Below are 72,089 nucleotides of genomic sequence, written 5' to 3'. Positions count from 1 at the left end.
GAAACCTTTGACTCTATAAATAAATAACATATTTATTACCCATGATATGCCAAGAAAAATAAAGGGAAATTTTCAAATACACACCAAACTTTTGGCTCTAATTCATGTGTCCACCAAACTTTTTGGAGGTTTTCAATTAAGCACCACAGGTTTCTCACTGCTAATCAAATGCCCCCATTTCTAAACTGCCGTTAGCTTGCCCTTGAGTTAGAGCTAACTGTTGTTTTAAAGTTACTAATCAATTGAACTGCACGCCTGAGCTTTTCTTACCAACCCAAACCTAATTTATATCCAAAGTGATTTTATCCACATTAGGATGGTGCAATGGCCTGCCATAGATAAATGAGGTATAAATTAAAATTTTGATTATGACAAAAATAAAAATCAATGAAGACATAAAATTCAGTATACATTTAAAATAAGATGCTTGTTTGAAAAAAAGTGCATAAGAAAATATAACAAACTAAACTATAGATCAAATCCAATGCCCAAAAAAATGCTTACTATTAAGGATGTCAACGGGTCAGATGTAACCCAACATCCGACCCAAATCCAGATCCGATTAGTCTGATTCAGTAACCAAAAGTTGGAGAGTTAGCATAAGCATGAAAAAGAACCCAAACCCAGACGTGCAGTTCATTTGCTGCAAGAGCAAAATAGTAAATTTAAAATAGTAGTTAGTGCTAACTCAAGGGCAAGCTAATTAACCGGCAGTTTAGGAATGGGGGCATTTGATTAACAATGTGAAACCTTTGGTGCTTAATTGAAAACCGTCAAAAGTTTAGTGAACAAATGAATTAGAGCCAAAAGTTTGGTGTGTATTTGAAAATTTCCCAAAAAATAATAAATAAACTATGCCAAGAGATAAAAAAATGTCCAGGACAGATCCATTTTGTCTTGGCCTTTTACATCCATAAATTCTCTCCATCAGCAATTATTTATTAATAATTGAAGTAATTGAACTTGGCCTAAGAACAAATGAACATATTCTTTGTTCTCAGCATATGTGTAATTGGGGAGGACCCTAACCTGAAACTGAGCCAGTTACACTTGACCCAACCCGATTCTCATGGACCAATACGATGGGTCAGGTCTAAAAGTTTAATCTCGGTTATAAAACAGTTTATATCTTGTGTCTGTTATTTTATGTACGTTTTTGGCCTATTCAATTTTTTTTACAGAAAAAAGAAATTTATTAATAGGGATGTTAACATGTCAGATTCGGCTGAAAAAGAATAAAACCCAATTGGATCCAATCTAAACGAATTTGGAGTCAAATGGAAAAAGTTAAAACTGATCAATCAGGATCTGACTAAATTAAAACCCGATATTTACACTTAATCGGGTTTTAGTCAGATTTGGATTTTAATCAGATTAGGGTCGGGTTTCAATAAAAAACTCAATATTAAACCCGAATCCGGTTTCTAATTAGATCCGGATTTGGCTACCAAATCCGATTAATCAGATTCGGATTTTGGTCAGATGTCTGGTTACATCCGACCCGTTGTCATCCCTATTTATTAAACATAGTAGAGGTATAAACAACTACATCCACGGCAAGTCTCACACTCCTTATTTATATATCTTTTTACAAAGATAGGAGTCCTTTAATCAAATCTCATCGGATCTCCTAGATTGGTTGAGATCATATTGATTGAGACCCACTTGACATTATTATCATCATCTTCAAAACTATCTTGGGCAGGTAAACCGATGGATGAGCTCATCGTCTTATCCTTCTTATTTTGGCGCCTTATCACCTTCATTATCTTCTAGGCTGCTGGATCTAATGCTGTTGGATCTAGTACCAGAGCCATTCTGAACCCCATTGTCATGGTAAAAATTCCAAATTGGTCATACCATGCTTGAGGAACTTGATTGACCCCATAGAGAGTTCTGCTAAGCTTACACATGATTTGGTTGAATCCTGTCAACAAAGCCCGGTGGTTGGTCGAGATACACCTCTTGATCCAAGAACCCATAAAAAAGGTGTTTTTAATGTCTAATTGTCTTATATCTCAATTTTGAGCAAGAGAGCAACAGTTAAAATGATCCTGATGATGGCAGGCTTCACATCTGGAGAAAAAGTTTATAGGAAGTCACTCTAAGGATTTGATTATAACACTTTGCCAATGAGTCTTGCTTTTATATAATGCATTCATTTCTTCTTCCGTGTATGCTAGCCAGGATGATTCAGGGCTTCCTTTAAGCATTTGAGCTCTAAGGGAATTGATAGAGTTAAGAAGTATTTGGGATTAGATTTAACAATCCCATCCTTTGATTTAGTGACCATTGAATGAGCATTCCGAACTTGACTATTTGTGTGAACCGGCAACTCAATATTTTTTGCTTTTGGATGCTACCATCAACCTCTTGAATGTCACCATTTTCATCATCATGAGGCTTATCATCTTCACCAATTGTATTATTCTGATGTGATAAATCAGGATCAGAATAAATCAATTGAGGATATTGATCACATTGCCTTCGGTCTTTCTGAATCATTCTATTTTTTTTTTTTTACCACAGGAGCTGACAACATCAAAACTGTTGTTATCACCAAAACTAATAACTCTTGATCATTTGAACTAACAGAAAATAATTTCCTAAGAATGCTATACGAAAAACCATTTCATCAAAAACCACATGCCGCGACAAAAAGACACGCCAATGGGCGGGTATATACATCTATGTTCTTTATGGAATTCATCGTACCCCAAGAACACACCTCAGATATTGGGGTTCAAACTTGTTCTTGTTGTAGTCGCTGATGCATGGAAAGCAACGACATCCGAACATCCGAGGCTCAAATAATCAGGTTTTCTCTTGGTGACAATCTCAGGAGATTTCATGGCAAGATTGGGTGAGGGTAGGCTGTTAATCACCCACACAACGAATGAGAAAGACTCGACCAAAAACTGAGTAGGCAGCTTCTCATGAAACGTTATGGTTAACCCAAGTTTGGTAATGGTTTGGTGCTTCCCCTCTGCCATCCCATTTTTCTCAGGGGTCTTGGGCACTACTGTCAAACTCTTCCCCTTGGTCAGTTTGAAATATTTTGATTTTTTTTTTTCTGAATTGAGTTTGCACCATGTTACCAAACTCAACGAATTTGAAAACACTTCAGATTTATTTTTAATGGGTAAAACCAAGAAAACCTATAATATTCATCCACAAAGACGACATAATATGTGAAATTCTGAAAAGATAAAATTGGGGTTGGACCCCAGAGATCACAATGCACTTGGCCAAACAACTCAGAACAATGTTCTTCAATCGAAAGAAAAGTCCAGCGATACGTTTTGCCCATTTGACAGCTTGGGCAAATGGTCTAACTGCTAGAGGAAGATTGAATCTTAATACCTTCATTCCTACCAGGAAACTCGACCACGAGTGTGTGGATGACCCAGCTGTTCATGCATCGTCAGTGATATGATATGAGAGGAGGCATCTGAGAACCACGTCTGGTCCTGCCCATTTGACACCTTCATCGCTGCCAAAGCCTGCGGTATATCCTCATCCTAAAACGTCTGGTTAAATCTATGCCAGCGTTGTGGATGAGTTTGTGACAATTTTGACAAAGAACACTTCTTTCTTTGTTTTTATTTTGACCTCGATTTCCATATTGATTCACAGCCTGACTAGAGGTCTGACCAGCATTGGATCAGCACTGATTTTGATTTCATCTATTGACCAACTGACTTGCTTGAGTGAACTCGCACACTTTCGAGTTAAAGTAAGGCCGCAGATTATTGTTTCTAAATCTTTTTAAAGGCCGCAGATTATTGTTTCTAAATCTTTTTATTGTCGATTCTCTGGCTGACAGAGATGACATTATGATTTATGCCTTCTTCAGCAACATAGAGACTAATTCTAGTCTCATGGCTTTGCAACAATCCAATGATTTGCTCATACTTGGCGGTTTGAGCATCGTGGTAACAAAGGAATCATATTTTCATCCAAACCCATTTAACAGAAAAAATACTTTTCTCTCATCATCTATGGCCTTATCAATTGTGGAAAGCTCATCACGTATATTTTTAAACTCTTTAATATAATCCACCATAGATAAATATTTTTTTCAGTGCAATTGTAAATTTTGAACAAGAATTCAAGCTCTTGAGAATCCAGAGCGAAGGCTGTGATGAGGGCAGATCATACCTCTTTGGATGTCTACCGGCCCACGACTGTACCGAGAACATCTTATCCCAATGTTCCTGTGATCCATCATTTGAGCAATCGATCAGACTTCCTCCATGCAATGAAGTCCGGATTTGGAGTTGTTCGAGCTCCTCCTTTAGCTTGCGTCTGCACTTCACTGTCAGGCATTGTGAAATCTCCATCAAGAAAACCCACCATGTCTTGACTTTCTATAAGCCCGAGCATCTGTGTTTTCCATAGCGAGAAGTTGTGACTCAGTTTGATAGAAACTAAGTTGTCGACATTTAGGTTATAGGGGTACGAGTACTTAGAAGATTATTTTTTTTTTAAAGGCAAGTTGGGGTTAGGCAGATCCCTACCAGTTATACAAACCATTCGGTTTTGAATCTGCAACATCCTGACGCAAGGTGACGTGTACTGGATGCTCCTACCAAACAAGTGGAACCCCCATTGGACGGGTACTTGGATCATGCTGCAGTGGTGTCGGAGGCATAGTGACAAAAGTAAAAAAAAAAAACTGCAAAATCTTGGCAGCCAATAACTCCTTAAAAATTTATTTTTTTGTAAATATCATATTTTAAGCAAAATCTCAGAAATAAAAAATATAAAAAATGTTTTTTTATAAAGAAATAAAAATTGAAAACACAATTTTTTACAATAAATAGCCAAAAAAACATAAATAATGTGTTTAAAACACGATATCTATGTTTCTGACAGAAAAATTGCGAAAGATTGAAATATCATGAGAAATTTATGTTTTTAACTTTCAGATCAAAGAGACACTACCATTGAATTGCATGTACATGTATAGTGTAATGTAGCATGTGAATATGTATTGATGCATATTATTAACAATGTTTAATTTTTGTGAATGAATGCATATGTGAAAAGAGAATGTGTTATAATTATCATGCATGGTATGAAAGCACTGTTAACATTAAATTATGCATTTATGTGCCCAAATTGGAGGCGCGAATCCACTACAAGAAAAATGTTAATTAGCGATGAAAAGTTAAGACGGATTAGCGAGAGAAAAGTAGTCGTTGCTAAAATTGAAATTTGTTGCGGAATTAGCGATGGAAACATTTTGTTTTAATCTCTGTCGCTAAATAGCGACGAAAAAGTTCTGTGTCAAACTCCATCACAACTTAGCGACATAATTTTTTCATCGCTACGGAAGTTGCTACTTAACGACGGATTTTGACACGAAACTTTTTCATCGCTAATCCGTCGCTATTTTTCGATATAAGCCCATCTAAGGCATGAAATTCTCTCTCTCTCTCAAATCGGGTTCTCAATCAGAGAACCCTAACCCTCCGCCTTTGCCTCCGTCGACCGGCCCCTTAGCAAACGACAACCCCTTTGCCTCCATCGGCCCTCCCTGCATCCGGCTACCTGCCACCGGTAGTCAAGACAAAATCCACTCCATCGCTGCTCCCTTCCCTAAGCCCCGATCCTCGCCTCACCAGAGGTCACCACACTGTTGCTCCCTTCTCTGAGCCTCGTCGCTGCTCCCTTCCATCTCTCGTTGGCGACACCCTCCGCCTTCCGGCCCTTTAGCAGATGACGACCCCTTTGCCTCTGTGTGCCCTCCCTACATCCGGCTACTTGTCACCGGCCGACAGGCATAGCCCCTTCCTCTTTGTCTCCTTCTGTTTTTTGGCCGACAGGCAGAGGCTGCATGTCCTCTATTTTTTCGACCGATAGGCAGGGGTTGTGCCCCAGCTTGTCTCCCTTTTTTGACGAGCAAGCAGGGGCACCCCTGCCAGTTTTTTTGATCGGCAGGGAAGACACCCCCTACCGCCTTTGACAAAGAACGAGGCAGGGGCTTTGGGTACCTTCCTCATTCCTTCTAGTCGACAGGGGTTTTGCCTCTACTGCCTGAGTGTTTTCGACATGCGGGGGCAAGGCCCTTGCCCCACCCATTCCTTCCTTTTTTCCAGAAAGGTATCGATTTCCCTCCCTGTCTTCTTTTTCTTGGGTTTTGAGGGAGGGGCAAAACCCCCTCCCATTTCTCCTTTTTTGTAAGGGAGGGGCCAATACCCCCTCTGTATTGCTTGGGTTACGAGGGAGGGGTTCGGCCCCAACTGCGCCTCCCCTCTCACTGCTACCCTTGTCCCTCTTCACTGTATATAAATATGTATTGCAATATATAAATATGCATTGCAGGTACATAACTGAGCTAATTGCACGATAATTAGTGCTAAGCATCGCATGCGACTAAAAATGCAATGCAAAAAGAAATAAGAAAAAAATGCAAAGGCAAAAGCAATGCAAATCAGGTAAATACCCATGGTGAGTAAGTGATGCAAGCGCATCACATGTTATTTACTTTCTTAGATGCAACACTTTCATGTTCACACACTCATTTAGTTGTGGATATCTAGGACTGCTTTGCTGGAGTTCAGAGATCATGTTAAGTATGATTTGAATGTATAGAAATAGAAGTGCTTTTATTTTTGTAGTTTGGAGTCTATGCTAGTCATGGTAGTAGTTGGCAGGATATTAAAGTGTGTTTGTTGCAGGTACATGTTTGACATTATTGTGATATGAATGATTGAATGTATTGCAATGTTAGACATGACTATATTCTTGCTTACATGAAGTTATTTTTGAATTAATTATGCCCTCCATGTGAAGTTGTATTATAAAAACATGCTTAAATTGAATATATCGTGTTTACGAATGTGATTTCATTTTTCTAAATATCTTTGTGATATATATATATATATATGTGTGTGTGTGTGTGTCATGTATCGTGTATTCATGCTTGCATGAAGTTATTTTTAAATTAAATATGTGCTTCATGTGAAATTGTATCATGAAAATATGCTTAAATTGAATCTATTGTGTTTATGAATGTGATTTCATCTTTCTAAATATATTTGTGATATATATATATATATATATATATATATATATATATATATATATATATGAATATATATATATATATATATGTGTGTGTGTATGTGTGTGTGTGTGTGTTTGTGTGTGCATGTGTGTGTGTCGTGTATCTATGCTTGCATGAAGTTATTTTTGAATTAATTATGCCCTTTATGTAAAATTGTATTATGAAAACATGCTTAAATTGAATGTATCGTGTTTATGAATATGATTTCATCTTTCTAAATATCTTTGTGATATATATATTCAATAATGCATGATCAATTAAATATTTTTTTCATCATATTATTCTTATGCTTCTCTTTTAACTGGTTAGGATAATATCTGTAACATCATAGAATAAAATGACTACAAACCGTGAATGAATGTATCGTAGGATAGTTGACAATGAGGTATCGCTTGAATATATGGATGTTGTTGACAGTTTTATTGAATTTGCAATGGCAAATGTTAGTACAGTGAATCCCATCGATCGGATCAGGTGCCCCCGCATGATGTGTAAGAACAATCGATTTGTAGAACCTCATGGCGTTAGACATCACCTATACATGAAGGGTTTTTTGAGTAATTATCAGAATTGAACGCTTTATGGTGAAGAATTTTGGAATATTTTTGATGCACGGGTGGATGTGGTGCATGATAATCCATATGTGGATTTGATATGTGATGTCGCAGTACCAGAACTGTGTTCTTCTATGGGTCCTAGTGATGTACCAACTTGGGTAGAGGAAGAAGCAACAAACGATGCAGCTAGTAGATTTTATGACTTACTTATAGATGTTGATGAGTCACTTTGGAATGGTTGTGAGAGTCACACTATCTTGTCTGCAGTTCTTCAACTACTGAATTTGAAGTCCGAGTATAATTTGAGTCAATCATGTTTTGACCGTCTGTGCTCTATTGTGAAGAGTATGTTGCCCAAAGATGAGAAATTGCCACAAAATTTCTATCGTGTGAAGGTTATGGTCAACGCTCTAGGTATGAAGTATCAAAAGATAGATGTTTATCCAAATCATTGCATATTGTATTTCAAAGATTAAGAAAATAACAGATCATGTCCATCATGTGGGCATCCTTGGTTCAAGTCAAAGACAAGAGGCAATGGTAACACGAGGTCAAAAGAAGTGTCATACAAGTCGCTCTGCTACTTCCCTCTTACCTCTAGATTGCAAAAATTGTATATGTCTTCGAGGACAGCTAAACACATGAGATGACATGCAAATAATGTTCGACATGAAGACAAGATCACACATCCTGTTGACGCGGAAGCTTGAAAGCAATTTTGATTGTACTCATCAGACCTTCGCAATCAAAGTAAAAAATATTAAGCTCGATTTATGTATAGATAAATTTAATCCATTTGGGGGTAGATCAACTTCATACTCGTGTTAGCCAGTATTTGTCACCCTATACAACCTTCCTCCAAGCTTGTGTATGAAGCGTCAAAAATTTTTATTATCTTTATTGATCCCTGGTCCGACCTCTCCGGGCCAAAATCTTAATGTATATTTAAGGCCATTGATTGATGAACTGAAAATAATATGGGATAATTGTGTTCTCACGTACGATGCCCATAAAAAACAAAACTTCAATATGAAGGTTGTTGTTCTATGGACAATCAGTGACTTCCCTACATATGGTATGTTATCTGGTTCGAGCACACATGGGAGTTTAAATGTATATTGTGTGAATTTCTAACTCATTTTTCTATAGATGATGTTTCACCTACACATGACCCATCTACACCAGCTATTCGTACATGTCACGAGACAACGTCGGATGTAGGGTCTTCTCAGTCTGACATACGATGACTTATTCAAATAATGTATATCGATAATCGACCGTAAGTATTTTATTTTAACTTACTTAATACTTATCTTATAAATAGCGTATATCGATTGTTAATATGTATCAATTCATGTGCAGTGCGAGGTTCAAGTCGTGCAGTCAGGGCTCTCAGAGTTCTCCCGCCAGCATCAACTCTCACTCTCCGATTGACCCTGCTAATTCTTGGAATCGTGCCTGCCAGCTTGTTAAGGACACAGTGCATGACTTTTTACATGAATTCGTTTTCAACGTTGTCTGTAACGAGTTATGCAGCTTTTTTCAGGACAGGAAAACTTCGTCTGCAAGTGCCTGTCAGGTATGAAAGTTTAATGTCATTTGTTTTATGTCATTAGATTTTAAGCTAGTATATGCATGATTTTATCACATATGAGCATGATTTCATCATTATGAAAGTTTTTTAACTGCCTTATAACACATATATGCATGATTGAATCACTAACACATATATGCATGATTGAATCACTATGAAAGTTTTTTTACAACCTTAGAACACATATTAGCATGATTTCATCATTATGAAAGTTTTCTGACTGCCTTAAAACACATATATGCATGCTTGAATCACTATGAAAGTTTTTTGACAACCTTAGAATGCATATAAGCATGATTTCATCACTATGAAAGTTTTTTTACTGCCTTATAACACATATATGCATGATTGAATCACTATGAAAGTTTTTTGACAATCTTAGAACACATATTAACATGATTTCATCATCATGAAAACTTTTTGACTGCCTTAAAACACATATATGCATGCTTGAATCACTATGAAAGTTTTTTGACAACCTTAGAACACATATATGCATGATTGAATCACTATGAAAGTTTTTTTACAATCTTAGAACACATATTAGCATGATTTCATCACTATAAAAGTTTTTTTACTGCCTTATTACACATATATACATGATTGAATCACTATAAAAGTTTTTTCACAACCTTAGAACACATATTAGCATGATTTCATCATTATGAAAGTATTTTTATTGCCTTATAACACATATATGCATGCTTATATCACTATGAAAGTTTTTTGATTGCCTTAAAACACATATATGCATGATTGAATCACTATGAGAGTTTTTTGACAACATTAGAACACATATAAGCATGATTTCATCACTATAAAAGTCTTTTGACTACCTTATAACATATATATGCATGATTGAATCACTATAAAAAAAATTGACAACATTAGAACACATATAATCATGATTCTATCACTATGAAAGTTTTTGACAACCTTAGAACACATATATGCATGCTTGAATCACTATGAAAGTTTTTTGACAACCTTAGAACACATATATGCTTGATTGAAGCACTATGAGAGTTTTTTGACAACATTAGAACACATATAAGCATTATTTCATCACTATGAAAGTTTTTGACTGCCTTATAACAATATATGCATGATTGAATCACTATGAAAGTTGTTTTACAACATTAGAACACATATAAGCATGATTTCATCACTATGAAAGTTTTTTTATTGCCTTATAACACATATATGCATGATTGAATCACTATGAAAGTTTTTTGACAACCTTAAAACACATATATAAGCCTGATTTTATCACTATATTTTTTTTTTACAACCTTAGAACACATATATAAGCATGATTTCATCACTATAAAATGGTTTGACTGCCTTATAACACATATATGCATTATTGAATCACTATGAAAGTTTTTTGACAACCTTAGAACACATATCTGCATGATTGAATCACTATAAGTTTTTTTTTACTGCCTTATAACATATGTATGCATGATTGTGATACAAAATACATTTATTTGACAGCCTTATAACACATATATGCATGCTTGAATCACTATGATATTTTTTTGACAACCGTAGAACACATATCTGCATGATTGAATCACTATGATTTTTTTTTGTCAGCCTTAGAACACATATCTGAATTTAGTTAATGTCCTTCACTTTATTGCTAGCTAGTCTCTGTAATTCATTCATGTTACTTTGATTGCCTTAGATTAGGTTCATTGCATATAATTTATTTCATTATATTTTATTTATCAATACTAACCTTTCAATTCTCTTGTAGGATGCTAGAGATAATCAACATATAGGAGCTGATAGAGGCAAGAATGATGGGGCAGATTGAGACAATGAAGAGGATGATGCTCAGAATCTTGGCGATAATTATATTCATGTGTTGCATTTATTGTACCTTCTTGTTGTTTGAAAAGAAACTCTTTATATATGTTCACTTGTAAATAATTAGAACTTGACGAGGATTATAGTGGATCGATAAATTTTTTCACCTCGTATCTTGTGTTAAATTTGTTTCAGCTGCTTTGTATTTGTATTTTGTATGTGTACTTTATTTTTTATACACAAGATATATAAATTGTATAATGAGAAAAATTTTCTCGATATTTATATTTCAAACAATTTTTTTTAAAATTTTTGCGACGGATAATATCCATCGCTAATTAGTATCGGCTTCCAATTTAGCGATCGATATTTATCCATCACAAAACTGAATCGGTCAATGTTTTGTGATGGATTATAATCTGTCGCAAATCCATCGCTACAGTAGCGATGGAATTAGCGACGGATGTGTATCTATCGCAAAACCAAATCTTTGCAGATTAGTGACAACCTCACGACAGATCATGACATTTGCTAATCCATTGCAAATTAGCAATGGAAGCAGCGACAGATATGTTTCATCGCTAATTAGCGACTAGAAAATTATAATGAAAGTTAGCCATCGCTAATCCGTCGCTAGTCCATCATTAAATTGTTCAACGACATATTACATCCGTCGCTAATCCTCATATTTCTTGTAGTGATCTTAGTAATAGATTCATTATGTTTGTGTGCATAAAAAATAATGGATTTAATGTAATTGAAAGATTATGTTGTGAACATTAATTCTATTGAGGCTTACAATAAGAGGGTAAGTGATACTTCAGGCTCTATGGAACTAAGTTTTTGAGTACGGGAGGTTGTTCATCCCTAATCACGGAGATAGGAAAAACCTCAACATTAATCGTGAGGTAGCAAGTTAATGAACTCATGAGTGAGGTCTGATGCATCAGGTTGAAGGTGTTGGGAGCTCTTCATCGACTAGGTCGTCCCTCACCCTAGACTAGTGAAAGGTGCTCGACTAGGGTTAAGCAACAACTTGTTTGAATATACCTCTTCTGAGTCGTGATCCTGATCCAGGTTAAGCCTATGTAGTATCCACATGGCTAAGAAGTAAAAACCCTAAATGTTTGTGCATTTATTTAAGCATAGCTTGTATTACGTAAAAAGAGAACTTAAATAGAGGCAATTAAAAGTCACTCATGCATAACAAGGCTATTGATTCTTCATCGATAAGTGCATTCATTATTACATATTCATGAATAAGATTGTAGTTATTTTTTAATATTGCTCTTGTTATACAACTTATACCTGAAATTGATATTTGCCTGAATTAATGCATGAATTTATTGAAATATGTTCAGGTATATAAGTTTTAATTTACTTGTGTTGGATTAATATCTCCTAATAGGCACTCGATGAGTCTAACCCCAAAAATATCATGCAGATACTAAGTAAAGAGGCCTTACAATGATAGGACATTATGGCAGGACAAGGGTCAAGTCTTTTTTTTCTCGGGCGGCTACACTTCTATGGTAGGAGTAGCTAGTGCATGTTACCTTGTGTTGGGACGTTGAAGGTTTAAAACCCAATGGTATAGTTGTATAACTGGTAGGGGTATACCTAACCCCAACTTACCTTTAAAAAAAAAATCTTGAAAATTTTTCATATAAATTTGAGGTGTTACTGCTTGGGTATCAAAAAGAAGAGAGTTTAAGTGAAGAGTATGATGATTCTGGTACACCGAGTGACCCGACATCACTGTAAGTATATTTTAGTTTAGTTAGGCGAGTGTAATTTGCTTTGTTTGAATTGTTATTTGATAAATCTTGTGTGTAATTGATAACCTAGTCATGTGTTAAGAGCATTACACAGCATGTTGGTATAGGAAAACCTAGAACAAGCCTAGGAACTTAATGTGATTCGTGTTTTTTAATAAATGGCATGGCAGAACAAGTATAATAACATCATGAACACATTGAACAAACTTGTTGGAGTTGTTGGACAATAGACGGCCATGAGAGAGAATTTACAGGAGGTCACCCATAATAGGCATACCAGAGGGGATGGTATGTCATATAAAAAGTTTATGGAGATGGTGCCACCGGCTTTCGCAGAAAAAGCATATCCAGATATTACAGAGAATTGGGTTCGAGAGATTAAACACATCTTTTGGGTTTTGGAGGCTTTTGATGATCAAAAGGTTGATTATGGTACGTACTAACTCATGGGTCAAGCAGAGAAGTGGTGGGGGACCACCCATATTGTGAGGTTCCAGGACGGGCCAATGACTTGGGCCTTGTTTTTGGAAGTGTTCAACGCAACGTACTTTCTGAAGCATGCCTGCGATAAAAAGATGTAGGAATTCTTGGACCTGCAAAAGAAGGATACCCTGACAAAGTACATTATCCGCTATCACAACTTGGAATGGTATTTTCCTAACCTACATACGATGGACTAGAAACGAACCATGAAATTTGCCTGTGGGTTGAAGCCGACTCTATGCACGAAGGTTTACATGCATGGACCAGGGACATTGGACAAGGTCATCGAGGTGGCTACCCTGCTAAAGGATGACTGAACCGAGAGTTAAAGAAACCAGGACATCAGCAGTTTGGAGACCAGAAAAACAACGACAAGAAGATATCCGATTGGAAGAAATTCACACCACCAAACAAGAGGCACCAACAACAAAAAGACACTCAGTGTTTGAAGTGTCATCGGGCCCGTGAAATGAAGCCATGTCCGCGAGACACAGAAGCTTGTTTGCAGTGTGATGAGATGAGTCACTTTATAAGGAACTACCCTTAGAGGAAGAATAGTGGAGAAAGGTGTACAATTGGGGGACAACCTCAACAACAGCCTTAGGGACAAAATAAGATTATTGTTATATCTATGGCACTATTGCAGTCGAGCTTGAGCATGATGTAGACCTGATTTAAAGTACTATCCCTATCTCAGGCTACAGTGCTAGAGTATTGTTTGATTCTGGAGCAACCTATTCTTTTATTACTACACGTTTTGCTAGTATATTGGACTTTCCATGTGTCACTTTAGGTTATCTGTTAGAAATTGTTATACCTTTGAGTGATAAAACGTTCACTCGAAGTTAATTGCCGAATGTAGAGATAATGATTTCAAGACAGAACCTGTCAACCAACCTGATTATTTTAGCAATGATCGGGTACAACGTAATCTTAGGTATTGATTGGCAGTACAAGCACTATGCTTGTATGGTGTGCCGTGAAAGTTTGATCTAATTTGTTCATCCAGATCATCCTATCCTTGAGTATCAAGCAAGTAAACTCATAGAGAAAGTGAAATTGATCTCAGCTATGAAGGCTCAGAGAAAGGTGGATTATGGATGTGAGATTTTTATGGTCAATGTTTGTTTGAAAGAATTGGATATGATGAGAGAATTCAAGGATATATTCTTCGATGAGCTATTTGGACTACCCCTAGTATGGAAAGTCGATTTCATCACCGAGTTGACGCCTAGGATGACTCCAGTCTTGAAATCTCCATATCAGATTGGATCGGCAGAGCTCGAGGAACTTAAGAAATAACTATAAGAATTGATAGACAAATGATTTATCTGACCGAGTGTGTCACCACGGAGAGAACCAACCCTATTTGTCAAAAAGGATGGTTCTATGCAACTTTGCATCGATTACATGATGTTAAACCACGCCACGATCAAGAATAAATATTCTTTATTGTCATGATCTTATAAATGTAATTTTTCAAACATCATGTATTTGGGCTATATATATTAAAAGATATATATTTTGCATATTTGTGAGTGATATGTTAGTCTTGAGAATAACACTAGTTTTAAAATCTCTTTTCACCAAAGATGATATTTGAAAAAAAAGATTGATTGTTTAATATATGATGTTGATTTGTACATTCATGTGAGTAGATTACAATCACTTTACTTTGTGTTTATGAGAAAATCTAATCTTTGTTATGTTAATACTAGAAGAATGTAGTTCTAAATAGAGGTTACAATTATCAGTGGCACTCTTATCTTTGTTATGATTCAGAACAAGACAATCACAATCATAAATTAAATGAGTTAATGGATCGATAATCTAAGACATAAATGTAAGTGATTTATGTTTTCACTCTTATAATTTTGACCCATGTGGGGATTGTTGTTGTTTTGGTTCAAAACTATTAGCCTTTTGAACCAAGTTTGTTTGTCAAATAACCCTAACCAAGTCTTTGTGAAATAAATATTGAAGAAAAAGTTTAATTTATGAATTTTATTTAGTCTCATACTGATCATTTTTTTAGAAACACGATGAATTTAAAATATGCAGAGTTGATTTAGAGGGAAAGGCCCTTTAGGGGCTTATCAATTCAACTTTGAACTTTGGACTTTAAACTTTAGACTTTGATTTTGGCTTTGAACTTGGACTTGGATTTGACTCTGGCTTTGGACTTAAATTCAGATTCAGCCCGACTCGACTCGATCTTGGTTTCATTTTGACCATTTTTTTGAACTATTTTAAACTTTGTAAAATCTATTAAAAAGCTTTTTAATTACCTATCCATTTTTGGTGTTAATTTGATTAGAGCAGTCAATGATCATTTTTACCATTTTGGATTTGTCACCTAGCCTAAAGAATAGCCTCAACATCCCCAAGTGTGTTGGGATGTTTAGTAGGCACATGGTGTCCCTTTAAGGTGGTAGTTTGGGTCTTAAATGAGTGCATGCCACCCATTTGGGTCTTTAAATGGGTGCACGGTACCCAATTGACCTTTATGGGCTTATGCAGACTGTCCTCTGGACCACTCTATTGGGGTTTATATAAACCCCAGCTGCCTTTGGTTTCTCATCAACGAACTCCACCTCTCTTCCTTTATCTTTTTTGTGCTCTGTCTTTCTCTTTGTTTTTGTTTTTGAAGCTGCTTAAGGTAGTCATATTATGGTGGTCAGTGTTCTCAGTATTAGGAGAGGTTGGCATTGCACGTGAGGTACAGACTTAGTCATATTATGGTGTTCAACATTTCTTGGATGTTGTTTGTTGCCAAGAAGAATGAAACAAAACCAACTGGAGCTCCGCCTGTCTGATAGGAGCAGCTAGTGCACTTCACCTTGTGTTGGGACGTTGCAGGTTCAAAACCCAATGGTATAGGTTGTATAACTAGTAAGGGTCAGCCTAACCCCAGTTTGTCTTTCAAAAAATGAAGAAAAAAAAAATCCTCAAATTGAGGGTCCCCTCTTCGATGTGCCCCCACAAGCTTTTCCAATGTTGTCTATTTTTTTTATTTTTATTTTTTTGATAAAATGACATATATCGTTGCAAAATAAACGGTCACGATTTCTTTGGAGCATGAAGTTTTTGGTGGGTTTCTAGGTGTCATTAATCTTGGCTCTGAACGGCAGCAGACAAGGAACCTTGGACGCTTTTGCTGCAAGTATTGTGATGATAGAGTGACTTGTACACAACAAAAGCAGTTGGATAACCACGTTCCTTCTTGTTAAGATATTGAATGTTTATTCTTGGATAAAATCCAAAACCCAAATTTCCATTCTGCCAAAAATCAGGATATATAGGTTGGTTAACAAAAACAGATGGAACATTTTGGTGTAATAAATAATTTAAAAATAAAACTTGTATGAGTTTGTTGACGAATGCATACAGGCTACAACAGCTGTTAGGCCTTGTTTTTAAGGTCACTACCTGGTCAAGATATCAAATTTTCATCATGAGAATGAAAATAATTACCACCTACAAAACATGATTCAAGTATCGATTCTCAGCAAATTCACCCTACCAAATATATCTTTGCTTACCAACCGGGGCTCTGCTTGTCTGGTAGGAGCAACTGGTGCACGTCACTTTGTGCTGGCACTTTGCAGGTTCAAAACCCAATGGTATAGTTGTATAACCGGTGAGGGCCTTCTTAACTAAGGTTGGCAGTAGAGCGGGGCGAATGCGGGGTACAAGGTCTTCACCCCTGCCCTGTCTCAAAATTCTGCCCTTCATCCCTGCCTTCATCCCCCCACATGTTTTGATTTTAACCTCCAAGCCTGTTTCATGTCTTTCATACCCAATCCAAACGGCGTGAGGCCGGGCGGGGTCCCATTTCTCTCCGGTCTACTGCCATCCTTAAAGAAAGAGGTGAAACCATCAAAACATATTTTAATTATTTTACTAACAGATATTGAAGAGGATGGGGCGGGGCGGGTCCCGTTTCTCCCCGGTCCACTGCCATCCTCAAAGAAAGAGGTGGAACCATCGAAGAGTATTTTAATTATTTTATTAACAGGGATTAAGGAGGACGGGGCGGGGCGGGGCGGGGGAATGTGTAAGTTCATCCTCGCCTGATCATCCGACACGGGTTTTGATTTTAACCTTCATCTCCGCCTCCATCCTTGTTTCATGTCCTCCATCTTGATCCAAACAGGACGCAGTTGTCCCCGATCCATTGTCATCCCTATGTTCAGCCCCAGCTTGCCTTTTAAAAAAAAAGACATCTTTGAGTCAAAGTTGTGAAAAAAAAGTATCAGAAAACACATTTCAACCCCAACGAAAAACCAAACGTGTTTGACAGCACTATCTAGTGTGAAAGAGGTGGGCTGCCCGTGACAGAGTAAGGCTGTCCACGGGCCGCACGCGTGGTATTTGTCGTGCGACTGGTGCTTTCCTTGCAGTCGCTTTATAAAGAATTGCACAGGACACCCTTTGTCCTGTCCTTGATGTAATGCGCGGTCCATATCAAACACGCTCTAGAGGAATAGTGATATACACGTCTGCGACTTCATATAAAGTAAAAACAAATTGAAGCATTGAAGACTAAGGATGTGTCCATTTAGGTCTGGCAGCTATGAGCCAGGTTGGAAATTGAGCTCGGAGAGCCAAGCTATGAGCCAGACCGTTTAAGTATACAAGTTGAGAACGAACATGGCAAGCCCAGTTCCGTTTGGCTTGTATAAGTTTGTTTTACATTTTATATGTTTATATCTTATATTTGCATATATTATATACAAAATATGTGAATCACTAGAATATGAGAACTGAAATATGAAAAACTAGAATATGAGAATTAGAAATATGGTCATTTTCAATACTTTTTTTTGTAAATTCAACCTTTGTGAATGTGCTTGAGCATAGTGAATTTGCTAAGAATCAACCATTGGATCATATACTTTTCATAAAAAAAAATACAATTTTTTAATGCTTGAATATATATAAAGATTATAAGCCATTGATTGGCTTAAAAAAATTTATTATTCATCAAAATTGGATGATTCAAGAGTGGGTTCTTATAAAACCAAGGATGAACATCACATCCGACGTTAGATTCAAGAGAGAGAAATAAAAAAAAAATCATGAAAATCACGGTTCACACATTAGTTCTCATAACCTAATGACTCCATAATATGCATATTATATATTTTTATACATATATTATTCATTTACATGTTATCACATTTAAAAATAATAATTTAATACAGTTTAAAGAAAACCAGTCAGCTCATGATCGACTTGTAAAGCTTAACTTGTAAGGAGCTCGGGTTTGATTCATGAATCTGAGCAAGGGTTGTGCTGTTAATGAGCTGAGCCCAAAACAGCCTGAACTCAGCTCATTCCTCCGGGCAGAGTGGGGTTTCCTCTCCGAGAAACACACCCACTTTTTCCCGAATCAACCGTAGGAAAACGACTTCTCACCCTTCTGCATTCACACCTTCTGCCCTTCCCAGAGAAGCGTAGGAAAACGACTTCTCACCCGAATCAAGACAACGAGCAAAGCGGGAAAAAAAAAATAACGAAACCCCAACGCATGCATGGATGCATGCGAAACTCCCCCCGCCATGGCATGCATGGATGCATGCTCATATGCATCATGAAAAGCGGACGGGCGCGCGCCCCCACGTGACGCCATCGCTGTTCACAGAAACAGAAGGCAGACGAACCCTGAACCGCGCGCACGCTCTCCCGCCTTCCGCGGCGTAGGCACGTGTAACGCGGTCGTGCGGGCCCACACGTGTGGGGGCAAACTAAGGAGAAGGAGGAGTCAAAACCGGATAAGGAGAAGGAGTCAAAACCGGAGCCCTTGTATAGGGGTGTCAACGGGTCGGGTTTACCCGGACAAAACCCTATAGGATATGGGTAAAGTGACAAATAAGAAGAACGATTAATACCCGAGTTCAGACCCAAATGTTCAATTAATACATGGATTCTAATACAGTTCATAAAATTTTATATCAGACCCGGGCCCAACCGAGTTTAAATTATGACCCACAATTTTGCAATGTAAAAATGATAAAAAATATTATTTTACCAGGTATGGTACTGGTCTACTTCATGTAATTTTTATCAGATCTGGGTATGGTTTATCTTATAGTAAACCTGATTAGACCCGGGTCTAGACCTGATACCATACCCGAAAATCTGATTCAAGTTTGGTTCAATTAGGTCCCAAACTAAACCCTGCCTGTTGAAATAATAATAAACACCACTACCCTTGTCTTGGAATCGGACCTGCATCGTTGGGACGGTCGATACCCATTCTCAAGTAGATCATTCCTGAATCAATGAAAAAAAAATATTATATGTCAATCAGAACGCAACACGTTTTAAAACTATTAAAATAATATAAAGATATTTTTACATTTATCAAATAAATAGCCGATTCAGATCGATTTTCTGGCGATCCGATATGTATCCGCCGATTCATCGATACTGACAACACTGCCCTCACCACCACCTCTTGCCACACCGGACGTTAACGCGGACCCCCCGCCGGATCCGACGGTCTGTATCGTCCCGCCGATACTGACGTGGCTGCGCCACTGCCCGCCACATGTGCACCTCCGCCGCTGCGGGCCCCCACCGCCCTCTCTGCATCCGTATACGGCGCAGTGTGCGACCGTGCCCATCTTTTTGAGTTTTTTTTTCCGGCGAGGGCGTGCGACGGCGGGTCTTGGACGTCAGTGATCCTTCTGTCAGTAGAAATACGAATTCTGTTCACGAGAGGTCCGAAGTTTGGTTTACAGGCGAAAAAAGTTGGGGTCGGGTACGGTTCAGACATGAGTCACCGAGTTGGGTTAACGGGATCAAGATTCAAATTGTCCAAACCTAAGTTGTCACGATCGGTTTTCGGATCCAAATCGCTTTTGGGAAAAAGATTCAGAAAATCGGTGTGATCCGCATCTAATCAAATCGTTTCCAATTCACCTACTTAATTTTTTTTTAATTAAAAAATAATAATATATAACGAGATTTCAAAAAAACTTTTCTGAAAAACAAAATACTAAAATTAAGTAATTGATGACTTATTATGTTCAAAACAAATTCTAAAATACGCAGTGACATAATGACAATCAAATATCATTATTTGTTAAAAAAAAATATAGATTCAAGTTGCATCGAGCTGATTCAATCCAATACAGCCCCATTCAATTGAAAATTGGGTGATTCTAAGCCATTAATCTTAAACCAGGTTTAAAATCAGCGAGTAGTTGTCATCCAAACAGGAAAACCAGATTTTCAGAGCATTTTAAAATCTAGGTTTTAAACTTAGTTTTCAATAAACCAGATTTTCTATGCTTGTTATCCAAGTGGGACCTAAATCTCCAATTATATCGAATCAATGAGGTGACAATTCAATTCAAATCAATCCGACTATATACCTTAATCAATCGGTACCTGAACCCGCTCATACCCGATCCATATGAAAGTTTTTAAATGATAAATATTATATATTTAATTAAATATTTAAAGTTATCAATAAAGTTAGACTTCATATGCATTGCATTTTAGTAATCTAAACTTTAATTCATTTTTATGTATACTTCCTATTGATCTTTTGTCATAAAAATTGTTGGATTGAAGTGAATTCCTTGAATTTAACATCATTTTGAATAAGATATATCATTAGCTTTTGTTTCAACTTAAAGTGTTTGGTTTGTATATTCAGATTTTGACATTATTTAGAGTAGATATTAAGCTTCTATTTTGTTAGGACATAACCTTCCTAAATAAACACAATAAACAGTTGATTTCATTAATTTATATATTTTTTTTATTGATTTACATTGACGGACCCAACCTTTTTAACCTACATAGGTTTGCTTTTTTCAGTCATACCCAGACCCAAACCCAACCCCAATGAAAACTGTTTTACTAAAGACTTGACCCCGTTATACCTGACTGAATGTATATTTGAACCCATTAACCCATATAGTATAGGCCCATAGTTTCTTGCTGTATCCGTACCCAAATTGGATTGGGTTGGGTTTGGGTCTTATTTTTACACCCGATTCAAAATCAGGTCTGATAAGACCCGAGCCCAACCCGACCTGGTTACACCCCCACACGACAGTGACCGGACCGGGAGAACTTGGTGGGCATAAGTCACTTGACCGAGTCAGAGTCGTCGAGACCGCGTTAGAACGTACGGCCGGGCCCTTCAAAGTCGAGGGCGAAATCGTCATTTTCATCCCGTTCGGCGCCATCGAAATCCCGACCGCACGGGGGAGGGACGAATCAGTCATTGATGGAAAGCGCTGAGGATAAAAGAGACAAATCGCACGCAACCTCCGCCTTTTTCTCGACGACGCCGTCTGCTGCGGGGACGTATCTTTTCTTTTCTTTTCTTTTATTTATTTTTTCTTTTTCTTTTTTCCCGCGTGCGTCTTCTTCTTTCCTTTCTTCCTCCTAAATTCCTAACGTAACGATCGAACCTCCGTCGGTTCACGGGATTGGTATCACTTGAGTTGAGAGAGAGAGAGAGAGACTCAAATGTGATAAAAACTCACTATAAATTCCTTGATAATTACGCAGTTAAAAATATATGTACACCACCGAACGCAAGGAAGGAAAAAAAAAATTACAAAAAAACACAAAGAAAACTCTCAAGGAAAAAGAAAGGGCAGGCAACAACGAAAAAAAGAGAAAGAGTAGAAGGAAAAATCTTAGACGAGGGGTGCAGGAAGGTTGAGGTCGAAGAGGAAGGCCCGCTTCTCCTTAACCTTCCCGTCTTCGCCCCTCTTCGGTTCGAAACCCAACTGCGGCGGCTTCCCGGAAGCAACCAGTACCGGCGAGGGCGCCACCGGTCCTCCGTACACGTCGCGCGACTTCACCCCATAAAACGCGCGCCATTGCTCCAGATGCTCGGCCGCGGCGGGCCCTCCGCCACCGCCGGCCTCGGGCTCCGGTGAGACGCCGTCGCTGCCCTCGCCGGAGGAGTCGACGAAGTTGGTCTTGGCCTTCGGCCCGCGGAGGTTGCGCGCGGCGTTGTCGTAGGCCCGCGCGGCCTCCTCGGCGGTGTCGAAGGTGCCGAGCCATTTGCGGGTCTTCTTCCACGGGTCCCTGATCTCCGCCGCGAACCTCCCCCACGGCCGCTTCCGCACGCCGCGGAAGTGCGTCTCCTTTGCCGGCGGTGGCGCTGAGACCGGCGACTGGATCTCCATCTCCGGCGCCATCGCCCGCAAGCCCCCCGACTCCTTCAGCATGTGGAGCGTGTCCACGGCCATGGTCGAAGAAGAAACAAAACGGCCGGTAAAACCCCAACCAGGAAGAACCCTCCCTCTCTCTCTACTGGTTTTAGAGAGAGAAACAGAAGGGATGCTGAGAGAGAGAGAGAGAGAGAGAGTCACGTAGGAGTAGTGGACGGCCAATCCATTTATTTATAGCGAAACCCGCAGTTTACGCTTTGCCCGACAGAGCAAATTTACTTTTTCACCGCCACTCCCCGCTCCCTCTCTCTCTCTCTCTCTCTCTCTCTCTCTCTCTGTCTGTCTGGGATGTAATGCATGGTGTTTGTGGATGTATGTCACATGTGTGTTTGGAGCTTTCCTTTCCTTTTATTTTTTATTTTCTTACCTGTGGATTGTTTTGTGTCATTCTGTTGGTGATTTACATTGTGGGGTTCTTGACTTGGTCAATTGTAGATAGGGATGGCAATGGACCGGGGCGGGGGACAAGGTCTCCACCCCCTCCCCGTCTCAAAATCTAAACTTTCACCCCGCCTCCATCCCCCCATGGGAATGGATTTTAACCTCCATCCCCATTTCATGTCCTCCATCCCCGGTTCAAACAGGGGCGAGGCAGGGTGGGGACCCATTTCCCCTCGGTGGGAACCCATTTTCCCTCGATCTATTGTCATTTCTTAGAAGGATTGGGGATGGAGCGGGTCGGGGCGAGGCAGGGGCAAGGTGGGGATCGGAACAGGGAGGGGAAAAGCGTAAGTTCATCCCCGCACAGGGATGGATTTTAACCTTCATCCCTGTTTCATGCCCTTCATCCCCGGTCCAAACGAGGTGAGGCAGGGCGGGGCTCCACTTTCCCCTCGGTCCACTGCCATCCCTAATTGTAGAGGTAGGGCAGTAGCCATGTCGCAAAGATTCATGCACGTAAAGACGTGACGGTTCGACTCATAAAGTTCACAAAATTTCAGAAAATAAGACACGAGGACATGGATTTTTTAATTTTAAATCAATAAAACTATTTTTAACAATTTCATAGTAAAAAAAATGCATGCTTTATTGAAAAAATATTAAAAAGTATTAAAATAATGTTATATGTGCCGTTGCTCGTTCAGGGACACGGGTGTGGTGGTTTGGTTGGGCTCTTTGACTTGGCTTGGTCCATGGATCAAGTAGTATGCAGGTGAAAGTTGTGATATGGCACTCTTGTGAATCTTGTGAAAAGGGATCGCATAAGTGGTTCGTATTGATTTTTTTTTTTCGGATCCGCTGCAAATGGGCCAGTTCAGGCTGGTTTGCAACGATACTGCCAATGATAAGGTTTTCAATTGATTTGTTTTTTTTTTTAAACTAACAATACTGATGTGATCTACATGTTTGGTTTTATAAGAATTGGTCCTTGAATCATTCCAGTATAAGCAGGATTTTTTAAGACTTAAAATCAACAGCTCAAAATTTTCATAAATATTAAAAAAAAAATCTGTTCTTTCATCAAAAAACATAATCCAATAGTCAACACCTAGCAAATAGACCATGCCCAACACATCTGCCGGGTCGAATTTACAAAGCAAGTGTTGAAAATGCCTAGTTCTCACCATAGTGACAAACAATTTTTTTTGGCAAAAATCTCATTTTTTAAAAAACTCACGAGAAATTAAATTTTTTTTATAAATCTCACATTTTTTGGCAAAATATCAGAAATAAAAAATTAAAAAAATTTAAAAAAAAATATTAATAAAAATATTTAAAAATAAAAATACACAATTTTTCATGATAAATAGCCTTTTAAAATGTAAATATCATGTTTAAATCATGATATTTGTGTTTTTTCATAAATCTCATGATATTTTGAAAATCTCACGAGAATTTGTCATTTTAAACTTTCAGTCAATTTCTCACAATATTATCGTGAGATTTATTGTCGCTATGGTTCGCACTCAAGTTCATATATATATATATATATATATATATATATATATATATATATATATATATATATATATATATATATATATATATATATATATATATAGTTCTCACATTCTAGCCACCATATTCATATATATGATATCAGGCAACTTGGTGTTTCTTGTTCGTTTGTTTTGGAAGGCAAGTTGGAGTTAGGCAGACCTCCACCAATTATTATTCAACGTACTATTCGGGTTTTGAACCTGCAACCTCCCACCACAAGGTGACATGCACTGACAGCTCTGACCAACCACGCAGAGCCGCCGAAGGTTAGTGGTGTCTATTGTTTATTTGAATCTTTCCTCTCATGTTTCAGCTGGTCTAAATTTTAATGACATGCTTATCATATGCTAAATTGTGCTTTAATTGGTTAGAGCACACATTCTTTGAATCCAAAGCAGAACAGTTTTTGCCAATTTTCTGCATGAGTTTGATTCTTCACAAGATTCTTGTTAATGTGGTTCTTCATAAACCACAATCTTTGGCTAACACGCTGCAAGTAGAAACTTGGAATTCATGGATCTGGTCATGTTTGATCACCTTGATGCCCAAACATGTCAATACTTTATCAAGTATTATGATTCCTGTAAGCACTAAAAGAGTGTTGTCAGTATAGGTGGGTATTGGCCTGAACCGGATGATACTTATCGTATCGCGAGAAAATCAATACGATATTGTCCTGAATTAGTTATGTTTTAATAAATGTGAAAATTAGCTTAAATTGTTTTTTAATATTATTTTAACAACTTTAACATTTGTTACGATTTAATTTGATTGACACGAAATCTTTTTTAATTATTTTTTGGCCGATTCAGAACGATTCACTTGACAATTGGTATCGGGCCCGATCCACCTGAATCGTTGGCCAAGTGATGCAGGTCTGTTCCGGATACTGACAACATTGACTAAAAGTCTAAAATAAGTGGTTTTATATTGTTAATTAAAATGCATTTCCCATCGACTAAAATAATTTATATTCTATCTCATTACTAATTCATTATCAACTTCCCTTCTGCCTCTCTACAATGAATATTTATAGTATATTAAAAGAAACCCCATAAACCATACTTCTAATATGAATATGAGATAAAACTAAATTTAAACTGTGAATTGAACAAAATCTAACAACTAATATCTAGCTAGATATTTAAAAAAACACTAATAATAAAAAAAATGGATGGATGGATATGAATGAACCCTATAGACCTAGTAGTGTCTCACTCCCACTGCGTTTACTCATCGACTAAAATCTTATCCACACGGAAGCTATTCAGGTTCAGTGATTATATAAATTAATATAATCAATGTAAGCATTTTGTGGAGGTAGGTTGTCTCTCAACTGAATTGTGTAAACCTGTGTACAGTGTTATTGGCTTTCTTTCTTTTATGGTATCAGAGTTGCATCTTCATCAATGACATCAAAAGTTTTGAAGGAAAATCAATCTGGTATGTCATCCATGAAATCCTTGTTTAATGCTCCAAATACCCCGCAACACTTTTAATTTGTCTATCAAATTGACGATTAAAATTTATCTTATATGTGAATCTCAATTTATTCTCATAATGAAAGCCTGTGATATGATAGGCTATGTGGATGGATCTCGCCCTACACCAGAGAAATTTAAACCTGAATATCAAGTTCTCAACCCTGGTTATGTTGAATGGATGAGGCATGATCAACTTTTTCTCAGTTAGATTGTATCTTTATTGACTGAACCTTTTCTCAATCAAATAATAGGCTTGGCCACCTCATATGATTTGTGGCAAGCCTTGAAGCAGTCTTATGCTTCACACTCACGGTCCAAAATATTGCAACTCAAATCTCAGCTCCACAATTAAAAGAAGGGATCTAAATCGATAGATGAATTTGTTCAGAAAGCAAAAAACATTACTCATCAACTTGCCATAGCTGCCTGAGTATGCCCCTTTCAAAGTCTCTATAGAGAGTAGACCTTACCCAGTTACTTTAAACCAGTTGCACAGTTTGTTACTTATTCAAGAGGCATATTTGACTACACTTAAAGAAGCCATTGGGGTCATCGTGTCTCCCTCTGTCAATATGACCTTTAAACAATTTGATGGAGGTCAAGATAGAAATCAAAACTTTAGAGGTCGGCAAAATCATGGATATTACCATAAATGTGGTAGAGGAAGAAATTGTGGTTGTCGGTATAACAACAATGGGCAGTTTAACTGTTTCAATGGAAATGAAGTTATTTGTCAGCTATGTGATCTGTTTGGTCACACTGCCCATCAATGTACTCAAAATTCAAATCTATGAGTTCCTCCAAACGCCTTCCATGCTACTGTAGCATATTCTAGTAGATCTATATCAAGTGATGATAATTGGTACGTTGATTCAGGCACCACTCATAATGTTACCAGTGATTTGAATAATCTATTTGTTCATTCTGATTACCAAGGATCATATTCTTTTTGTATTGGTAATGGATCATGTTTGACTATATCTCACAATGGTTATGCTTTTGTTTCAAATTTATCCAAGATTTTATAGTTAAAAGATATTTTACATGTGCTAAAAATTTCATGCGCCTAAAATTTTATGCAATCTATTATCTGTTCATAGATTTGCCAAGGATAATAATGTTATGATTGAGTTTTTACTCGGATGTTTTCTATGTAAAGGATCTAATTTTAGGGAAAACCCTTCTCCAAAGAACAAATAATCAAAGACTTTACCAAGTTCATCTAAAAGGAAGAGAAAATCAGATGTTCATATTAGAGAAAGGACATCAGTAGACGTTTGCATCAACAACTGGGGCATCCAACATTCAAAGTAGTTCATCAGGTTATTATTAAACATGGTTCGTCGTTTTTAGAAAAAAATTATAATAAAGTTTTTAGTGCATGTCAATAGGGAAAGAGTCGTAATCTTCCCTTTGACAATGCAATGAGTAAAGTTAAAAGATCGTTAGACATTATCTTTTCTGATGTGTGGGGACCTGCTCCTGTTATTAGCATTCATGGTTATAAATATTATGTTTTTTTATTGATGCCTTCTCTAAATATGCATAGATTTACATGATTAAGAATAAGCCTAAAGTTTGAAGTTCTAAAAGTTTTTAAGTTATTTAAGTTGCATGTTGAAAGTTACAAAATGGTATTGTTGAAAGAAAACATAGGTACATAGTTGAGACTAGTCTTACTTTGATGGCTCAAGCTAGGATTGCTTCAAAATATTGGAATTATGCTCTTCCTACTCTTGTCTATCTTATAAACCGGATTCCTTTAAAAGTTATTGAAAATATATCTCCTTTGAAAAAATTGTTTAAATCTAATTGTAACTACAAGTTTCTCAAAGTTTTTGGTTATGCTTGTTTTTCGAGACTGAAACCTTATAGATAGAACAAACATAACTATAAGTCAAAAGAATGCATTTTTTAGGGATATGCCAATCAACATCATGGCTATTATTGCTTGCAGTACTCTATATAAAAAATCTTTATTTCATGTCATGTTGTGTTTAATAAAATTAGGTTTCCCTATCTCAAAATCATAAAACCTGTTATGCCTCAGAACTTGTCTGAAAGTGTCACACCCATCGTAATTCGTTCGAGTTGGAACAATAGTGATAGTCCTACTATTAGATTTGAATCATCTCCTTAGGATGAGACCATTCTTAGTGGCCCTACTATTGTCCAAGAAGAACCTCAAGATTTTGTTAATCATAATCCTTAAATAGAGTTAGTTCCAAATGACCAGCCTTTTGACTTAAGTTTATCTCTCACCTTAGCTCATCAAGAGAGTTCTCCCCAACAAATCCAATGTATTCGGTCTCACTGCATTGTCACTCGACTTCAAGATGGAACTTGAAAATAAAAAACCTATATGTTTTCACTTTATCCCATACCTATTGTCGTCTTGACCTCATTAGTTAATGACACAAAACCTATTCATTTCAAGATAGCAAATAAAGCACCCAAATGATATGAAGCTATGCAAAAAGAGTACGAGGCTGTGACACAAACTTGCACTTGGAATCTTGTTCCTGCCAGAAAATTAAGATCATCATGTAATAAGGTGCAAATGAATTCATAAGATCAAAAGAAGAGCATATAGTTTCTTGAAAATATACAAAGTCAGGTTAGCAGCCAAAAGTTACAATAAGCAAAAGGACTAGACTATTTTAAAACCTTTAGTCTTGTCATAAAACCTACCACTATCAGAACTGTGGTGCCATTGGCAGTTAGTAATAATTGAGTGATTAGACAACGAGATGTAAACAATGTATTTTTAAATGATAATCTTTCTAAAGTAGTGTTCATGAATCAACCCATTGAGTTTAAAGATAAAAATCATCTCAATCATGTGTGTTTACTAAAGAAGGCCCTATATGGCCTAAAGCAAGTGCATATAGAGCATGGTTCTCTAGGCTCAGTTCTTTTCTTAGATCTCACACCACAAGAAAATCATGGATTAGCGACGGACGCTATCCATCGCTAATCCGTCGCTAAGTCATCGCTAAACTGTTTATCGACGGATTAGTGATGGATAGCATCCATCAAGAATTTTTGCTTGCTAATTAGCGAAAAACCTTATATGTCGTTACTGTCGTCGCTAATTTGTGATAGATTAGCGACGGACATTATCCGTCGCTAAATTTTAAAAACAAAATAAAAAAAAATTGTCGCTAAGTAGTGTGCTCTCCGGCGTCGCCGTCCTCTATGAACCGACGTTTGCTTAGTTCGTATTTTTTTTTCTTCTTCATTTTCGTGCATTTGCTTTACCTCTTCTTCGTTGTGGTTCCATTTCTAGGGTTTCATTTCATGCATTCGGGGGAAGGGGAAAGTGAGAGATGGCACAGGAAGGAGGGGAGCACCAGAACGGGAGTGGAGCAGAGAACGGTGCCAAAGCTCGTGGTTCAGGCGCTCAGGCTAAAGCTCGTGGTTCAGGCGTCGAGGGCGGTCGATGTCGTTGCCTTCTACAATGCGGCTTTCAGTGCCGAGGAGGTCGAGCGCTCCAACCACCCCAAGAGGAAGGCCGATCACGAGCTCCCTCTCATCCTCTTCTCTCGCCTCCGACTCGGCGTCGTGGAGTTCCTCGTTGCTGACGAGACCGATGAGTCTGAAGCCGGGTTAGTTTCTCTCTCTCTCTCTCTCTCTCTCTCTCTCTCTCTCTCTCTCTCTCTCTCTCTCTCTCTCTCTCTCTCTCTCGTTTCCTTGCTTCAGTATCCGAAGTCGGTTTAAATCGAGCGAGGTCAGTTTAAATTTTGAATGGGGAGAGGGAAAATTTCGCGCTCGGTTTAAATCGAAAATTAGCGATGGATTTCGCGAGGGAATTTTTCCGTCGCTAAAATGTTTTCTTACATTGAGAATTAGCAACAAAAAAATTGGTGTCGCTAAGTAGCGACGGTTTAGCAATGAAAGTTTTTCATCGCTAATCCGTCACTACTTAGCGATGGATTCATGAAGAAAGTTTTCTCTAGCTAATCTGTCGCAAATTTGCGACGGAAAAAATCCGTTGCAAATTTTCGTCGCTAATTAACAATTTTCTTGTAGTGTCAGAACTTTAAAAATTCTAAAAGAGTTACTTTTCTTTTCATTTTTTATAAGAATGTGGTAAAATTATATATCTTAGTCTATGTGGATGATATTATTATCACTAGAAACTCCTCTAATCATATTCAATGGATTATCAATGAATTGAGTTCAGAGTTTGCTCTAAAAGACCTAAGAGATTTGCATTTTCTTGAAAATGAAAGTTATTTCCACATCAAAAGGACTCCTTTTATATCAAAGAAAGTATAATATTGATTTGCTAAACTGTTTTGTGAAGACAGGGTCAAAACCCAGTTTCATGACTCCTATGGCCTTCTTGCTCTCATTATCTATTGGTGTAGGAGAGATTATGGATGATCAAACTATGCATAGGAGCATAGTCGGAACTTTTCAATATGCCACCATGACACATCCTAATATATTGCATGTCGTTTACAAAGCATATCAATATATGCATGCTCCAGCCAATATTCATTGGTCTGTTGTAAAGCGCATATTGAGGTATCTCAAGGGTACTATCCATTATGGCCTGATGATAAGCTCTCATCCTTGTCAGCCTTCTCAGATGCAGACTGGGCAGAATGTCCTGAAGATAGAAGGTCCACTAGAAGATATGTTGTTTTTGTTGGCCAGAATCTTGTTTCATGGAGCTAAAAGAAACAAAATATTGTCTAGATTAGCTAGCACTAAAGATGAGTATCTAGCTTTAGGTAATGCAGCAGCAAGAATATATTCATAAAACCATTAAGCAGGCAGAGGACCGAAGATCTTTGTTTCAAGCTCAACATCTGACCAGGTATGTTAAACTTGCAGGAGGTTGTTAGAGATATGAATAAATCTGACTCAGCCACATCTGGTGTGGCATTGCAGAAGTCCAAGTCATATAAGGACTGCTCATCAAGGTCGACTTCTACTGCAGACTCCTCATTCAAACCAACTTTTCTCTCAGCTTAATTGTTGTCAATCAACAAGGAAGAACCACTTAGCAAGAGTTTTACCTCAACGCAAAGGCTTATCCAAGATGGGACGTCCAGCTGTGGAGGCTCTCTAATTAGAAGTCTGGTTAACATGTTATATATATATATATATATATATATATATATATATATATATATATATATATATATATATATATATATATATATATATATAATTGCGGACTGGTTAAAGATGAGTCCAAGGTGGATCAAAATTGTGGCCATTGTAAATCTTATATATCCACACTGAACCTATTGAGGTTCAGTGATTATAAATATATATGATCATGCATGTGCCCTTCTCATGCAATTAATCAAGCATGAGAGTGTGAGCGTTTGTCTTTCAACCGAACCACGTAAACTTATGTACAGTGTTTTTTGCTTTCTTTTAGGAGTAGCTAGTGCTCGTCACCTTTTGTTGGGACACTGCAGGTTCAAAACCCAATGGTAGAGTTGTATAACTGGTAGGGGTCCGCCTAACCCCAGCTTGTCTTTCAAAAACAAAAAAGAGTAGACCCAACTTAGACATCATAACAAAGGATACATGCCTTAGGTTTCAAATAAGTGCATGCACATCAAGTCAGAGTTACCTCTGAGGTCGCCTTGATGCGATGAACAACATCCAAAACACCATGGCTGGACTCAAGATTTGGCAAATAGATCCTACATTTTTTTAGAGCTGTTGATGGCCTAGATGAATGGCAAATTAGGGTTTGCAAATCAAACAATCGGCTCTCAAAACATATAGTTCAACCATGGTGTTTTTATGCCGTTCATCGCATGGATGAGCTGCATAGACTTGCTCTGACCGTATACGCACCCATATCAAACTCGTGAAGTCCAGTCAACTTGGTGAAAGATGTGGTCTCTTCGATGACAAGATGTTGACAATTGAAAATAGCACTTAAAATTCTTGATATTTTCAATATATCGGCAACATTTGTGACTAGGGTTGGGTAACCAGTTGCAAAATTTTTATTATTATTATTTACACTGAGAAACCACCCTTAGGATTAGAGACCTAGCAGTGCTCGCTCTGCCTACAATACTTAAGATCACTGTTCTGACAGCATAAAACTCCGTGGTTTATGTAAGTTTTAAATAAAAAATAACAAACCACGTATAAAATAGAAGCGGCAAACGAATAAAGCACCATGAGATTACCGCTAAGCATGTATTTTTAAAGATAAACTGGGATCCATAAAAAAAAAAAAGATAAAATCCAATTTTATTAAAATTATGTAAAACCAAAAGAGTGGAGTTCGCTGGCGTCACTCGTAGACAACAATAGGCCTAGACTAGGGGCTAGCTCCTGACTTGGTCAGACTTTGACCAGCGATTCACAATTACCGTTCCAGTAGTACTCTGCAAAATATGAAACGGGGTTGGAGTACAAGCCTGAAAATATACAATTTACAGAGAGCCACCTGAACTATCAAAAATTTACACTAAAAATGACAACTTTACGTAATTGTTTAAAAATCAACGCTTGCCCTTGAAATCATTTAATGGGCAAATATTCAGTAAAAATTAGCTAAAATATCCTTAATATTTTTTTTTCTATAAGAAATATGATAGAATGTGTTATTCCATCGTCAAGGACATCAAGATATTATATCTGTGCCTTGAAGCGATTCATGGTTGAACATAAAAAAATAAAAAGGTTGAACGGCATTTTATAAATAAGAGATAATCTCTGTAGTTTTCTGTAATTTACTTACAAAAAAGTGAGGCCGGTTGGCGTGGGATTATCCCTTCCGAGTGGCCGGTTTTCCGGGATTTTATTAATTTAATTTTTTATTACAAAAAATTGATGTGAAAAAGAAAAACGCAATCGACGGCAAGCGACACCGTTGAGAAAGATTCGACGGCTGCGGACGACCCCTTTCGCGTGGGTGTCATGATGATGATGATGATGATAAAGTCATGTCTCGCCATCATCATATGCCGTCGGCCATATCATTATGTTGCCATGGGCACATGCGAAAGACGACACCCCAAACTGCATCCGTCTATATCACGTCGTACGATGACGATGCATGATGTGATGTACTTTCATTATTCCAAAGATCCACGAATCAACCGCGCTAAATGACCAAAAACACCCTTAACACCGAAAAAGACGGAATCCCAAATGACGCGCTAAAACGGGTGATATAAATTACCCGAACCGAAAACATAGGACCCGGAAATCCATTTGAACGAGTACACGTCTACTGGATATTGAAGACATGACTACTCAACAATATGTTCTCCAACCACCGCCCCTATGCATCAGTGGGATTCGAGATCAAAAGTTGGTATATAAATCTAAAAAAGTGCATGTGGTTCTGAGATAGGGAACCATAAACAAACTCACCTAATCTTGATCGTGGTGGGTCCGAGACTAGGGGTGTCAACGGGTCAGGTTTGGTTTGGACTCAGGTGAAACCAGACTTGGAGCAGATTTTCAAGTATGTTATTAGGTTCGGACTTGAGTCTAATCAGGTTCATTATATAAAAAAAAACATACCTGAACTCGATAAGAACTACATTTACCAAACCTGGTAAAACCATATTTTTTATCATTTTTATGTTGAAAAAATTGCGAGTGTTAATCGGAACTCGAATGGTATAAAATTTCACAAATTATACTCAGGTCCATGTATTAATTAGACCTTTGGGTCTGAACTCATGTCTTAATCGAGTCTTCTTATTTATCACCGTACTCGGACCCTATAGAGTTTGGTTCCGGTAAACCCGATCAATTGATACCCCTAATCGGGACTGGCGGAAATCGCCTTGGATTCGGAGCTTGTCATTACCTTGGCCCAACCCGAGGTATGACATTCCCAAGAAAGGTGGACGAGATCGAAGGAGACAGGGTTGTTTCCGTAATTGTGGTTGATAGAGCCGGCGCGGCTTTACCACATTTATGTCAGACCGCGTGGAAGCGCGGGGATAACGGTAACCGCGGGCGGCGACTCCGTCAAGGAGATAGAAAAGACGTGTTGGCGTGAATGTTGGGGAGGGGGAGAGAGAGGCGACGCATGAAGTACCGGACGATACGTGTCGAAAGGCGACCCATTAAAAGTGGGCCCCGCTACACGGGACGCTACGGTCCCGTGATAGCCGCGTGCTATTCGCCACGTGGATATAGATAGATTCGAGGGACGGATGGGGGCCCGCACCTGGCGCGCTTCGTTCTGCGACACGCCAACACGGCACCCCCGTGCCGGCGGCTGCACCACCTCGGCAGTTTCTGACGAAAATACCCCTAAACGGTTTGAACGGGGGAGCTTGTTTTTAGCTCTGGACTCGGGCCGAGACTGATCCCAGACGAGTCGTTGACCGCTCGTTCTGTCTGATGACTGTTGACTGTTATTTATTTTTTTTGTTTTTTACAGTGAAAGCTGAGGTTAGGCAGACCCCTAGCAGTTATACAACTATACCATGGGGATTCGAACTTGCAACGTCCTCAATACAAGCTGACGTGTACTAACTGCTCCTGTTTTTTGTTTTTTTAGTTGAGGCAAATAAGGATAAGGTTCGCGGTACTAACCTCGTAGCTCATTTGTCTGACCCGGATTATGCGGAGTCGAATCGCTTCACCGAGACGTATCGTTTCGTACCCCCTCCCCAGACGAGAGGCTATTTTGGTCATTTACTTAATAGAATGATTGGCAAGATGCAGCCTGGAGGTGCGGCACGAGTGGTTGCACGTGTGAGGCGCGTCAGCGGGTTTTGTCGTGTAGAGAGAGAGAGAGAGAGGACTTCTCAGAGTTTTAGTCGCGTGCTTGTGTTCCACGCTCATTGATGACATTTTTCTTATTTAATGAATTAAATTTTATGCATTTAGAAAAGCCTCATACTTATCAGTTGCTTTACACAAAATACACTTTTTTTTTTTTAGAATATTACATGTAACTAAGGGTGGGCAGCCGGCCTAGCCTGTCTTGAGCTGGGTTTGGACCATGATTTTAGGCCTGGGCCCGACCGAGCCAAAACTCAGCCTATTAGGTTAGGATCGAACTGGTTCGATGGGTCTGAGTTATTTATTATTTTTTAATAATATAATTTTTTTAAAAATTAACTATTATTGCATTGAAACTTGCTATTTGTTAATTATTACTATTTACCTAATTAGTTGCATTAATTAAGAATTAATTGCATGAAAACTTGCTATTCTCTCACTAACTCAAAATTTCAGCATTTTAGTGATTTTAAGATTAGGTAAGGTGAGGCTGAGTGACCCGCTTCACATTGGCCCATTGGGCCGAACTATGGAGTTCTCTTCAAACCCAAACCCGTTAAGAACTGGACCAAAACTTGGCTTGTTAGTAAATGGGGAGGTGCAGTCAACGGTCTGATCCATTAACAGATCAGGCCAGCCCGATTTTCACCCCTAAATGTAATCGTCTATTTCCTTTGAAGGCAATCTATATAAAGGCCGGATCGGGTGCAATATTATTGCACAAAAAATTATGCATTAAGCATCCTATAGCCCTTCATCAGGTATTGAGCTCCACAACTAACAGCCAAGATGGAAGGTGATCAGGTGCTTAATGCACAAATATTTGTGTTTTATAAGTAATAGGTTTACAAACCGATCATCTGTAGGTTTTCAGTGTTCCAAAATCAATAGTTACGAAGGTACAAGTTTTTTTCTGCTCATAAAATTATGTCAAGATACAAGAGTCTGTTCCCACTAAATCGTTCATGTTAAACACTGTTTCTGATCTATCATAAAACACTTAAAACCTATAAGGCAAAATGGGATATAACCCGAAATGAGAACACTGTGTTTGCGGCAACCCTTGATTAGGTCTGAAGATACCTACGGGACTCTGATGGCCTTGATGAGATACCAACAAGACTCTGCCGGCCATCCACCAAGGTCACAATGGACGGCCACTGTGTTTGCGCTGGTATCTGTGCACCTAAGGGTTGTACAGCTATTACTTATATATATATATATATATATATATATAGAGAGAGAGAGAGATGGGTCTGTGCTAAATGAGTTTTTATGCTTTTTTTTGTTGTTTTCTTCGCAGTTTTGACCTCATAAATGTGTTGGGCATAGTCAATTTACGAGGAATCCACACCTTGATCATGTGTTTTTGACGAAAAAAATGATATTTTGAGTCACTAAAATTTACAAAGATTTTGGACCGTTGATTTTTAGAACATTATAAAAATCCACTCACTTGTCTGAATGAACACTTCAAGAGCTGATCTTTATAAAATCAAGTACATAGATTATACGGTCAGAATTTCAAAATAAAAGGAAAAAAACTTGAAAAACTCATTTAGCAGGCACCCATTACTATATATATATATATATATATATATATATATATATATATATATATATATATATATATAGAGAGAGAGAGAGAGAGAGAGAGAGAGAGAGAGAGAGAGAGAGAGAGAGATGGGGGCCACAGGCTGAAGCAAGGAAAGAAATTTGGGCAAAAAGCAGTGGATTCAGGGTTTATAATCTAAAGTTCAATTCCTTTATCTGGCATGGGTGCAGGGTCTAGATCCAAATGCAAATGGTATGGTATGTGGTACACGCGGAATAGGATAATATGTGGTACAGGTAGCGATGGGAAGCAAGCCAAATTACCGGTCATGACTGGGCCATGTTGAGCTCATAAAATAGGCTCGGCAAGCTAAATATGAACAGCAAGTACTCAGTACAGCTCGACTTGTATAAGCTCATTAGGTAGTAATAAATATATTTAGACATATTTTATATGTATTTGTGTTGTAATCATATTTCTTTCATCTCTAAGACAATGTATTTTCTTTTTATAAACAAGCTTGCTCAAACTTGGGCGGATTATGAGATCGAACTCTGGCTTGCCACAAGAATGAACCAAGCTTGAACACTTCAAGTTCATCTCATTCAACTCGTTTAGCAGCCCTAGCCCCTAGCTACAGGTGGAGTAGGATCCAGTCTATTCATGGTAGATCTGATCTGAATCATAATTTGAATAATGGGCAGAAATGTAGAATCTGAGCCCAAAGTCAAATCCAATCCAGATCAGATGTAGTGGAGCACCAGATAGAAGGAGGTTGAAAACAAAGATTTTAGGATAGTACCACCCAAAAAATGGAGGTTGAGAATCACAAGTGCAATTAGGTTGGAATTTATCTCGAATTGGATGTAGATCCAACAGAAAGTGCCTACCAGAATCCCAAAAAGTCAAATACAAAAGCTTGAATCCGATTTGAATATGCATATCCATACTAGAGGTTCAACCAGTTCCTCCGATCAATTGGTAACCATATTATGTGCATAGCATTTTGGACATTTGACCTCGTAGGCAAGTCCAGAGTATTTTGATTAGTAGGATTGCAATCTTGAACACGGTTCTAGAGTTGGAGCTGGATCCACGTTGAAGGTAAACCACGACAAGTCCTAGCTTTTTGGGTACAAGTATAACCAGATTTGATCTAATCAAACTTCGCTATTCGGATCAGGTTCATATATGAAAAGATCCAAACCAAAAATGAATGGTTTAACAAGAATGATTTTGGTGATTTGAAAAATAAAAAATGGCCATACTGTCCTTCAAAAATGGCATATTTTTTAAAATGTCTACTCATTTGCCGAAATCCTCTCCATGCCCAAAATTATTGATTCTCAACTTATTAGGACATTTTTACCTTTCTTACAAGCGAACCTGTTGATGTTCACACGATAGATATGACTATCTTAAATCCCAACACAGGAGATTCACATCTAAAATGTGTGGATCTTTTGATATTCACAAATCTGGTGCAAACATTTTAAAACTTAGAAGTTTGAAGTCGGCATATTCAAATTTGAGGATGTTCTGACCTTCTCATTGATGACATGTGAACCTCCTTTAACTAAAAACTTACATAATGTCAGGATGTTTGCTAATGTATGTTGTGACATTTACAAATCTATGTTGCAAATGTCCTTACTTTCGCAGGTTTTTTTATTTGAGTTTGACAAGTTAGTGTCATACCTTTGTGGATGTTCTGGCCTTCGCGTAGATACTATGTGAAACTCTTTTAACTAAAAATCATAAAAAGTTAAAATGTTTGCAAATATATCGCATGACTCACAAATATTGTAGGTGAACCTCCTGTTACTGCAATATCAATATATTTTAACATGTGAATGTCATTTTGTGAATGTTATTACCCTCTCTCTCTCTCTCTCTCTCTCTCTCTATATATATATATATATATATATATATATATATATATATATATATATGAGTAATTTGTTCCTTAGGCCCCTTTTTCTGTTAGGTCTCATTAGGCTCCTTCAAAAATCATAGTTTTAAGTATTTTTTTCACGTCTAACACTTTAAATGTAATCTATATGTTTTGTTTAATGGGAACCGGCTTTTGGATGGCCAGAATCTGACATTTATATAGGTTTTTCTGGTGATCTAAAATCAATAGCTATGAAGGTATCAGTTTTTCCTGGCTCAGAAAAATATATTTTGTCATCGAAAAAACATGATCCAAGAGTCTATTCTCACTAAATTGAGCATACTAAACATATCTAACAGTTCAGATATGTCATAAAACACTTAAAACCTATGGGGCCTAATATGTTCAGTTATATGTGTGTGTGTGTGTGTGTGGTGGTGGTGGTGGTGGTGGTGGTGGGGGGGGGGGGGGGGAGGAGATGGGGCCAGGTAGGGTTGTTAACTGGTCAGGTCAGGGTCGACCCGGACCCACATAATTTTATTTTACTTTTTTTAAAAATATATAATACTAAGATAGGGTCGGGAACTCAGCAAAAATCATGACCCAAACTAGGCACTCATATTACTGTGTTGACCCAAATATTATTTTGGTCAGAAATTTCTATGCCCATATCTGGAAATTTGAGTTTGAGTGGAGAATCCGATACAAACCAGACCCCTTGAAAGCCCTAGTGGGGGGTAGGGGATTATATGATGGTTTTGTACCATGATACCATAAGGTGGTACACACTTTTATTTATATGTAGGGGTGTAACGGGGTCAGGTATACCCGTCGGGTCCAGAATATAGACTCGTAGTGAAAATGGGTCGGTCTTGGTTATTGTAAATGAAGACTAACATGAATGGACCCGACCCGATTATGTACCCAGATGCAAATGGTTCTCAATATTTTAAAACCGAACTGAACCGATTATACACCCGAACCTACCCGTACCCAACCCGCCTATATACCTTAATTGACCCATACCAAAACTTTCTTCATACCTAATCCATCTGAGAGTTTCTAATTGATAAATATTATATATTCAATTAAATATTTAATGATGTTGATAAAACTTAAAATTAATATGCATTGCATTTTAATAATCTAAACTTTAATTCATTTTTGCATATACTTCATATTGCCCTTTTATTGTAAAAATTGTTGGATTAAGGTGAATTCCATAATAATACTTGAGAACTCATTGAATTTGATACATTTTGAATATGATAGCAATTGAGCCCACTAAGAAAACTAAAAGGATTATAGAAATAAGTTCAAATGGAAGATAAAAAGCTGTTGATAAATGAATCCCAATCTGTTGAACAGGTCATGTACTATGATCTGGTTTGATCTTGTAGTCCAAATAATTCTGTACCATGACGTGTTTGGGATAGTAGCAATTAGTGAAAAAAAAATACTTGTACAAACTACCGAAGTGAACCCATCTCCGATAGTCCAAAAATGAAAAGAATTGTAATATTTTGAACCATTCATAAACATCACAGCAAATAGGATTAAGACATTTATGGCTCCCACGTAAATAAGAAGCTGCACAGCAGCTACAAAATAAGAGTTCGATGGAATATAAATAAAGATATACAAACAAGAACCAATCCGGACGAAAAGGCAGAATAAATTGGATTGGTAAGTAATACCACTCCTAGACCTCCTATAGTTTTTTTGTTCAACTTAAAATGTTTGGTTGGTGTGGATATATTTTTTATATTCAGATTTTAACATTATTTAGAATAGTTATTAAGCTTTTATTTTGTTAGCATATAAACTTCTTAATAAACAGTTGATTCCATTAATTTTACATATTTCTATTGGCAAGTTAGATCTAGAATACCGGTCATATCAAGACCTAAGCTGAAACCCGAACCCGTTAAGTCTTGAACCGTTAATACCTGAACTCTTTAACCTATATGGGTCTACTTTTTTCAACCATACCCAGACCCGAATCAAAATGAATCTACAAAAGACCCGACCTGGTTATACCCAAACCCATTAACCCATATGGGTCCACAGTTTTTAGCTATACCCGAATTAGATTGGATCGGGTTTGCGTCATACTTTTAGAGATCCCAACCCAGTTATACTCCTATTCATATGGATCTAGTCAACAAATGTTAAATATAACCTTAAAGATATCTTTAACATGTTTTATTTACTAGGTTAGGAGGTTTTATCGTATCTAATGCTTTATAAATTTTGATTTAAGAGATGGTGAGAAATGAAGTCCCACAATTCATGAATATTAGGGTGGTCTTAAAATGGCATAAAAGATATATGTTAGTTAAGTTTAACATATGAAAATAGTAAATAGAGCACACTAAACATGATTTTAATACAGGAGATTAGTTTATGTAAATCCAGTGTGTACCACCATAACTTGTGGTTGTTATATATATATATATATATATATATATATATATATATATAGAGAGAGAGAGAGAGAGAGAGAGAGAGAGAGAACAGTGGACGCACAAAGTATCCACTGTTATCGGGTGCTTCTCCACTGCTGATCCCGCGCAGATCAGTGGCGGTAGCGACCACCACTAATTCCTGTTTTTCTGCCCATGACAATCAACCAAAAACGACAAACCCATATCGTTCCACGAGAAGCCCGTCCACATTACGGGATTTTATATATATATATATATATATATATATATATATATATATATAGAGAGAGAGAGAGAGAGAGAGAGAGAGAGAGAGTGTGTGTGTGTGCGCGCGCACACGCACTTCTATGGTGGTACACTTGATTTACATAGATCTAAACTCTAAAAGCAAAATCTAACGGTTGGATCATGTCTAGCATATTCTGTTTATTATTTACGTGTTGAAGTTTTCTCAAATATAAAAACCATCCGTGCAAGGCACTTTGGGGATCGATTCATGAGGATATACACTCATAAAGCAAACCAATGTTATCTCGAAGGATAATGATAATCTTTCTTATTGTCTTGCCCTTTTCTGTCAAGGTACCAAATTTGAAAACTTAAATGTGACATGCTAAATACCAAATGACCATGAAAATAAATGGTGGAAAAAAAAGGTGCTAACATGACGGAAGCATGAAAATTCGCATCTTTAAATGTTAGTAACATGTCAATGGAAAATAGCAATACAAGGTGAGTAATAATGATATTCTTGATCAAATTAGTATTTGAGACCCCTTGATTATAACAGTGTGAAACTGCATCCAACCATTACAAGCAATCTCATGTTAATAACGCGTTATTTTGAACCTGAAAGCATCATGTAACAAACAGCCGCGCAAAAATGACAGCCTCATAGGCAGGAAGTTAAGCAAATGATAACATTAATTTACAAGAACGTGCTTGTTTTAAACCTTGGTTAAGATGAAGGGATTGCCATTCAAAACATAACATTCAAACTTACAAAACGTTTAGTCTTGAGAACCGATGCTTTATGTTGGCTTAAGTTTGAAGCATCACTTGTACAAAACTGTGTTACTCAGCCAATTTGCTTTTCATTACAGATTTTTGTCTCTGTACCATGAGAGATTCAAGCAACTAGGCTGGGTCAAGTTGATTCTTTATAAAATTGATTCACCTTGTGTCTTGTCCGAGCTTGATCTAGGTTCGACGCTTGCTTATGAGTCATGTAGCATGACCTGCTATGTTATGTCTCCCTGAATCAACTGACCCTGAAGAAGCAGAGCAACTTGGAGTCTTGGACAAGTTTAATTCTTCCAATATCATAGCCTATTTAAGCTAAACGTTCAAGCTTTCTCATCAACTATCTCGCCTTATTGCGTGTTTGGATGTCATTGGAATTCTTGAACTTTTCAGTTTCCCACTTGGTGGCAATGCCAAAAGATCCTCTGATTCCAAGGTTTCATTAGCATCAAATACATACTTTGGACTTTGGAATTCCCCTGATCATGGAAGGCATGGGAATTCTCAGTTCTCAATGCACAAGATCCCAGTGGCCACATGTGTGTCAAAAATATATCCATCTTTTGGATCTTTCTTACCAGCATATATTGGAACCAAAAATAATCCTCAAGAGTTTAGGAATTATTGGATTTTATGTATGTGGGGAGTATTCCCGGTTATTGGGGATACCCTAAAAAACTTTAGGGTTAAATTGTGACAAATGATGTCATGAAAAATCCTTTGTTTGTAGGCCATGTGAATACCACATCAGAAGCCATGTCAATTGGTGTGGTGTACTCCTTCCGATAAACTAGATATTCATGTTACGGATGTCTCTGTCCCAGAAAATCTTGCTAAACTAGCGTTCGTTCACCTCACCATAGATATGAATTTTTTTTTTTTGAAAGGCAAGCTGGGGTTAGGCAGACCCCTACCAGTTATACAACTATACCATTGGGTTTTGAACCTGCAACGTCCCAAACCCAAGGTGACGTGCACTAGCTGCTCCTATCAGACAAGCGGAGCCCTCGTTAGTAGATATGAAATATTCTGATGGAAAAGTTTGCTATCCTATTTCCTGAGCATGTGTCACCAAAAGAATTGTCACTTGTGATACTGAACGTGCTGTTTTAGTTTCTGCTTATCTGCCTGTACTTTAAACCTCCTAAACTGATCTTGCCCAAACAGAAAAACCAACATTATTCTTTGTTTCCAGCAATGCAAGATTGGCATGTTCACAGCTTGGTAATGGCATCACTCAATACCAACGGGGGCTCCGGTTGTCTGGTAGGAGCAGCTAGTGCACGTCACCTTGTGTTGGGACGTTGCAGTTTTAAAACCCAATGGTATAGTTGTATAACTGGTATGGGTCTCCCTAACCCCAGCTGGTCTTTCAAAAAAAATGGCATCACTCAATGTATCAGTAGAAAAACAACTCCAGAAATCTAACTTATCATTAGACACTTTCCTCAAAAAAAAAATCATTAAACAAACAACTCCAGACATCCAACTTCATCCAGGCACACCACTACAAAACACCACTACAAAGAAAGGATTTTGAACCTCTCTCTCTCTCTCTCTCTCTCTCTCTCTCTCTCTCTCTCTCTCTCTCTCTCTCTCTCTCTCTCTCTCTCTCTCTGTGTATATATATATATATATGTATATATATGAAAAAAAAGGAATCAAAAGTACCCCATCTTCAGTTACATCAATAAAAAGCAGCCCACAGTAATAACTGGGGAGAAACGTGAATTCTCAGATCGTCCACTTCAAAACAAACCCCAGTTATAAGCACCTGGTAGGTTGGACTTCTCTAGAATAAGCCAGTTATCAGCAGATATTCAGCAACCCGTTGCTGAAGGAGGTGGGCTTTTGGATCACCCATAAGGTGGTACTTGGGAAAACTTGGCGTATATCATGAAGGGGCCGAGGTCAAAAGGCAAATTCGGGTGTCTTTTTTATGCACAGAACACATGGAACGGGATACACTCATCAATCATTCAAAGACAAGTGTGTCCCAGACAATCCCAAAAACGGGGTTTTTATCCTTTTTACATTAAAAAATTGCGGATCTTATTCAAAACTCAGGTTAGGCCAGGCCTTGATCTGGCATGAGATTTTACATAGCATATCCAGCTCCATGTATTAATTGAACCCTTCGGCTCTGACCTGGATTCTAATCAGACCTTATTATCACCAAACCCTGGCCCTATAAAGTTTGGTCGAGATCAAAGCAGACCCATTGACACCCCCCCCTAATTTTACTGCAGACGGACAAAAATCACAAGGCAGACCTGACACATTACTTAGGTCCAGCCCAAACGATAATTGAGTAAATATTTTTTATGGCCATACCCAAGTATTCGGGTTCAGGTCGGGTCAGATATCCAATATGAACCTGACCCATTGACAGGCCTAGACTCGGACTGGTGGTGAGCAACAAGTGTCAGGTTCACTTTAAAGTCTAACTAGGGCAACCTTTTACCTCAGGTCAATGCCTTCGTCATCAGAAGAGCAATTTACTGTGGACCTTGCTGGTAAGAAGTCACCAAGGCACAACACTCTTTGGCCCCAAACACTGACGAAAACCACCACATTAAATTAGCAAAAAGCAGAATAAAAACGTTGTTCAGACAGTTAGTTGCAGCTTGAGCAATACCATCACTAGTCATGTACCATTTGCAGTCAAAAATTTTAAACTCAAAGAGAACAAAGATAAAAATACAAAGCATCCTTGAGGTTTCGCTATCAAAAAACATAAAATCGACGCAGAAGGCGCATCACTTGAGAGGGATAAACCTAGACGAGTGAGTGGCACCAATACCTGGCCTTCCATGCTTGACGGGCTTGTAGCTGATGGAGAATTCTGCCAGGTAATGGCCGATCATCTCCGGCTTGATCTCAACCTGGTTGAAAGTCTTTCCGTTGTAGACTCCAATGATACTTCCGATCATCTCAGGCACAATGATCATGTTGCGCAGATGGGTCCTCACTGGTTCAGGCTTTTCACCATGTGGGGCTTCACGTTTCTGTTGTACAATGCAAATCCACTATTAGTCAGAGATGAATATGAGCCAAATTTCTCCAACTATAGGGCCCCTGTTTGGGAGCCGATGGTGGGAAGGGTGATGACGACATCCCCACGAGGACATTGTTGAATCCATCCATTTATAACGAATCCGTCCATTTAGAACACTATGGCCTCCCTACTTGGTTTTGTATATAAATAGGGGATGTGCTTCCCCTTATTGTTCAATGCTTTTTCATAGCATATTATCAATAAAGTGCCTATTCTTTTACTTGTTTGTGTAGCCCTTTTGTTGGCGCTTTGCGGTCCCATGGCGGACTTGTGCTTATGCATGCTTGTATTGTGCCTTGTTTTGTCCACTCTCGGACTTGTATGTGCTTTTGCATATTGTTCTTGTAATTCCGCATACTTCATTACAATTACCAACTCAGGTTTGCTGACAAATCCCCTAGTACCAGTTATTAACTACATCACATTCAAACAGAGCAAATAGCTTTATGAAAGGTCAAAATGTTTTCCATGGTCCAAAATCCTTTTTCTTGTTAATAACCTCTCCCAGTCCAAACTTTTTCCAGATTCCAATTAATATCAATGAACCCAATTATTGCAATTGCTCAGGATTCTTTCAGCTTCTAGGGTCTAATTAAGTATATAAAATTGCTAAACAGGTAGCACACAAAATAAATGAACCACATGGAGCCATCAAAACAACACAGGCAAATTTATGGACTAGGTAGACAATAGCACAACTAATTCCTATTATCTGATTTATCCACATGCTCGCCTACAAAGTTTGGCTTGCTTTCAAGCCATACATGCAAATCAGAGACTAAACAATTAGTGTTAATCACCAAGAGAGATGCATTTTGAACTAAGTACAGGTTTACCTAGAATCCTAAGAACACCACAAAAGATGAATTTGTTTGATGTAAACCAGCTTCACTGATAGGTTTGCAACCATTAAACATGTTTGCATCGTTCTTTTATTCCAAATGGACCAAATGTTGGCTAATTAAAATATCCAATACTCAAGGATATGAAAGGAATAACCTTCAAGGGAATGTCATTCTAAAACAGGTGCCAAGGTAGGTTGAAGGCAAATGCAATAAAAAAACAAACTGAATAAGAAATTGTAATGCTGATTAACGTGAGCATTTTATTTCTCTCTTGGCCTTTTCTAGTCCTTCTAGGTACCCATGGTTGACCGCACCATTGTGAAAAGTGTTGAGGCGTAGCGAAGCGCTCCACCAAAAATGAAGTGAGGAGTAAAGTGTAAGCCTCAAAAATATATATTTTAAAAATATCTAAAAATAAAAAATAATAATGATTTATTCATGAAGCAACAACCAATAAAAAATAGGAAATATCAAATAAATAACAAAAAATATGAGGATAGCATGTAAACAGTAAAAGTAATATTAACACAACAACTTGATCTGTCCAAGTATCTAACAAATAAAATATGAGCATTCAATGAAAAAATGAAGTAACAAAATCACTAACAATTAAATACCTCAACATCATGTCATCATATCATATAATGCATGTTAGCATTAACAACTAAAAGTTAATGTATTTGTCCAAGACTCTCCAAAATCAGAGTTACAACATTCACAAGTGCAAATGAAGGACAAAAATTGTTATATGAAAATCTACAAACTTACACATAAACAATCTTTGTATGAAAATCTACAATCCTACACATACAGTCAATTATATGTGCATCCGCCAATCAAAAAATTAATTTTAAATACTGACACAAACTAACATTCACAATTTGATATATAAAATCCAGTGTTATTAAAAAAACTCGCCTCAAGGCGCAAAAAGCGCGCCTCGCCTCAAGGCGAGGGCCTTTGTGCCTTGAGGCGCAGGCATGAAACGTAAAAGCATCAAAGCGTACGCCTCATACGCCTCGAGGCGAGGCACGCCTCACAGTGAGGTGAGGGTTGGGGGCCCTAATTTGTCTATCGCAACCTCTCTCTCTCTCTCTCTCTCTCTCTCTCTCTCTCTCTCTCTCTCTCTCTCTCTCTCTCTCTCTCTCTCGTTTCTCACGGTCCCTCTCTCTCGTTTCTCACGGTCCCTCTCTCTCGTCTCTCACAGTCTCTCCCTTCTCGGCCTCCTCCTCGCCGGAAGCAACCGTGACGCCAGCAGCCCTTGCCAGACCCCAGGCAACCTGGACCCCCTTCATTATTTTTCCTTCGTGTCTACCTCCCTCTCTTCAATCTCTCCATCATGCAGGGGGCACGACCCCTGTTGTGCAATTTATTCCGACAAGCAGGGCCCTTGGCCCCTGCCGATTGTGGTCCCTGACAGGCAGTGGCTAAGGCCCCTGCCATTTATTGTTTCTGTTGTTTTAAGCAGGTTCTATCAGGCAAGGGCCAAGGCCCCTGCCATCTGTTGTTTTAAGCAGGCAGGGGCCTTGGCCCCTGCCATTTATTGTTTCCGTCAAGCAGGGGCCGAGGCCCCTGCCATTCGATGATTCAGGCAGGCAAGGGCCGAGGCCCCTGCCATTCGATGATTCAGTCAGGCAGGGGCGAGGCCCCTACCATCTGTTGTTTTAAGCAGACAGGGGCCTTGGCCCCTGCCATTTATTGTTCCCGTCAGGCAGGGGCCGAGGCCCCTGCCATTCAATGATTCATATTCGATGATGCATTTTGTTGTTAATGTTAATTTTTTATTGAATGAATGCTCATATTTTATTTCTTAGATACTTACATAGATCAAGTTGTTGCATTAATGTTACTTTTACATGTTAATCTCATATTTTTTCCGTATTTATTTGAGATTTTTTATTTCTTGTTGATTGTTGCTTCATCAATAAAGCATTTCTTATTTATTTATAATTTTAGATAATTTTTATAGTTTTTTAAGCTTTAAAAAAATTGAGGCTTACGCTTTGCGCCTCGAGGCTTACGCCTCGCCTCAGATTTTGGTGGAGAGCCTCGCTACGCCTCAACGCTTTTCACAACACTGATACAATCTTTAGAAAAACCAACACATACACTAATTATATGTACATACATAATCACATACAATCTACATATAGACAAACTGACTCAGAGTCAATTAATTGCACTAATAAGCCTGCAATAGCTAGTATTGAGCATATCTCAATGTCCGTTATATTTATTCCATAAAACCACAAATGCTAAAAGCCATCTAAAAATCATCAATGGATATTGCATATAATTCAAGAAAAATAAAGCAATTTAAGTATCCTCCCTTGCATGCTTAGATAGAGGAGATAGAATAGCCATAAGTGGAGAACATTCCGTAGGTCACTAACAAGTAACTGGATCAGTTGGAAGACGCAATTTGCCAAAAATAACCCTGGATAAGCCCTTTAGAAACTCAAACTATAGTTTTTTTATTCAATTTAATTTAAGCACTTAAGCACTCTGCCTGGAGCCTGACAAGAGGTGAAAAAAAATTGTGAAAAACTTCACTAAATAATACCACTTGTTACTTGAGTTCTCTTGCAACAGAAACATCAAAGAGCACTAAGAGAAAACAACACTTAATGATAGGGGAAGCTACCTAATCATTCTCAGGTTCCAAGCAAGAAAAATTACATTATAAGTTATTCAATCAGATTGCTACTACCTGCAGTGGACATTCACAAATCACCAATAGCACTAAATGAACCATCAAGCCAGAAAACATGACATTATATATATAGGGGAATGAAAAACTACCAATTAAGAAACATTTTATCGGATTTCCGGTGTTTTTTCGAAATTCTGACCTTACAGATGTGATCTATGCATATGTTTTTATAGGAATCAGTTCTTGGAGCATTTGATTCTGATGCACGGATAGGTTTTTATAAGGTTTTAAAAATCAACGGCCTACCATTTTCATAAATTTTTGGGACTCCAAATGCAATTTTTTTCATCCAAAATGCATGATCCAAGTGTCAATTTCTAGTAAATCAATCATACTGAACACATCTGTAAGGTCAGAATTTTGAAAAAACACTGGAAATCTAATAAAATGTTTCTTAGTGGGTAGGTTTGGTAGGTTTTTATTGCCCTATATATATATATATATATATATTGCAAATTAATAACATTGAAAGAAAAGATGCACAAAGTATAGGACAGAAGGCCTCACACATCTGCCATAACATTGTAACTAAGGGAACAGCTAGAAAACAGGAGAAATTCGGACACTACCAAGCAAAAACACGAGGTAAATGAAAAAAAAGGCCATTACCAGAGTATGTACTAACTACAGTCATCAAGAAGAAGAAGATGGAGGGAAGAAGAAGAACAGAGGAAAAAGGGGGGAAGAAGAAGAAGAAAAAGAAGAAAGAGCAAAAGAAGAGAAGAGCAAGAGAGAGAATACATACCGGAGTTTGAGAGAATGTGCTCAGTCGCTCCCCTCTTCTTTTGCTTTCGGCAGAGAGAGATCCGCCGCTAACATCGAGCCCCCCTTTTGTTTCTCGTTTTTAAAAAGGATTTTGGGTCAAATGAGGGTTTTGACCTCATTTGGCCATGCCAAAATGAGGTGTGCGCCTTAAGGTATATGAGGCACATGCAGCCTCAAGGCAAAAAGGCCCTCGCCTTGACGAGCATTTTCAATAGCGCTGGTTGACCGTCATTGTCAACTAAAGGATGCATTGCAGAAAAAAAAAACATTCATTTCAGAATCACACGTTGAACTAAATAAGATACTGAAAGCCATAACTCAGTTCCATTTTGAGCACATCACTCTGCTTTGCATTGTTTTATGATACCAGAAAATTCTAATCCCCCTTGTCCTATAACTAAATGAATAGCAAGTATCATTTTGCAACTCTGCATAAACTTATGTAACAATCTGACATTGAATCAATGAAATTGTAATACATAAGCGTTCAAGATTGCTGATGTCTGCATAGGCTTCTGGTTTGAGTATGATGTCTAACATCAACATAGAAAAGGACAATTGATCTTCAATCATGATGACTGCTTACAATCACAACTCCCACGCAGTCAATATCCAAGCTAGAGACTTAGATCGGATATTTGGAAAGAGTGATCAGTCGATCCCCATAGATTTAACCTAGGAAAGTGGGAGAGCTCCACCACCTGAGCCATCGAGATCATATATACCCAAGGCTCCATTTCCTGAAGCTCTTGAGAAACCAATTTTTTTTGGCAATGCAGATATTCAAGCATGTTCACATAAACCTCCCCTTGTTCGATGTCATCCAACAAGTGCTCGTTTATGAAAAGTTTCTTAAAGAACTTTGCATACAGAAGAGAAAATCAAAATCAAGTCCCACGAAAAAAAATATAACGCTAATCTAAAAAACGGGGTCATTTATGTGAATTTCAAAGAAATAATAGTAGATGAATGTTAGAGTTCATTTTGAACCACGAGTATGCACAGCATTATTGTTAAAAAACTAAACAAACGAACAACATCAAAAATAAGAGTTCAAAAGTTAAAAAGAGCATATATTTAGTTGTTCGATGTCTTCGTATTCCCTAGTAGCTGGGCTCGGACACTAAGTTGAAGTGTTTGATTCGCATGTCGAAAAGGATAATGAAGAAAAATACTTTTTTGTCTAAGTTAATATCTGTGGCCTATCTGGTTTGAGCAAGTAGAGCCTGAGGGGTGTAACACCTGGTGCCCCAAAGCCGTCTGGTTTGGGAGCCACCGGCCCAAAATACCATTACATGAACTGATTAAAGATCCTAAGAAATGTTGACATTGCACATGACATCACTGCAAACCCTCACGAGACCTTACTCGTCCACTAGGACAACCCACGAGTTTAAAGGGCTCGTTGCATATGCTAAATGCAACCGTAATTGCTACGAAAGTGAGTTAGGTTTTGATTTGTATGTTTTGTTTTGTTTTGTTTTTTTGTTAAGGGGTAGTTTGCTCGAGGTTTGGCGAACGATAAGAATGGGGGGATTTGATTATGCATAATTTTTAAGTGTATTATAGTTATGTCATGTGCATGATTAGATGTGAAATAAGGCTAAATACCCATGTTTAATCGAGTTTAGGCATGACACTTCATATTTTTCAAAAAAAAAAGAAAAATTGTGAGAAGTGAACCCATTTGAGTGTTTTTGAAAATTTATTTTTTTAACAGCCTTTTTGAAAATAATTTTAAAAAAAGGTGTCTTTTGAATTTATTAAAAATTGCTGGAGCTTTTTTAGAAAATTTTCTTAAAAGGTCTTTAACCCTAGTTTCTTTTTATAAATAGTCTAATTAAAGGAGAGAGGGTGTCTTCCTCCGGGCTAAGTCACACGGACTCGGCTTAAAGGTCGACGCACCCGCGTCGACACGCCCCGACATGAGTGTGGCTTCGTACACGGGGCGAACACGATCAACTAAGTGTTGGACTCGATCAACGCACCGAGGCTGAGTCCATCCACATTTTGGACTCGGGCAACGTTGACCATATCTATTTTTGTCCATTTATTAAAATTAATTTGGACTCGGGTCGTCGACCCGAATCCAAGACGGTATCACACTCACAAGCTTCTTTATGTGTTATATTTTGGTAAGTTTGTGTTGTTACTTCAATAGAATTACTGTTTTATTTTTGCTTTAAAATTTATAATCTTCTTGTTGTTATATATATATATATATATATATATATATATATATATTTTTTTTTTAAATATATATATATAGTCGTGTCCCCATGTCCAAAAATTTTGAAATTGCTCTGCACCCGTACCCGTACCCGCACCCATGTGACATAGCCTCTAGGGATTCATGTCAGCCCTCTCTTTTCCTCCCTCTCTATTCTATCTTCTCTCTCCCTCTCGATCTCAGTCGGTTCTCTCCCTTTTCTTCTCATTTCTTTCCCCTTATTCTGTTTTCTTTCATTCCCCATCTCTCGCCGACGTCTGTTCCCGTTCATCGGATTGCGTGTGCAAGCTCAGAGAAAGGCCATCTCTTCTTCTCAACCTCTCTGTCGAAGGCAAACCGCCAAGGTATGTTTCTTCTCCCTCGTTTCTCTATTTTTATGCATTTAGTTTAGGTTTTCTGATTTTTTTTGGCATAATCTTGCGTTTAGCATTACATATAGCATATTTCATTAGATGCATTTTCGCAGCACTTTAGTATAAGATTTATTTTAGCATGATACCGTTAACTTTCAATTTTTGTAACTCATTGTTGTTTTGAGTGCAATTGCGGCAGTGCAATATCTGTTGATCCTAGACAAATCTGGTCAGGTCTTTATCATTTGATTCAGTGTCATTCGGCATATAGGTAGTTTGCATTGATTTGGGTTTTTTTTATTGTATTTTTTTTCTTTTTATGCAGCATGTTTGATAGAAGACAGCAACAGCGTCAGACATACGAGATACCCAAATCAGATCTTTCATAGTGACAAAGTTGGTCGGGTTCTTCTCAACAGATGTTGTTCTGATATAATCGAGCCTCGATCAGGTCAGAACATGCCCACACTGACAGATCAGCGTGATTTGCAGTTGTGTTATGTCAATCCAGCTAAATGTAAGTATTTACTTTTACCTTATAAGTATACGGATTGATTTGCATGATAAAGAGCACACTGCCGAGCCTGGTCGTATTTTTTTTGTTAGATTCTGATATCAATGAATCGTTGGTAGGTCACGATTTGAGATTCATCAGATCGGTCGGGTATCAGCAGCCGTGTGATCAATGTTGGTCGCATTGTGACCAGATCTTTGTGAGTAGTTGTTATGTGTGCAGTTCAGTGTTGTGAGAGGCGTACGCCTCAGTACTTGAAGCGTACGCCTCACAGGCGAGGCGCACGCTCAAGGTACTGAGGCGCACCCTCAGTACCTGAAGGGTTCTGGAATTGCATTGAATACATAATTATCTAAAATAATTTCAAATATAACACTGTTTGGATTGCTCTCACTATGATTTCAGATAAATGTTTTGATGCAAGTTTCAATAGCATTAATAGCTCCCGATTAATTGTGTGGTGGTAAACCACTAAAAAACTTGCATTAGTATAACTAACTTAAATTTACATATACCTGTATATAAGTAAGAGATGTGCTCAAAAGTGCATTGCTGAAAAACTATAGTTTCACGATAGTTCTATTGCATGTATGCATTTGATATGCCCAAGAAAAAAATATTTATATGCATCACTAAGATTTTTTTAGGCCATTTTTGATGGAAACAGATTAAAGGTTATAATTTAAAAAAATTGGGAGCTATTTATTTTTCAAGTCCTTCAAAAACCTTATATTTACTAAATCAATCATCAAACAAACTCATATATGTATATTTATATTAAAAAACCATTTACCAGGGCTATTTTATTAATATTATATATTTTATTATTTTGATCATGAAGCTTACGCTTCAACGCCTCGCTTCGCCTCATCGCATTTAACAACCTTGGTGCAGTTAACATAAAAAAAAAGTATTAATTTTGGTAGTTCATAGTTGATCTATTAGCTATACATCTTCTTAGACAACTTATTGAGAGAAATAGAGAGAGGAACAAAGATTTGCATATGGTTTTTATTGATTTGGAGAAGGCTTACGATAGAGTACCTAGGGACGTTCTCTGGTGGACAATGATGAAGAAAGGTGTTTCTCTCAAGTACATTAGTATATTTAAAGATATGTATGAAGGAGTAGTAACCAATGTCCGCACTTGTGGCAGGGTGACAACCAATTTTCCTATAACGGTTGGGTTACATCAAGGATCTGCTTTAAGCCCTTTCCTATTTGCTATAGTGATGGATGAGCTTACGAGATCAATTCAAGAAAATGTGCCGTGGTGTATGTTGTTTGCTGATGATATTGTTTTGATTGATGAGTCTAGAGCTGGGGTTAATGCTAAGTTAGAATTATGGAGACAGACATTGGAAGCAAGAGGTTTTAAGTTGAGTAAGAGTAAGACAGAATACATGGAATGTCGATTTAGTAAGCAACGAAATAGAGATGGGAGTGTAGTGAAGCTTGGTGAGCAAGAAATACCGGTGGATGATTCTTTCAAATATTTGGGATCTATCATTCAAAAGTATGGAGAAATTGATGGAGATGTAAATCATAGGATAAAGGTTGGGTGGATGAAATGGAAAAGTGCAACTGGAGTGTTGTGCGATCGTAGAATGCCATTGCGGTTGAAGGAAAAGTTTTATAGGACGACTATTAGGCCCGCTTTACTATATGGTACGGAATGTTGGGCTGCCAAGAGACATCATATTCAAAAAATGAGTGTAGCTGAGATGCGTATGCTGAGATGGATGTGTGGAAATACAATAAAAGATAAGATTCGGAACGAGGAGATACGTAAGAAGGTAGGCGTTGCACCCATTGAAAATAAGATGAGAGAGAATCGTTTACGGTGGTTTGGACATATTCGACGAAGGCCTAATGATGCTCCAGTTAGAAGGATGGAGAAATGGGAAAATATATTAGTTAAAAGTGGTCGGGGTAGGCCTAGGAAGACATGGATGGAGGTGATAGGAAAGGATATGAATGCTTTGAACCTCACCGAGGACATGGCATTGGATAGAAATGAATGGAGGAGAAGGATTCATGTGGAAGACCCAAAATGATTTTCTTTGTTGGTTCATATCGCCGACCCCAATTGTTTTGGGATGAAGGCGTAGTTGTTGTTGTTTGTTGTTTGTTGTTGTATAGTTGATCTATTAGCCTAAGACTTATTTTTAATTAGTTAGACTGTTTTAATCATTCTGAAAGGCATATATATATAGTTGGATTTTTTAGGTTGCCATATAATTACTTAGTTCGTTAGAATTTCAATTTATGATATTGTAGTTAATTTGTTACCTCAAATTAGTTAGTTAGTTAGTTTAGATTTAGTTAAATTTTAATTTTTGTTTCTTGTTCTTTGTTTTTATATAACTTAGTTTTTAGAAATAGTCTCTTAGTTTTCTTTGTTTTGTGTTTTTTTGTGTCTTGCAGGTTCACTTTGAGGATAAAAGTGCAATAACGAAAAGCCGTGTATGTTTTACGAGAAGAATGCTAAATCGCGAGAAAAAAAAATTTATTTTTACTTTTCTTTATTTTATTTTTTTAAGGCAAGAGGATCATTTATTTTAAGTTGAATTGTAATAAGGCATCTTTGCTTTTTGAGCCCTCTACAGAGGGTAACTCATTTCAGTTATTTAATTATTTTTATTCAAGGCAATAAAAATTATAATTATTGGGGGTACAAAAGTTGTTAAACACGTTGCATGTGTTCAGCTCAGACTTCACCACTAGTGTGAACCGAAATTTAAAATTTGATGCATGGTTTACACAAACAAATTTTGATAAAAAAACATCTTTTAAAAATATTTTCACGAAAAGTTGTATTGACACAAATTTCATACAATTTTTTAGAAAATTATTTTTAAAATAGCTTTTTCAACGAAAATCGTTTGTGTAAACCGTGCACCAAATTTCAAATTCAGGCTCACACTACTGAAGAAGTCTGGATCGAACATAAGAAACGTGATTAAAAACTTTTGTACCTGACACAAACACAATCTTTATTGCCTTAAATAAAAATTATTAAATAAATAAAATGTACTACCCTATGTGAAAGGATAAAAAAAACAAAGAGGCCTTATTATAAACTCAACTTAAAATAAATGGCCCTCTAGTCTTAAAAAAACATAAAATAAAAGTAAAAATTGCAAGGCTTCTTTTTCTCGCGATCTAGCCTTCTTCGCGTAAAACATATGCATTCCTTCGTTATCGCACTTCCCTCCAAAGTGAACTCACCTGCAAAACACAAACGAACACAAAAACACAAAACAAGAAGACACTGGACACACTTTCTATAACAAACGATAGTTCTATAAAAACGAAAACAAGAATTAAGTTTAACTAATTCTAACAAACATACTAACCTCGGCAACTTAAAGCAAAATCTAATTAACCATGTATCAAGAAAAATGTTAACTTAAAACTAACTACACGACATTAAATTAGCAAACTACTACCCTATGTCACATGGGTGCGGGTGCGGCGCAATTTTAAAAATTTTGGACACGGGGACTCAGCTATATATATATATATATATATATATATATATATATATATATATATATATATATATATATATATATATATATATATATATATATATATATATATATATATATATATATATATATATATATATATATATATATATATATATATATATATAATTTTTTTAAAAAGTGCACAGACACAACACAGTCTGTGTTTGTGTCTACAGCACTCTGCACAGCACTGTGCACTATGACTCTTTTTATTTATTTATTTTAAATAAAAAATATAAAAAATCATTTTTAGGGACAAATGGACATTTTTTGATTCAGTCAAAGTTGACCGAGTCTAAAATATGGACGGACTCGGCCTTGACTCATTGACCGAGTCTAACTCGCGTTGACCGAGTCCAGGTAGTAGCTATATCACACGGACTTGGCTAAGGAGGTGTCGCACCCAAGTCGACACACCCCGACACGGGTGTGACTTCGGACTCGACCTGGACTCGGTCAACGCCGAGTCGGACTCGGTCAACGAGTCGAGGTCGAGTCCGTCCATATTTTAGACTCGATCAACTTTGACCGAGTCCAAAAATGTCTATTTGTCCATAAAAAATGGAAAATTTTATATTTTTTATTTAAAAAAAATAAATAAAAAGAGTCACAGTGCACAGTCTGTGCAGTGCACAGTGGTGTGATGTGCACAGTGTTGTGTTGTGCACAGTGTTGTGCTGCAGACACAGACTGTGTTGTTTCTGTGCACTTTTTTAAAAAATAATATATATATATATATAATCAAGTCCCTGTGTCCAAAAATTTTAAAATTACGCCGCACCTGTGTCGCACCCGCACCCATGTGACATAGACGAATGGTCATACACGTTTTACGAGAAGAAAGCTAGATCGTGAGAAAAAATCCTGTAATTTTTACTTTTTTATTTTACTTTTTTTAGAGCTAGAGGGTCATTTATTTTAAACTAGATTGTAATAAAGCCTCTTTATTTTTTGAGTCTCCGCAAAGGGTAACTCATTTCAATTATTTAATTATTTGTATTCAAAAGAATAAAAATTATAATTGTGTAGGGTACAAAAGTTGTTAAACGTGTTCTTTATGTTCGACTCGGACTTCACCACTAGTGTGAACCAGAATTTAAAATTTGATGCTTAGTTTGCACAAGTGAATTTTATTGAAAAACATCTTTTAAAAATACTTTCACGAAAAGTTATATAACTTTTTAGAAAATTATTTTTAAAAGAGATTTTTGAATAAAAATTGTTTGTGAAAACCGTGCACCAAATTACAAATTCTAACTCACACTAGTGGTGAAGTCCGGGTCAAACACAAGAAACATGGTTAAAAACTTTAGTACCCCACACAAATACAATCTTTATTGCCTTAAATAAAAATAATTAAATAAATGAAATGTGCTACCATATGCGGAGGGCTCAAAAAAAAATAAATAGGTCTTATTACAAACTCAACTTAAAATAAATGGTGTTAAATTGTATCTCTCTTAAGTAAATATTTACATATATATATATAAAGAGAGATACATATACATATATATACATGATGTATATATGTATATGTATCTATCTTTATATATATATATATATATATATATATATATGTAAATATATTAAAACCCGCAAGGGTATTATAGTCATTTCCCTTCTTTTGCACATATTCATAATTATGAATATGTTGTAATATTTTTTGTACTTTTTACTTTTTCTTCTTTTTCTTTTTTCTTCTTTTTATTTTTTCTTTTTTGTTTGACTCAAGTCAAACTTGGAGGGGGCTCAACACTAGCTGTTGAGCCTCTCTAGGGGCTCCAACAGCTATTGGAGCCCCTCCAAGGCTCCTTGCTTCTTATACATAGGGGAGTTCCCCCTTTGTAAAACTCACTTCTTGGAGCTTTTGTTCTCCATTCTTCTCAATAAAATTCTTTATATTTTGTATGCCTTTGTGCATTTGAGTTTAACTCGGCAAAATACTCTCTAACAGACATTTCTCCTTGTTGAAGGGTTAAAGCCTTCTTTTGGAGATAGTATTTATGGGACAAATCTCTTGAAGTATACATTCTTTCAAGATATTCCCATACTTGATATGCCTTTTTGAACTTTAGAATGTTGGCATTAATTTTGGTCTCAACCGAAGAGGAGAACCATCAGAGTATTTTGTTATTTTTCATTTCCCACTCTTCATGCTTCTTATTGTATTCTTCAAAAGCCTTTTCTCTTTCTTCTCTCTCAAGAACCTTGATCTCCCCTCTCTCAAGGATAGTAATTTTAGGTTCGGGTTCGGGAATAGTTCCTTGAACATATCCCCAAAGACCCTTTCCTTTTATATGGGCCTCCATATTCCCGGCATACATGATAATTCGTTCCATTTAATTTGAAGCAAAGAGAGAACTGAGAATCCTTTTCGCCCATTAGAGAGGATACAAAGAGAAATAAATGCGTACCACAATGCGAAAAGAGTTCCTTCTTGATGTAGAAAGCTTCTAAAATATAGAATGAAGGACCGAGTCTTCACTCCAAAAATCACAACTCAATGGCACACTTTACAAGGTACTCCAACGAAGAGAGAAAAATGCACATCTTCTTTTCCTTTAAGCCTAGCTCTGATACCATGTGAAAATATCTCAAAAAAGAGATAAAGTGTGTGATAAGCACAACACCACCAATGTGCACAAATGCACAAGAACCCTTAGAACAAATGTACACGAAGGTACAATAAAGTTGGGATGAGCTTGCTCTCCAAGAACCTAAATGGAGTGGTGAGGCTATTGAATTGAGGGCCAAAACAATTAGAAGATGATCATTTCTTTAACTTTTTAAATGGGCTTAGACCCGAGTTTGAACAAACTAGATCCTCTCTCTTGTCTTCTTTCTCTTCTCCTCCATTGGAAGATGTGCTTACCAAATTAAGTGGAGAAGAAACTAGATTGGGAATGAATAAAACCAATCTAAGTGTATTGGTCGTTCCCTCTAAAGATGAGGATGAGGGTGCTTATGCCGTCTCAAGACCGGGGAATAATGTTAAAACCTATAAACGCCCTCATTTTAACAAAAATCGAGGAAGAGAAAATGGTGGGCATTATGGAAGAAGAGATTATAGTAAGATCATATGCCATTTTTGTAAAGAACCGGGTCACATTAAACCGGTATGCCCTAAATGGAAGAAGATGGTGGCTATGTCTACTACTTTTCAATCAACCAAGGAGGAAGGTCCATCAACTTCCAACCAGGCTACTTTGTCTCTCAATCAAATCATGGAAGCTCTTCAACCACTCCTCAAGGGATCCGTTTCCGGAGCCGCCATGACCACCTTCTCTCCTCCCGGTAAGACTCTTTGGCTCTTAGACTCGGGTGCATCCTTTCATATGACTCCAAATGTTTTTGCACTTTCTAAATACTCAAAAAATTTGTCACCCTCTTTTGTCTCTACCGCGGATGGGGCTTCTCTTGAAATAAAAGGAATTGGTGATTTTGAAAGACAAGGTTTTTCTATCCCTGAAGTTAGATTTATACCAAAACTAAATTTAAATTTGTTTTTCGTCTCTCAACTATCGGATCATGGGTGTGATATCAAATTCTCATCAAATAAATGTTGGATACAGGATCGTCGGTCCAGAAAGTTGATTGGGGAAGGCTCTAGGAAGGGAGATCTTTATCTCATGGAATTTCTTCAAATTCCAAAAACCTCTTTTTGTAATGTTGCCCAACATAAAGATATAAATGTTTGGCATAAACGCCTTGGGCATCCAAATATTGTCAAGCTTTCTTATTTACATTTTGCTAAAACTTTACGTAAAGACAATTTCAATTGTAATGATTGTATTCTTGGTAAAATGAGAAGCTTACGGCACCCGTTGTGTCTAAGGGAGGTTTTTCGTATTATGATATTTATGTGGATGATTTCTCAAGGTACAGTTGGATATACCCTCAAACATAAACATGAGGTTTTCTATACTTTCAAGGTTTTTCACATGTTAATACAAAATCAATTCAATAGTAAATTAAAAATTCCTAGAACTGATTCCGGGGAAGAATATCTCTCAAATGATTTCAAAAGTTATATTGAAAATAATGGGATTGTTCATCAAAGGTCTTGCCCCAAAACTCCTCAACAAAATGGGTTGGTCGAACGAAAACATAGACACATAATTGAAACTACAAGAACTTTGCTCATTTCTCAAAAAATTCCAAAAAGATTTTGGGTCGAAGCGGCTCTTGCATCGGTTTATCTCATAAACCGACTTTCATCCAAAAACTTGAATCAAATATCTCCATATGAAATCTTGTATAAAAAAGAACCCGATTACAATAGGTTAAGAATTTTTTGTTGTAAATGTTTTGTTCTCACCGAAAAGAATGATAAATTATCTCCCAAAGCTATTCCTTGTCCGTTTTTTGGGATATTCGAAAACACAAAAAAGGTTTTAGGTGTTATGATATTAAAAATGATAAACTATATGTTTCAAGAAATGTAACCTTTTTAGAAAACATAAGTGGTTTTGAAGAACACAAAACTCATGAAGATAATGCCGATTACTCTTTTTTGTTTGAACTATTATCTAGAAATGAAGATTTTTTTAGCGATGATGAATTGAATGAGAATGAGGATATAAGTGAAAGTATTCCTCAAACCATTCATGATGAAGAAGAAATGATAAATGAACCAATTACCTATCCACATAGAGATAAAAGCACTTTTAGAAGTGCAATAGAGAAATATAGTGACCTTAGTGAATCCTCGAACCACTCTCGAAGAACTGAAAGATCTAGGAAAAATCCTTCTAGATTTATTTCCTATGAGACTTTCTCCAAAACATAGGGCATGTCTTAGTGCCATTCACTCATATCAAGAACCTAGAAATTTTAAGGAAGCTAAGGAAATGATAGAGTGGAGGGATGCCTTGGACAACGAACTTAGAGCCCTCAACAAAGCCAAAACTTGGGTTTTTCAATATCTTCCAAAAGGAAAGAAAACAATAGGATGTAGATGGGTTTTTAAAGTCAAAACCAAGAGCGATGGCACTCTCAAAAGGTATAAAGCCCGTCTTGTCGCAAAAGGATATAATCAAGAATATGGCATCGATTACGAAGAAACCTTTGCCATATTCTTGATTATATCCTTTCTAGATTTATTTCCTATGAGACTTTCTCCAAAACATAGGGCATGTCTTAGTGCCATTCACTCATATCAAGAACCTAGAAATTTTAAGGAAGCTAAGGAAATGATAGAGTGGAGGGATGCCTTGGACAACGAACTTAGAGCCCTCAACAAAGCCAAAACTTGGGTTTTTCAATATCTTCCAAAAGGAAAGAAAACAATAGGATGTAGATGGGTTTTTAAAGTCAAAACCAAGAGCGATGGCACTCTCAAAAGGTATAAAGCCCGTCTTGTCGCAAAAGGATATAATCAAGAATATGGCATCGATTACGAAGAAACCTTTGCCCCTGTTGCACGAATGGTTACTGTAAGATGTTTGATCACCATTGCATCTATTAAAAAATGGAATATTTACCAAATGGATGTTAAAAATGTCTTTCTAAATGGGGACCTTAATGAAGAAGTCTACATGGATGCTCCTCCTGGTATGAACGTACCAAAGGGGAAAGTCCTTTGTTTGCAAAAAGCACTTTATGGTTTAAAACAAGCCCCTAAGGCTTGGTATGATCGATTTAATGATGTGATGGTTCAAGATGGTTTTACCTCATGTTACACTGACACTGCTATGTTCGTCAAAAAGTCTGATGTAGGAATTGTGATTTTACTGTTGTATGTTGATGATATGTTGATAACAGGTAGTGACATAAAGGGCATCAGAAAAATTAAAACCAATTTAAAGGAAAGGTTTGAAATGTCAGACTTGGGGTATCTGACTTACTTTCTTGGTATCGAGGTAGCCTACTCTCGTAGAGGCTATTTTTTGTCTCAAACTAAACTTGCTTGTGAGATTCTTGACAGATCAGGTATTACTGATGATAAAATCTGTGAGACCCCTGAAATTGTGGGATCAAAAATGAAGATCGATGATGGGAAACCTTTGGAGGATCCTACCCCCTACCGGCAACTTGTGGGATCTCTAATGTATCTTAGCATCACAAGGCCAGACATCTCTCATGTCGTGCATACTGCAAGCCAATTTCAGCATGTTCCTACATCCGTTCATATGAGTGTCGTTCTCCGAGTTGCCAGATACATAAAGGGAACTTTAAACAAGGGAGTTTTTATTTCCTCATCTTCTGAGTTAAATTTAATTGCATATACTGACTCTGATTGAGGAGGTGACCCAAATAATCGTCACTCCGCTACAGGCTTTTGCATTTTTTTAGGTAAATCCCTGATCTCATGGAGATGTAAGAAACAACAGAAGGTGTATCTATCGTCCACCGAAGCAGAATATCGAGCCATGGCTTCTACAACTATGGAGATTGTCTGGATTCATCAGTTTCTGCAAGACATGGGAATTCCAATTCAAGAACCTACAAAGTTGTGTTGTGATAATAAGAGTGCAATCTATATTGCTAAGAATCACACTTTTCATGAGCGGACAAAGCATATTGAGATGGACTGCCATTATGTCAGAGAAACATATCTACAAAAAGTCATCGATCTTCCTTATGTGACTTCAGAATATCAGTTGGTAGATTTCTTCACCAAGGCGCTTTGATCTTCAAGATTCAACTTTCTCCTTAGCAAACTTTCGGTCATTGTGCCCTAAGTTTGAGGGAGGGTGTTAAATTGTATCTCTCTTATGTAAATATTTACATATATATATATATATAAAGAGAGATACATATACATATATACATGATGTATATATGTATATGTATCTATCTTTATATATATGTAAATATATTAAAACCCACAAGGGTATTATAGTCATTTCCCTTCTTTTGCGCATATTCATAATTATAAATATGCAATATTTTTTGTACTTTTACTTTTTCTTCTTTTTCTTTTTTCTTCATTTTATTTTTTCTTTTTTGTTTGACTCAAGTCAAACTTGGAAGGGGCTCAACACTAGTTGTTGAGCCTCTCCAACGGTTAGAATTCTAAGCCCCTCCAAGGCTCCTTGCTTCTTATAAATAGGGGAGTTCCCCTTTTGTAAAACTCACTTCTTGGAGCTTTTGTTCTCCATTCTTCTCAATAAAATTCTTTATATTTTGTATGCCTTTGTGCATTTGAGTTTCTTTATTGTACCTTCGTGTACATTTGTTCTAAGTGTTCTTGTGCATTTGTGCACATTGGTGGTGGTGTGCTTATCGCACACTTTATCTCTTTTTTGAGATATTTTCACAATTTGTCCCTAAAAACATAAAATAAACAAAAATAAAAATTACAAGGTTTTTTTCTCGCGATCTAACCTTCTTCTCGTAAAACTTACACAACCCTTCGATATCGCGCTTCTATCCTCCAAAGTGAACCCACTAGTAAAGCACAAACGAACACAAAAATACAAAACAAGAAGACAAGAGGTACACTTTCTGTAAAAAAAATGTTAGTTAATAAAAATTGAAAACAAGAATCAAGCTGAACTAATTCTAACAAACTAACTAACCTTGACAACTTAAAGCAAAATCTAATTAACTAAATATCAAGAAAAAAGTTAACTTAAAACTAACTACACGACATTAATTCAGCAAACTACTACCTAACAAAACTTTAAAACAAACTAAATACTAACAGCATAAAGTACTAAATGATTCTGAACTAAATTAGTTAATTTTAAACTACTCGGTAATCAAATCATGAAATCAAACGACTAACTGATCATGCAACTAAAATCCTCTATCAGCTAACTCGATGCAGCTTAACTGATTAATCACAAAAAAAAATTTAAGACATACTAACTATATGATACAGCAAAGACCGTAACTATGCTGGCCTAAAAAAGTTTGATCAGCGTGATCTGGTTCACGTGTGATCTGCTGTATACGGTCAATAAAACACCCAAAAAAAATTCAAGAACTCTTGGTCACGTTAACTTGCAATATTTTGTAGACTGCAAGTCATACAAATATGTGCTCCAAGCAATGCAATGGCGTGCAGGCCGTAGATCTTTATGAAGATCAAAAACATAATTTTAGAGATCACAATGAACCGAGTAACGATCACATTGAACTGAATGCACGTATCTGGTCTAGGCTGATCACGACCATGATCTGGGAATCATGATTCTACAGATCCCAGGTCATACCGATCTACTAATTTTTGACAGATCAAAAAAGCGTGAACTGTGAATCATGCAAGTATGCATGAGTTGCAGATCACGTCTACCAAATTAAAAATATAACTGACGTGATAAAAAGAGCACGCCGATCAGTGTCTCTGTATTGGGTCTGATCGAGGTTTGCGTTAACCCACTGGTTCACGCTGATCTTGCAGGCTTCTCAAATCCAAACAGACCTTAACAAAAATTCCCTGCTGTGTATTTAAAAAAAACAAAATATCCAACTAAAACAAAAAAATGACAAATGAGATCAACGATATGCTTCAATGAATTCCTATATGCAGAAAATAAAACAAGAATCACACTACCCTAGATGCAATGTTTGCAAGATGAGTACGATGCATGCCCAACTAAAAAAAATATTTACTATGCAAAAAAGTAACGAGAAGGTGGAGAAGAAGTGTACCTCGGCGGTTCACCTCCAACGGAGAGGTTGAAAAGAAGAGATGGCCTTTATTCAAGCTTGCACGTGCACTCCGTTGAACGTGAACGGATGTCGGTGAGAGACGGGGAAAGAAAGAAAGAGGAAGAAAGGAGAACCGGCTGGGATCGCGAGGGAGAGAGAAGAGAGAGAGAGGAGAAGAGGGGGCTGGCAGGAATCCCTAGAAGAAGACGCCTACCCCTCTCTAATGACCACTAATTATAATTAAGCCTAGGGTTAGATTGTTTTCTAAAAAGTCTACTGATTTTTACTAAATTCCAAGACCTTGTTTTTTTTAATAAAAATATTTTCAATAAAGTTATTAAAACAAACCATTAAATTTTTTTAAATCATTCAATAGTATTCACTTTGTATAATTTTCTCTTTTTGAAAAATGTGAAGTGTCATTCCAAAACTCGATTAAACATGGGTAATTTAGCCTTGTTTCACATATTATCATGCACATGAAACAAATGTAACATACATAAAAATTATACATGATCAAATTCCCCATGCTTATCGTTTGCTAGTCCTCGAGCAAACTAGCCCTTAACAAAAACAAAACAAAACATACAAATCAAACCTAACTCACTTTCATAAGAATCACGGTTGCATTTATCGTATGCAACAAGCCCTTTAAACCCCTGAGTTACTCCAGTAGACGAGTAAGGTCTCGTGAGGGTTTGCAGTCAGTGTTGTGAGAGGCGTACGCCTCAGTACCTGAAGCGTACGCCTCAGAGGCGAGGCGCACGCTCAAAGTACTGAGGCGTTGCTGTGATGAGCCCCTCATCAACCTCCGACCAGTTGTGACCACCGACCACCGGAGTTGCTGTGCTGCAGCTGCTGCTCAGTCTTCTCCGACCACCGGACGACCGGCATATCCCTCGCTTCCGTACCAACTGGGCGCATGGTCCTTCTCTTACTGCCTCCCCTCCCACCGCTTCACTTCCATACCAGTTGTGAGAGGCGTACGCCTCAAAGGCGAAGCGCAGGCTCAACGCCTCGCTTCGCCTCATCGCATTTAACAACCTTGTTTGCAGTAATGATACCCACAAACATCTCTGCCATGTATACATAAATATTCAAATTCAAGAAGCATTAGTCAGTTAAGGAGTTTGTTTAAACCAATATTTCATGCTATTACAATTTCAAAACATATTTCGAATCTTTACGTGCCACCACATAATTAAAAAAAAACTTTACTATTTTAAATATCGTAATCATTCATGCATTATTCTTAGAAAAGCAGATACACACACGCCATTGCTTATTTATCCTCACTTGTATGTTTTTTGCACAGGTTTCCCCAAATTATTCCCAATCAAGTGAACTTTGCAGTTATACTCTTGATTTTCTTTCTTTTTCTTTTTTTCAATTTTTCACACTTTTTCTTTCTTTTCGTTGAGTACTATATCAAATTTTTTTGGTTTTCATGACTTGTGCAACGAGCTTAGACGACCTTAGGGCATCAGATACAAAGTATTCTTAGGACTTAGTTGCTCGAGCCACAAACCTTCTGTTTTTATAGTTTTACGTATAGTTTTCTTATTGTCATGTGCAATGTCAGCATCTCTTAGGCTTCCTATAAAGTTCATGTAACAAGCTTTTGGCCTGGTGGCTCCCGAACCAGACAGCTTTAGGGCACCAAGTATAAACACCCCTCAAGCTCTAGTTGCTCAAACCAAATAGGTCACGGATATTAACTTAGACAAAGAAGTGATTTTCTTCATTATCCTTTTCGATATGAGAATCAAACACCTTAACTTGTGTCTAAGCCCAGCTACTAGGGAATACGAAGACATCAAACAACTAAACGTAAGATCTTTTTAAATTCTGAGTTTTTATTTTTAATATTGTTCATTTGCTTAGTTTTTCAAAAAAAATATAATCGTGCATATTCATACTTGTGATTCAAAATAAACTCTAACATGCAGTCACCATCATTTCTTTGAAATCCATGTAAATGACCACATTTTCCATATTAGTGTCAAAAAAATTTTGTGGGGCTTAAAAATTCTCTAAAACGTTAGATTATGTAAAGCATTTATATAAAGTTAAAACTCATTCCTTAAAAATCTAATTTTTATGAGTTTTCATCAGTGCAGATACATAGACAAAAAAAAAATTGGTGGTGTGCCAACTACACCCTCCCCAATGCTTGAATGACATTGTCCTCAGTGGCACTCTCTCATAGTTATATGGGACTAAATAATGCACACTAAGAAACAAAAGACACACTAGGGAAGGGATAGATGTCACCTAATATACACCATGGAACCTCACATACTACTGCACACTGTATGGGCTCCTGAAGAGATTCCAACCTATCTTGTTATATGCAACTCATATCAGCTCACAAAAACTGAAATGCACACATGATCTATCCCTTATGCACATAAAACGAAAGAAAGAAATATACAAAAGACTATGACAAACTACGAAGTAACCAAAACTAAAACTAATGGTACAACATACATACACTGCGCACTGCCTCACACATCCACGAGGTCAATGACCTAGATGTCTTGACTGGTGATTACATCTGAAATACCCGTCTGAAGGTCCAAAATATCAACAGCACCATACGGGAATACTTCCTAAACTATGAATGGGTCATCCCATCTTGACTTCGGCTTCCCTAAAACTAACTGGCGTTGCAAATTGAAAAACCAAACCTTCTGACAAGACTCTAATTGTTTCCTCAAAATATGCTTATCATGAAAATGCTCAGTTCGAGCCTTGTAAATTTTGGCGCTCTCATACGCATCGTTTAGCAACTCCTCGAGTTCACTCAACTGCAACTTTCGCTCTGTGCCGGCTTGGGCCATGTCAAAATTATATTTCTTGATTGCCCAATAAGCCCTATGTTCCAATTCAACAGGGAGATAACATGGCTTCCAAAAAAACTAATCAATAAGGAGACATGATAATCGAAGTCTTGAAAGCATTCTTGTATGCCCACAATGCATAGTTCAAGCGATGCAACCAGTCCTTTTGATCTGACCTGACTGTCTTTTCAAGAATCTGTTTGATCTCCTCATTGGAGACCTCGACCTGGCCACTACTTTGCAGATGATATGGCGTAGCAATCCAATGATGTACCGAATACTTCCTAAGTAAGGAAGCAACATGCACATTCTTGAAGTGCTTGCCTCCATCACTAATAATGGCTCTCAAAAGGCAGAACATGCTAAAGATATTGTGCTTGATTAATCTAAACACCTCTTTGTGATCATTGCTTCGGGCTCGACCCACTTGGACACAGTCTACCACCACCAAGATATAAACATTGCCAAACAAAGGCAGAAAGGTACCCATAAAATCGATGCCCCAAACATCAAAAATCTCAACTACAAGAATGGAAAACAAGGGCATCATATTATGCTTAAAAATATTCCCTATTTATCGATAATGTAAGCATCTCCTACAAAACTCATGTGAATCTTGATGCAGTGTCGGCCACTAGAATCCAGATTTGAGGACCTTCGCAACAGTCTTTTGACTCGAAAAGTAGCCTCCACAGGCCAAGGAATGAAAGAAGGTTAAAATAGAATCAAACTCCTCTTCAGGGATGCACCTTCGAATCATATGGTCTAGACATAGCTTGAACAGCTCTAGATCCTCCCAGAAGTAATGTTTCACTGGTACCATAAAATGATCTCTCTCATTCTTGTTCCAATGCACAGGGAACCTTCCAGTCACCAAATAATTGATTATATCCGCAAACCAAGGCAGACGCCTCATATTGAGAAGTTGCTCATTCGAGAATGAATCATTAATTTGTCCCTGATCAGTGGATGACTCCACAGTCAGTCTGGACGGATGATCTGCTACAAGGTTCTCACATCCACTCTTATCTCGAATCTCAAGATCAAATTCTTGTAGCTAAAGGATCTAGCGGATGAGATGAAGTTTGGTATTCATTCTACTCATCAAATACCGCAGGGCGGCATGCTCCGAGTAAACGATAACCTTAGAGCCCAAAATTTTTCTAATGCAAACACTACAACTAGTAGTTCCTTCTCAGTAGTAATATAATTCATGTAGGCCTCAGAAAAAGGTCCTACTAGCGTAGAGATCTTCGTTCAATCTTTTGGCAAAGAATAACTCCTACTACGTAATCAAACGCATCGCACATAATTTCGAAAGGCACTAACCAATCAGAAGATCGAAGAATAGGAGATGTGGTCAGGGCCTCCTTCAGAGACAAGAATGCCTTTAGACAGGCATCATCAAAATGAAACGATAGGTCTTTCGAAAGCAGGTTAGATAACGGTTTAGAGATTTTGATGAATCGTCGATAGAAACATGTGCCCTAAGAACGATCATACCTACCGCACTGATGTGGTGGAGAAAGTTTGGCTATGGTTTCCATTATGGCTCTGTCGACCTTGATCTCTTTTTCGAGCATAATGTGTCCAAGAACAATCCCTTGTTGAACCATGAAATGGCTTTTTTCAAAATTGAGCACAAGATTTGTCTCCATGCATCGTTTAAGCTCTCGCTAACTTCTGGAGACAATCATCAAACGAAGAGTCATAAACTGAAAAATCGTTCATGAAGATTTCAAGGACATCATCTACCTACCATGTGGGAGAAAATCGTGATCATGCACCTTTGAAATATTGTCAAGGCATTGCAAAGCCCAAACGACATTCTCCTAAATGTGAATGTGTCATAGAAACAGACAGGTGAATGTAGTCTTCTCCTGGTCCTCGGGGTGAACGATCACCTCATTATAACTTGGATAGTCATCCAGGAAACAAAAATAATGTTGGTGAGTCTCTAAAATCTAATCAATAAACGGCAACGAAAAATTATCCTTCCGCGTTGCATTATTCTGCTTTCGATAATCAATGCATACTCGTCATCTCGTGGTAGTCCTCATGGAGACGCTCACTCCTTTCTCATTAATCGTAATAGTGAACCCAAACTTCTCAGGGACAACCTGGGTTGGGCTCACCCACTGACTATCGAAGATCGGATAAATGATCCTTGCATCCAACCACTTGACTACCTCCTTCTTCACCACCTCCTTCATGTAGGGATTTAGCCTCCTTTGCATTTCTCTTGAAGGTAGCATTTCTCTTGAAGGTATAGGACCCTCGTCCATGATAATCCGATGTATATAAAATGAGGGATCTATTCCCTTGAGGTCCGCCACAGACCAACCGATCGCCTCTTTATGCTCGTGCAAAATCTGAAGAAGCTGGCACTCCTGATTGCTAGTGAGATCTGCTGAAATAATGACCGACAAGGTTTGATCCTTGCCTAGGAAGGTATACTTGAGCAAAGTGCGCGAAGGGCTTTAGCTCAAGTTCTGGCGGGCTCTAAATCAAAGGTTTGGCACCTTTAGCAAGAAAATCAAGAAATTTTCTAAAAAGAAAAACGAAATAAAAAAAAACACACAATCTACTCATAAAGAAATTGTCTAACTCAAAAGATGCATTGCAATTCTATTTCAAGTTCCTTTCTTGCTATTTTCTCCTCTCCCTGCCATCTATGTCGTTTCTATTAAGTTCTCTTAAAAAAGTAAAGACCATAAACTATGAGCCTAATTGCCAGCCTATCTCCCTTTTATGTTAAGATGCCAAACCACCATAACTTGCAGTTATACACTCTTGATTTACACAAATCCAATTTCCAAAAGAAAAAGCTAGCCATTGGATTATACTTAGCTTTGTCTATTTATTATTTTCATATCTTAAAGTTGTCTCCAAGATAAAGTCTTGGGCCATTATTGAACCACCATCATCTTCATGAATTGTGTCATTGATTTTTCACAAACTCAAAAGTTGAATCTAATGACATATTTAGAGATGATTAAACCTATTAACACATGAAATAAATAATGCTAAACACATCTAATCAGTTAGATTCTACATTTGGTGGCTAAATCAATGGAAAGCAAGTGTGTACCACCATGAGGTGTGTGCGTGTATGCTACAATCATTTGTATGTGCAAACAACAGAAAAATCTGAGCTGTACATATGATCTACATGGTCGGTTTTGTGAGGATTAACATTCGGACTGCCAGAATATAGTGTGAGTGGGATCTTGTGGCAACCTAAAAATCGACTATAAATGCTTCAAAATTTCTCAACTCACAAAAAAAATTGAAAAACATGATCTAAAGGCTGTTTCCTACAAAATCAAGCATGTATAACACAACTAAAATGTCGACTACTGTTAAAACCAATTGTGCCATGAGATCCCAAGTAGATTGCACATACATTCAATCCCATATTGAAGCTCAAGCAAACAATTGATCAATTGTCTCTATCTACAAGCCGCTGCTGGGAGAGAGATGGGAAGAGTTATGGGAGGGAGGTGCCTTCACGGTTGAGAGGGGAGACGGACAGATTTGGTTGTGAGGTTGTAGTTGAATCCCCATCCCATTTCCCTCTCCGTCTCTCTTCTCATCTCCACTAATCTGAGATTCAAACAGTGGAGGGAGATTGGGATTCCATGAATTCGCAAAACCAATTCGCAAACAGAGCCTAAGACCACCCATCTACATTGAAAAATAGAAAAAGGACACAAAAATTATATCTAAAACTTATGCCTAGGATTACTGGATCATTCAAAAAGCTTTCAAGCCTCTATAATCACAGAATAAAGAAGCAAAAGCAGGCAAACAAAATCCAACAGGAAAAAGAATTAAGCACTAACACACCAATCCAAACGCAATAAAAAGATGCGAGTTTTTACCGCTTTGCGCAGTTTCTTGATCAAAGCCATCGGCTTTCTCTTCAAACCTCTCTGGAACCTACACATTCAACAACGAAACAAAAAATTGTAAAACCAGATCAAAATAGCACCGAAGAAAACACGGAGAGAGAGAGATCGCAAAATCAACGCACCGTCGGCGAGCGCGAGCATGGAAGAGCTTAACGAGCTCTTCGGTGGGCATGTCGAGGAGGGCGTCCAGATCGACCCCTCTGAAACTGAACTTCTTGAACGTCCTCCTCTTCGGCTGCCCGCCGGCGACCTCTCCCTCCACATCCGCCTGCAAAAAGGAACCCAAACCAACTAAGTCACGCAGAAAAACCCTACATATTCAAGGAGAAATCAAGGAAATCGGTGCTTCGAAATCATAAACCCTAGAGATTTCTCCTCACCATGGCTTGAATCGATGGCGAAGAAGTAAGATAGAGGAGGGGGGAGGGTTCGAAGTAAACCCTAGACCTCTATCGGCGGAGCTTGACGATAAGCTAGGGTTTCGACGGAAGGATAAAAGAGAGGAAGAGATTATTTATATTGGGTGGGAAGCGCGCTTCTCAGTCCCTAGTTTGCACGTGTGTGAGTAGTCTGAGTGCAAAGCAACGCCACATGATTTTCTCGGCTGAGGGAAAATATCGCAATAAATTTAACTTTTCTTTTGTCTTGTAGCCAGCGTTTTGGGATGTCTTTTAAATATATTAATCTCTTTTTTTTCAATTCCAACTAATTGTTGGAGTTTTTGTTTCTAGGATTTTTGAAGTTACCCTAATGTTGATCATCTTATTTTGCAAACCAAACACATGAAAACTGTACTTCTGAAACTTTTCTTTTTCAAATACAAAATTTATCTGGATAAATGGGTCTACTACTATCCAAACACACCCTCAAAGAAAATCTCAAAATTTCGACAAATATAAAATATAAAATATAAAAAACAATATATAAATAATATGAATTCCTAATCAGATTTTCGCAAACCGATACACGTGTCCGCGTATCTTTGTAACAGCACATAACATATTAAACCAAGATCTACATAATCTAGCCTCTCTTGTGATTATCATGAAAAATGATTAAGTCAAAATCAAGAATTGTAAATGTTTGCCATCAAACACATAAGTTCATCTAAACCTCT

General features: G+C 37.5%; 2 protein-coding genes across 2 annotated transcripts; both read right to left on the bottom strand.

Annotated features, from left to right (window-relative positions):
- Positions 1–21,801: 21,801 nt before the first annotated feature.
- LOC149829131 (ethylene-responsive transcription factor CRF1-like) lies at positions 21,802–22,653 on the bottom strand. Its single transcript, XM_090017912.1, has one exon. It carries the CDS (start codon positions 22,530–22,532, stop codon positions 21,972–21,974), a length of 561 nt encoding a protein of 186 aa, XP_089874038.1. The 5' UTR covers positions 22,533–22,653; the 3' UTR covers positions 21,802–21,971.
- Positions 22,654–44,220: 21,567 nt separating this feature from the next.
- Positions 44,221–71,460, bottom strand: LOC149829130 (small ribosomal subunit protein uS19-like). Its single transcript, XM_090017911.1, has 4 exons — positions 71,353–71,460; positions 71,095–71,240; positions 70,943–71,000; positions 44,221–44,608 (listed from the first exon to the last, which is right to left on the bottom strand). The coding sequence occupies exons 1-4, from the start codon at positions 71,353–71,355 to the stop codon at positions 44,360–44,362; spliced, it is 456 nt and encodes a 151-aa protein (XP_089874037.1). The 5' UTR covers positions 71,356–71,460; the 3' UTR covers positions 44,221–44,359.
- Positions 71,461–72,089: the final 629 nt, after the last annotated feature.

Source organism: Nuphar pumila, chromosome 9, assembly GCF_984573655.1.
Source record: "Nuphar pumila chromosome 9, dmNupPumi1.hap1.1, whole genome shotgun sequence".
Lineage (NCBI taxonomy): Eukaryota > Viridiplantae > Streptophyta > Magnoliopsida > Nymphaeales > Nymphaeaceae > Nuphar > Nuphar pumila.
Note: the sequence above shows the minus strand (reverse complement) of the source record. Positions and strands in the feature narration are given on the sequence as shown.

Excerpts from the sequence above, each read along its gene's own strand:
- LOC149829131 (XM_090017912.1), bottom strand. The coding sequence starts at position 22,532 with ATGGCCGTGGACACGCTCCACATGCTGAAGGAGTCGGGGGGCTTGCGG.
- LOC149829130 (XM_090017911.1), bottom strand. Across the intron at positions 71,001-71,094 it reads CATGCTCGCGCTCGCCGACG|GTTCCAGAGAGGTTTGAAGA; the intron begins GTGCGTTGATTT and ends TTGAATGTGTAG. Across the intron at positions 44,609-70,942 it reads TCAAGAAACTGCGCAAAGCG|AAACGTGAAGCCCCACATGG; the intron begins GTAAAAACTCGC and ends ATTGTACAACAG.